Raw genomic sequence first — 60,948 nt, 5'->3', positions numbered from 1 at the left:
CCCAAATGCCCAAATCATGTTAGTATCCATTGTAATGTTTGTCAGAAAACTAAACCCCTGAAGGGGGGTCTGGGGGCATCCCCCCCAGAAGATTTTTTTGTGTTTTTAACATGTAATCTAAGCATTCTGGTGCATTCTGGCGAAGATAATAAATATTATTTCAGTTCAGATGAATAGTAAAATTAGCAAGACAACATAACTTGCTAGCAGCCAGATGCCTAACAACTGGACAGAGGGACAGATGACAACTAGCTTTTGACCAAATATCTTGCTAAAAAAATAAACCTTTATTTATGAAATTCTGCCCTTAATAAGAACATGTTACACTTGCTAACTACAAACTTAAATTTTTTTATTCAGATTTCAAATCTGCTGGGACACGTGCCCATACATGTGCATGGGTGGCACGCATGTCACAAGCACACTTATGCTGTTTTCAAGACCTTTGCTGAACAGAGACCAGTTCTAGTGGCGACAGTCCTACCATTAATTTAGTAGTTGAAAATTGCAAACTGATCTCATATCAGTGGATTGGAGTGTTTGTGTGATGAACTTGGCAACTACCTATCAAAAAAAGTTAAGAAAGAAAAAAAATACATATAATCTCTGAACTAGGCTACATATCAAGAAAAAAAATTAAATTCCAAAAAAAAAAAAAAAAATATATAGGGGAAGGTGGGGTGATTTGTGCAACTTTTTACTCAAAGTGATTTTAAAGTGAGGCCTTGACAGTTATGTCTCCAACTCAAATATGTACATATATTTCAGGATGTTGTGCATCCCTGGCAATAAAAACTTTGGATCTGGAATAAACTGTTTAAGAAATATGGCTTTCGGAAAAAAAGTTGTCTTGTCGCACAAATCACCCCACGTAGTGGGGTGATTTGTGCGTCATTGTGTCACAATGACAAAGTCACCATCATCATCTTTCTGGCCATCTGAACTCTCATCAGTGGTGTCGTTAAGTGGAATTGAGATGTCACTCTCTTCTGAGCTACTGTAGACAATCACTTTCTTTTGGTGACCAGCGTATACAGCCATGCCACTGGCACAACTCTCAGAAATGTACTTTGCACTAGTTGCTCCGTGCTTGTGGAACCAACTGCCACCTGACAAATGTGATTCCCCCTACATTTCTGCCTTTAAATCAAGGCTCAAAACCCATATGTACACCCTGGTGTTTCCTCCCCATTAACTATCTTACCTCTGCACTACTATCTGTGTTTATGTGGATGTATGGGCTTTACGTCTTTTATTTTGGTTATTGTTATTGTACCTTCATTGTTTACCTACTGAATGCACTATGTACAGCACTTTGGACAGTGCAAACTGTCATAAATGTGCTTTTATAAATACATTTTACTTACTTACTTACTTATAACTCACCCAGGCCCTTGCGCACAAATCACCCCATCCCCAGAATTTTGGATAATAGGCATGATGCAGCAATTTAGGGTTGACATTGTGCTAACTATATAGACTCAAAGTGTAGCATACCAAAGCACTAAAACATGTGTCAAATGTTTTCAAACGTGTCTATAATTGTTCAGACACAATAATCGAAAAACCTTGATCATGGAAATTTTACTTTGAAAGGCAAAACACAGTTTTTTGAGCTTAAATGTGCTTATATCTTATTCCTTGTGTCTCCCTTCTTTACAGGATGAGTCAAATGGATGGCTCTTCTTAAATATGTGGTCACATTTCCAATTTCTTCCACGGTTTTCTAGAAACAAGGGGTTTTGCAACTTCCAAAATGCACAAATCACCCCACCTTCCCCTATTAAGATTTTTTTTTTTTTTTTTTTTCATCCCCCTCGCACCCCCCCGGTAGAGTGTCCGCGCCCCCCTGGGGTTGAGAACCACTGGTCTAAGTAGTCCCTAATACTTATTTTTTTAGATGTTTGCTGAAAAACTTGTTCAGATCATTTATTGTAGCAAGCCTCTATACCCTGATTGTCCTCTGGTCTCAGGATGACCTATATTTGTGCGATCTGGCTGGCCCCTCCCACCTCTCTGTCGGGCTTTCTTTATATGTCCATGGGGCTCTCCCACCGTCTCTGCCGTGCTCTCGCGATACTAGAGAGACACTGCGTGACTGCGAACACAGTGTTTACCCGGCCGGAGCTAAGCAATACTTTGAACAGTTTGACATGACCTGACATGATTAAAACCAGTGAAAACAGTAGCTTCAAAGTTTGATTTCTACAGGAATATCTTCCCATCCTTTGTCATGTTAAAAACGAGTAATTTTCAGACTGCTGTGGGGAATATAAACAGCGTGTTATGAGCAAAACTTGGTGCTACAACCGAAGCTACATGGGCGCTAACGCTAAAAATAAGACTCAGACGATAAAATAAACTAAAAATACCACACAAATCAGTGAAAAAAATATCTTCAAATTTGACTTCCACACTATTAAGTTACAATCCTTTGTCCTGTTAAAAACGAGGCATTTCCAGACTGGTGTGGGTAATAGAATTATGTTTGTATGAGCAAAAGCTGATTGCTTGTCTCGAAGCTAGCTCGGAAGCTACCGGCTAAAAATACCACACAAATCAGTGAAAAGAATATCTTCAAAGTTGACTTCCACACTATTAAGTTCCAATCTTTTGTCCTGTTAAAAACGAGGCATGTCCAGACTGGTGTGGGTAATAGAATTATGTTTTTATGAGCAAAAGCTGAATGCTTGTCCCAAAGCTGTACACCAGTCAGGCAAAAATACCAATAAAAAAATTTCTTTCAGTTTCACTATTTGAAAAAACCCACAAGTAGCTTCCTATCCGTTGTGTTATTAAAAACGAGGCATGGACTGCTATGGTTAAGATAAATTAGTGGAGTATGAGCAAAAGCATTCTGTGTTGGTGTATGTCACATTCAGGCTGTAGACTACTATGGGCATCTTGTCGCTTAGCGGGGAAAGCAACATGGCTGTCGCTCGGAAAATTTCCTAGAGGATCTCGGGGCCATGGACCAATAAGAAATGGGGGGGGGGAGGAGTTATCATAGACTAGTGCACGGTGGACGTTTCTGGGGGGGAAGCATGGACATATGAAGAAAATATGGGGATGTGGCTGTGCCGACTATTACGTAATAGTCGGCGAGAATTCTGACTGGAGTATATTGGGGGGGAGGGGTGGGGGTTTCAGAAAGGGGGAGAGTGAGAAAAGGAGAAATTGTTATTTTCTTTTATATTTTGGCAGTCTCTAGGCACACCGTGGACCCATGGATATGTTGGAACACATTTAAAAAGTGCATTTAGCATAATATGTGACCTTTAATATGAAAACATGAAACAGGCAGATGTGAATGTGGGCCAGAAGAGACTGTAGAACATGTTATAATGCAGTATGAGAGATATGAGGAAGGCAGAAGGCAGATGATAAAAAAAGAAAAAGTAAGTTTTGATTTAATAGTCATTTTACAAAATAATTCCAATAAGTGTCATCAAATTCTATTTCATTTTCTTAGGGCAACTGATTTGTTTTTGAAAATATAGGTTATACATTATTTGAATTATTTTCTTTTTATTTTCTTTTTTTTGTTGAAGCGAGGTTGTTATTTATTCTACACGCCATACCAGTAGATGGCGGTAATGCATATTTAAGTTGTTTGCCAACCGCCAAAAAACAATACACAAGAAGGAGAAGAAGAAGAAGAAGAAGAATCTGATCAGGAGCTGCGCATGCGTGGTAATTTCTCACAACATTGGAAGATTCAGCAAACAACACAAGCCTCTTCGCCGTCTCATCTTTATCTATCTGGTTGGTAATGTTGCTAAACCTCAACGTGATTGTTGTAGTTTGTTAACGATTCTAGAGAGATAGTTTTAGTTTAAGGTCGATGTGTGAAATGAGCGGAGTTTGTCTTCCTTTCACTAAGGTGTAGCTGCAAAGAAACAAACATGGCGCTGACTCCCGCGTTTACTGTTACTGGTATAGCCCTTTCCCGCTACATTGTACCGTCAACTCGCCCCTGGTACAGGTACTGTTGTACAGGTCGATTTTTATCACAAGATGGTGGTCGTTATTTTGCTTTCTTCTTTCAAACTTCCAGCACGACATGTAGCCTACAGTATTAGCCTCAGCTTGACTTACACACAGCAGAGTCTAAAGCTGGGAACACACCGCATTGGCCGCCTGCGGCGGTTGGCCGCGTGAATGCAGGAGGTTCGCCGCTTGGTCATATTGGGCCATGTTCACCGCAGTCGCCGCCGCGGCCAACCGCAGCCTCATCGTAGGCAGCGGTTGGCCGCGTGACAGCAGGAGGCTCGCCGCTTGATCATATTGGGCCATATATTCCTGACGCCGACGCCGAGATCAGACCTGTCACACTTACGGTGCAACAACAACAATAACATGGTCCAGCTGTGCCAAAAAATACAGATGTAGGTTCACTGTGTAACCAGCGGCAGTCATGTCACAAATATCATTAAAACAGCCTGAAGACGCACCCCGATCGCAAATACACACACATTAACAGCAATTCAGCAACATATCTAAACACATTAACAACAGCAGTGTGTGCTCAGCAGCACAAATAAAGGCAGACATCAGCCTACCTGAAAGTGAAAGTGTGCCGGCTGACGGAGGACAACACCGGTTCTTCGCTGCACTATATTGGAATTCCACACGGACACCGCCGTCAAGTTTGGGTATATTATCCTCAGGAACAGCACACAGCTTGGTGAGTTTCACTATGCTAACCGGCGCTACCTTGGCTAAAGTACAACCAACAGCTAAACAGATGCAAAATAGCCTACACATATTTGCAGAATGTATTGGAAGCCCGATGTCCTCACTCCACACGCCCACCTCGTCTTGCAGACCACCGCCACCGGGCAATCTCAACGCTGATTGGCTGTGGAGGCGCGGTGCCCGGCGGCGCTGCAGAAAAAGATGAAAAATTTCATCTTTTTCTGCGGCGCCGTGCTCGCCGCACAAGCCTTCGATTCACGCTCCTTCGATGACACAATTTCTATGCGCCGCTAATGGCCGCGCTCCCGATTCACGCGCCTCTCATGAGGCGCGGCCACGCGCCGCGCAAGCCCCCGCCGATGGCCGCTGGACGCCGATTATTGGGTGGACGCGCGGCCACGCGCTAGTACATTGACTTTGTATGTAATCTCGCCGCGCGGCCAGTGCGGTGTGTTCCCAGCTTAAGAGCTACACCGCCCATATCTGGCGTGAACTTTTACTAAAGGCTCCTGCTCTTTCATACGTAATCATTAAACCGTGTCGCCAAGGTTCTTATCAGTATGTTCTGGGTTTGTCTTTTATTTAGTCTTTTGTGCATGAGTGGAAATCAAATATGTCCATGTTCAGGTCCAAACTTTTCCGTTTACTTAACGTCTGTTTGCATCACTGTTCCTGCGATGGACATGGGGATATTAAAACAGGCTTCAGTGTCAGTAAATCATAACCGACAGTGTGAGCTAAATTATGAAGATTAACTAGCAGACATATGCTGGACTGAAACTTACTGTTTAACAATGTTTTGGTTAATCTATCTATCATATTATTGTAGTCAAGAGTGAACTACTAAGACCAATTTGTTTGATCAGTGAAGGATTGTCTGTGTTCATCATGTAGACTAAAATAAAATGTAGGAAATGGCAAGGAAGATTTATGGGGTTATATCTTATTTCTTGTTCAAAGTTGTGCTCTATACTTTAGAAGTGTTTCTTGTTGTTTTCAGTTTCAGTTTCTTTTCAATTGCAGTATTTCAAGTCACTGTTTTTGGTCCCTCCCCGACTAACCGTCTACTTGTGTTTTGAGGCGTGTTGCAGCTCATCTCAGACGAGCCTATTGTCTTCCTCCTTACCTTGTTAACATATCAAAACCAACTGCTTAGTTAGAGCTCACTCAAAGCACAAATAAACAACTGCACTTTAGAATAACAAGCCCAAGATACGCGACCCCTGACTTGCTAAGTAAAAGTAACTTGTTTATTTCAAATTCTTTATGGGGAATGGCTGATAGGGCTCTTCTCTCTCAACATTTACAAAAGTGGATTCAGCAGCACTGGCTGTCACAATGGACTAGAGCAGGGGTTTTTAAAGTGTGAGAGAGTGAGCCCCCCCCTCAGAGAACAAATTTCAGCGGAGCCCCCCCTCCCAAAAAAAAATTCTAAATTCCTGTGTGTTTTGAAAGATCTTTTAATTAATTATATTTAAAACACATTCTAAACATCTTTGTGCGTTTTAAACAATTTGTTTTAGACATTCTAACATCTTTATCTAAGTATGTTTTTGTTTTGCTTTTTAAAAATACATTTGAACATCTTAATCTAGTGGTTTAATCCTGCTTCCTTTAAGCACGGATAGTAGTGACTGAGTGTGCAGCGGAGTGAAAAAGATAGACAGACAGACTTGCCCAAATGATTGACTATTGTTAAATGTCATTCACACACCCAGTGTTTTTTCGCTAGTCCCTCCAATGTCCTGCTGGGTGAAAATAGTAGCCAGCGGAGAACCAGACCCTCCTAGGGAGGTCAGGGGGTATGAGATTTTTTTTTACCTTTTTAAAGTGAAATGCATGAATCTGGTGCACTTTGAGAGGAAAATTAAGAGGCTAAATCTGAGGAATTTTGTGTGAACAAATAATTTGGAGAGGAGTGGAGTGGGGTCGGATGAATTAGGGCCCGTGTCCACCTAACGCCTTTTTCCCACCGCAAGCGCCTTTTTTCAATTGATTCCCAATGAGAAGCGGCCGCCTCGGGAAAAGGCGGCCGCTCTGAGAAAAGGCGCAGTGCCCAGCGGTTTTTTTCGAGCGCTTTTTGTCTTTTTGTGCGGCCGCTTCGAGATTTGCAAGTTGAAAAAAGTTTAACTTTTCAGAAAGGCGGTGGGGACGTCACCGCCGCTTTTTTCAAAGGGCCAATCAGATAGTAGATCGTCGGGACTCGTCGCCTTGGCAACAAAGAAGACGGAAGAGAAACTGCTTTTTCCGTCTCTGTTTACCCGAAACTGTACGAAAATAGTGACTTAAAATGACCAGAACAGAGGGAGGAGAGCCTGTTTGTGGGAGCAGATTAGGCGAACACTTGATTCTCTGTATTTTTTATCTCCTACGGATCGTTTCATGCGCACACATCAGCCTACAACTTGCTCCGTGTGTGTTTGCAGGAGCCGTGATAACTCCTCATCCAAACAGAGGATGGTGGAAAGTATTCTCTGTTTCATAAGACTACTCATATTAAAATGTAACGATTTAAATAGAAAACAGCAAACCTAAACAGTTAAACCAGTGTTGATAGGTCTGACTGACAGGTGACGATCAGCATTTTCTCTCCCCCGATCACAGCACTCTCTCTCCCAGCTCATAAAACGCTTGAAAAAAGCGGTCGAAAAAACCGGTTGTAAAAAACGCTCAGTAGACACACTCCCGAGCGCACAGCCAGCGTTTAACGCTGGAAAAAGGCGTTAGGTGGACACGGGCCCTTAGAAGCTATTGAAGAAAGACACATGGACTTTCCATCAAAATATTAATTTAAAATAAAATATTATGTAGGGTCCTCTGGGCTTGGTGCTCTTTTTTTAACAATACATATTTCTCTGTAATATAGTGAATGCATTTAAATGCAGTGAGAGGAACGAAGCAGAAGAACTCTGTCCAGCTATCTTTATTTCCACAGGCAAGGACAATGGACTAGAGAATCCTCCTTTGCAGTGAGTGAGTGTTGCTGTTAGTAGTAGCCTCTGTAGTTGATTCTGTAATGTTAAAGGTTTGTTCCCCCTGCAACACTGCTGATCACTGAATGACGTTGATGGTTGATTTAAGAACGTTGCTCACTACCTAGCAGCACATGCTATCAAACAGCGCCAGCACACTAGTTGGTTTAGCTTACATTAGCTAATCATTGTCACCTTTTCTTTACAGGTCCGTGGTCTGACCAAACGTCTGTGAGCTCGACACACAAACACCGTCTCTGGTTACTATCTGCTGCCACCGAGGAAGAAGCATGAGTTCTCCACAAACGGTGACTATACAGTTTATGTTACTATGGCGTTATTATGACATTTCTTCTGTTTTTAGCCGGTAAAAGTGTTTCTTTATATTTTTATTTAACCTTTATTTATACTTGAGATAGCATTGAGGGGTGACCATATAGCCTAATTAAAACAGTTAAAGCAAGAGTTTGGCAGATTCAATATAGCATGTTTAAATTGGTTAAAGGATATCATGGTATTAATTTTAATTTGTTGCTGTAAGCTGTTCCAGGAGTCAGGGGCACTGAAGCTAAAAGCTGTCTTTCCCAGCTCAGACCGGGCTTGTGGGACATAAAGCATAATCATGTCAGTGGAGCGGGTCTGATAAAGCCCATCTGAAATTTGCAGCATTTCTGTTAAATAACGAGGAAGCTTCCCGGTCAAGGCTTTGTAAATAAAAATGTGCCAATGTGCGTCACGTCTCTCTTTAAGGCAGGACCACCCAACCTTTTCATATAAAAGACAATGGTGTGTGTCATAAGCATCTCGTGTGATATTATATGGGAGTTGTTCCTCAGCCTTGTGGGTCTAAGAGTCAAATTGAATATCAACTTAAGACTCATTTCTTGTAACAACAGCCCCCTTTTACTGTTTTGCTGCACTGAACTGGAAGTGTTGAGGAAGTCGTAAAAATATTGAGAAATGCCTGTTGAATCTACAAAAAAAAAAATCTTCCTCAAAAATTAAAAATTGTTCGTCCAAAGAACAAAAGAACTGCCTCTATTCTTTAATCTTATGAATGGTTTGCATCTTGTGGTGAACCCTCTGTATTTGCTCTCTTGGGCTGTGTTCGGAAAGCCATACTAGCGTCCTACATCCTACATATTCACCATCTATATACTGCATACTGTCTACTCAAATAGGCCTTTCACACCGCCGCAAAATCGGAGCTAGTTCTGGGCTTGTTCGGAGTTAGAGCCAGTGTTTTGGTTTCACACCGCCAGAGAGCCTGCTCCGGGCCGTAAAAACCGGGGGAACTCATACCCCAGGATTGAGCAGGGTTTGATAAGAACTGCTTGCGCGAACGGTTGGGGGAGGGATTATCCTGACCAACCAGAGCAACTCAAACCTCATGCCCGCCATATTTAAAAACACCGCTACTACGAGACGTAAACATAACATAATTACCGAACGTAGCGATCAAATTGACCGGCGAGAATACGCTGTATGGGTCCTGTTTGCTTAAGAAAGCAAAGCGAGAGCCAACAAGTGTAAAAATAAGACGTATTCGCCGCTGTTGTTGTGCTTAAAGCTAGCGGTAGCTTTAGCGTTAGCCACAAGAGCAGCGGCGTCGGGTGACGTACACACACGTTTACAGTGACGTCATGACGTTGCTCTCTTGCCGGCTCCATGGCTGTCTCCGGTCGATGTGAAACCAACCGGTTCATAACTGGGATAAGGCTGTAACCAGTTTTGAACTGACCCCAACACCAGCCTGGAACTGACTCTTGGTTCATTTTGGTGTGAAAGGCCTAAAAGATCGATTGTGTATGCGAGGTGCGTCGAAACGTTTTCAGTGAAGTATACTCAAGCAATAAAGAATTTCTTCTTCTTATAAGATTTTATTCGCTGTTTAGCGTATAATCGCCCTCTACAGGTTAGATATTGAACTAGATTTTTACAGTCCTGTGTTCATCATCTGTGTTTTAGACCTCTTGTTTTATAATTATGTTTTGAGGCGGAGGATCCCTCCGACGCTCTCTGTCCGGCTCATCAGCACTCAGCTGTCTGTGAGTTGAGCTGGACGAGCCGCGGTGTGTGGAACAGCGATCTGTTCTGATCTCTCTCCACTATCAGACTCACATCACTCATTTCACTTTGTAACTCTAATGGTGTTAGGTATTTATCTTCATCTCTTATCTATTGTAAGAGTTTATGAATGACTTACAGTACAGTTGTCAGATCTCGGACCCCAAACAATGTCGTTGCCTAGCAACTTGTTCATTTTCCTGTGCGGGTAGAATTGACCCAGTGCATTGTGGGGCGGTTGAGTAGGAAAAGTATCCAATCGCTCCATACCCAAAATCTTCCTGGAAGTTAGTACTCATCCGGGAATTTCTTGCATACCCAAACTCGCATACCCAACCGTCACATACTCAAATTGAAGTCAAAATAGGTTTGAGTAGGACGTTAGTATGGCTTTCCGAACACAGCCTTGGAGTCTTCTCTTTATGGTAGACTTGGATAATGACATGCCTACCTCCTGGAGAGTGTTCTTCACTTGGCTGGATGTTGTGAAGGGGTTTTTCTTTAAAGCCACTACGAGTAACATTTAAATATCTTTAAAACAGCCTCATGTTTCCTCTGATAATCATAAATTACCTCTAACAGCAAACGCGCCATTTTAGTTTGGAAAACAGCTGCCCATAGGCACGGAAGCATAACATTTCTTTACCGTGTGACTTTGTATATTTTTGACCTTTTTTCAGTAAATCTTTTGAACCAGAAACAATATCTCATGTCATTCGCGTCAGACTAAGTTACTGTGCCTACAGCTGGATTGTGGTATCGAAATTTGAAGTATACAGACGGAATGCCACTACATTAAGTAAAGAAATAAGCTCACGAACGGACCGCGGAAGTGATTGATGGTGGCCTCGTGATCGCTGCATGCAGCCAGCGCAACTGACAGATCCCAGGGGAGAAAGAAAAGGAGGCATCGTCATCCAATGGAGTTACTCAGCGCAACTTTGTGGTAGGCTGTTGAGTGAAAGTAAACTTCAGAAAAGGTAATGAAAGGATGGAAAACCTATGAAAGCCTCAACAAATGCTAGTTTGATTCAAGATCATCGCTATTCGGTGACGTAATCGTCTTTCTACGTGCACATTATGATTGCCGACTCAGCTAAAACACCCTTTGATGTCTGCGTGTTCAGAAGTTGTGATGCACCTGTTTGATGAGGAAAAGTACAAGAAAGATATTTTTGGCTCATTTGCTCTCAATTTACGCATGGCTTTGCTGATATGATGGCTGAAGATAAAGAGGTTATTAGCGCTGTAGAAATGGAACCTAAAAGAACGGTCAAGTTAACAGAGAAAGCATTGGAGAATAAACTGCATAGGCTTATTGGCGCCAGAAGAGGAGTATTGGCTCGAATACTTGTCAAAAAGAAAGAAGTTGAAAATTGGAAGGCTGATGCTGACAACTTACAAAGAGTGCAACAGTGTATGCACAATGACTTCACCATTCTCGTCACTGAGTTTAGAGATTTAAGTGAGCAAATAGAAGATCTTTTACTTGAAGATGAAAAAGATGCAGATAGAATAAACTAGTTTGAGCCTAAGATGTTGACTATCGCCCAGTTTGAAGAAGAAACTGAAAAGTGGATGGATGCTTTAAGAGAAAGCAAAACCAACAAAGGAAAAATAGAGGCTCATGTGGAGGATATAGAAGATGACATAGGCCCCGAAGATAGCGCATCACAAGTGCCGCAAGCTACAGGTTCCCATGTTGTGAGGCCAAGACACACAGATAACACTGACAACCAAGGCAGAAGCAGTGATGGTTTACTTAAGGTAATGCAGAACCAAAATATGATCACTGAAATGCTAGTTAAGCAACAGAGACAGGCTCAGCTTCCAGCTAGAGGTACCAGTGTTTAAAGGAAACCCGCTTAACTACAAATCCTTTATTAGAGCTTTCGAACAGACTATCGAGCAGAGAACTGATAACGATCAGTACAATCTGTATTACTTGCAACAGTACACTGCAGGCTTGTGCGTATCTGCGAGCACATGCCACCGCACAGAGGTTTCAAGGAAGCAAAACGACTGCTTCACAAGCATTATGGAGATGAGCTAACTATAGCTAGCGCATATATCGATAAAGCTTTGAAGTGGCCGCAGATTAAAACAGAAGATGGAAAAGCATTGACCGCATATGCTGTGTTTTTGACTGGCTGTCATAACACTATGGAAGATGTTGAGTTCATGGAGGAGATGGATAATCCCACAAATTTGAGGCTAGTGGTATCCAAGTTGCCATTCAGGATGAGAGAAAAATGGCGCAATGAAGCATTCAACATCAAAGAAAAAAGAGGATGCAGAGCAAGATTTGCAGACCTTGTCATGTACATTGATCGTCAAGCAAAAATAGCTGTGGATCCACTCTTTGGTGACCTTCAAGACAACCGCACCTCTACACCAGCAGGGATTTTTCCTGGCTCAGAATGGGCCTTTGGGGGGTCAGTACGTGACCGACTTTTTTTGGGGTCGCGACAGTAAAGGCAAACGGTTTGTGTATTTTAAGAGGGGTGTTGGGAGAGGGGAGTTTCTGTCCAGCTAAAGAGCATTTCAGTCAGCCTGTCAATCACTGCGTTACCATGGAGCTCACTGACGCTTATGAAATCACAATAAACAACCTGTAGATATGAAGTCAAAATACTAATAATGACTAGGCCTACCTGTTTAATACTTTAATTGTTTCTAATTGATCTAAACCATGGAAGAAGGTAGGGCTGCTCAATTATGAAAAAATCATAATCATGATTATTTTGAGTAATCACATTGTGTTATCACGATTATTAAAGACAGTTAATCATTGATTTAAGAACATTATGCATTTATTTTACTTTTAACAAGGTTTTTTTTCTAAAAACACCATGACTTTGGACTTTAAACAAAGGCCTAATTGAACTGAAAACAGGGAGAATAGAAATAGGCTAAATAAGTGAAACATATTTTTAATAATTTAATAAAAATATGTCAAAATAAAAATAACCAATCGTAAATGGTGTTGATAGGGCACGTCTTTTGCTAGCATTGAATGTAAGGGCATGATTTATTTATGTCTCATGGAGCTGGCTGGATAGGCAGTTGCATTGTAGTGTTGACAGTTGTGGTGGCAGGAGTTAAGGAGCTTTAAACTTCCTGTTAATTCATTGATTGCTTGGTCATGGACCACTATGACTCGACTTAAAGTGAATAAACAAATTGGTCGGGATGTTTAAAGGAGCAGATCAGGTCGTATATCACTTTTCTTTCTCTCTCTCTGTCTCTCGGTCGCGTATGTCATGTTACTCGCGTGTCCGCGCGTGACAAATCTTGCACATTATTTTAGTTTGTTGTGAGTCTGAAGTGTTTTCAGACAACACAATTAGTTTTACCTTTATTCTCGTCATCTAGAAGTTTTTCAAAACACCCGGCAATGCGCAACATCTCCCTCGTACTCTCTGGACTAGCCGTTAGCGAAACTATCAGGTGAGGGAGGGGCCGAGCGGAGCTCACGGCTGAAAGGGTTTGCTGCATTTATAAGCCTGCATACCCCGGCGAGCGGAACAATGATAGTTTAATAACGATTATCCCCGACCTGATTTCTTTTTTTACAACTGAGATTGCAAGTAATATGACTGGAATGGCGCGGAAATGGAAACACATTTGGAGCCGTTTTAAGTAGATTTTTATTTATTTATCTATATATATATATATATAAAAAAAAACACTTTGGCGCTGAGGATTTTCCTTTGGGGGGCGCTAAAATTCCTTTGGCGGGCGCCAACATTTTTTGAATGCAGGAAAAACCCTGCACCAGTGAAAAGTCAGGAAAGGGGGAAGTTTGTCAAAAGTGGAGTTAAAGGAAGCAGCTTTGCGACCAATGTGTCGGTGGAAAACGAGAAGCCAGATTCTATAGCCAAACAGATTAAACCGTTCACAGCAGCTAACGCCTTTGAGGCACCATGTCTTTTTTTGTGAAAAGAATTACGCATTGGAGTCCTGCTTCAAGATTAAAAGGCTAGCAAATAATGAACGTGTTGAATTCTTAAAGACCAAGGGGCTATGTTTTGGATGTTTGACACAAGGCCATCTTAGCAAAACCTGCAAGAGGAGAATGGTGTGCAAGCAGTGCTCACATAAGCACCCAGACATTCTTCATCTGGAAAAAGAACCCACTAAGAACACATCTATGTTGACGATTGCTGATCACACTCTGACCGAAGAGAGCTCACATGCGCAAAGTTCTACTACAAAATAAGTAGTTGGCTACACTGGGGCCGGAGAGACAAAGTTTATGTTATCGATTGTGAAAGTGAAAGCCCGTAACAGTGGAAGGTACATAAAAACGTATGCCTTCATGGATGCTGGAAGTACAGCCACGTTCTGTACTGAGGATCTTCGAAAGAAGCTGAACCTGAAAGGAAAGCCAACTCAGATCTTGTTGAGCACAATGGGCAGAGATGAACCTGGTGGACAGAAGCTGATTAACAGTTACATGCTCTCAGACTTGGAGGTGTGTGGCCTGGAGAGTATGGATTACCTTCATTTGCCCAAGGTCTTCACACACAGCAACATCCCTGTTCAGAGAGAAAACATCCCCAGTCAACAATATCTGCAAAAGTGGCCATATCTGAGTGAAGTTAACTTACCACACATTGACGCCGATGTGGGCCTTCTCATAGGATGTAACGACTCAAAGGCAATGGAGCCGTGGCATATTATTAATAGCCAAGATGAAGGGCCCTACGCGGTGAAGACTGTCCTGGGTTGGATGGTGTGTGGACCTGTAAAGGATGAGAACATACTTACCAAGGATGCGACAGCTCATTACAGTGTAAACCGAATCTCAGTGGTGGAAGTAGAACAGCTACTGGTCCAGCAGTACAACACAGACTTCCCGGAGCTTCATTATGATGACAAGGAGGAGATGTCTCAGGAGGACAAACAGTTTATGCTGTCAGTACAAAAGACAACCAGGTTTGAAGATGGACATTATTGTGTAGGACTTCCACTGAGAAACGAAGCAGTTAAGATGCCAAACAATCGCTGCGTGGCGGAGCACCGAGCTGCTAGTCTGAGGAGAAAGCTGGCTAAGAGTGAAGCGTTTCTAGAAGATTACAAAGGCTTCATGAAGACCATTTTGGAAAAAGGCTATGCTGTTGAAGTTCCTCAAGAATAGCTTGCTCGCGCTGACAACAGGGTCTGGTACGTCCCACACCATGGGGTGTACCACCCGAAGAAAAATAAAATCAGGGTGGTTTTTGACTGCACAGCCTCATACCAGGACGTGTCGCTAAATGGTCAGTTGCTACAGGGACCTGACCTCACCAACACACTCATTGGTGCTTTAATGAGGTTTCGAGAAGATTTGATCGCAATGATGGCAGACATTGAGTCAATGTTTTACCAGGTGAGAGTATCAGAGGAAGACGCCGACCTGTTGCGGTTTTTGTGGTGGCCGGACGGCAACCTGAGCACACCGGTTAAAGAGTATCGGATGGCGGTGCACCTCTTTGGAGCGAAGTCGTCTCCTAGTGTTGCTTCTTATGCTTTACGGAGAACAGCGGAAGACAGAAGAGACAAAGCTGCACCAGACGCCGTCGAAACAGTACTGCGCAACTTCTACGTAGACGACTGCTTAAAATCAGTGTCCACCGAGGAGGAAGCAGTTGCCTTGGCGAAGAACCTTCAAGACCTGTGTGCAGATGGAGGTTTTAACCTCACGAAATGGGTGAGCAATAGCAGGAAAGTTCTGACATCCATCCCTGCAGAGCACCGTGGCAACGAGCTGAAGGACCTCGATCTCGCTCATGATGCACTACCGACTGAACGAGCCTTTGGTGTACAGTGGTGCACAGAAGATGATATGTTTACATACAGTATCAAGCTTCAGGACAAGCCAATGACCAGAAGGGGGATTCTTTCTGTGGTAAACTCCATCTACGACCCTCTTGGCTTCCTGGCACCGCTGGTACTTCCTGCCAAGCTTCTCATGAGGGACCTGTGCAAAGAAAAACAAGGATGGGATGACGAAATAAGTGGTAAGCGAGCGGAGCAATGGTGTAAATGGATGGAAGATCTCACTCACCTCTCAGGCTTCAGCATAAGCAGATGTGTGAAACCTGTTGACTTTGGAAGGACAAAGGAAGCACAGCTGCATAATTTTTCAGATGCGATCTAAATACAGATAAAACTAAATGAATGCTTTTTTCAAATGGAAAAGCTTTACCAAAAGTTTTGCCAAAGCTTTTAACTAGTCATGGGACCGAAATTGAAAGGGTCAATTCGTACAAATACCTGGGTTTCATTATTGATGAAAAATTGTCTTTTAAATTTCATATTGAAAAACTGGTCTCCAAATTAAAAATTAAATTAGGTTTCTTTTTTAGAAATAAATCATGCTTCTCATGGCAGGCCAGGAAACGTCTGTTCACTGCGACTTTTTTACCATTGTTAGATTACGGTGACCTGCTGTTCATAAACGCCCCTGACCAGTACCTCAAGAAATTGGATACCGTCTACCACTGTGCTCTGCGATTTTTAACTGGCTGTGGAAATCGTGTCCACCATTGTACCCTGTATGCCACTGCAAAATGTCCATCGCTATCTGTACGCAGACTCTCACATTGGTTGTTTTTTGTTTACAAGTGTCTTATTGGGCTGGTCCCTTCATATCTATGTGTTTACATGTCCACAAACAAATGTAGCTATGGTTTGCGTTCTAGGGATGTGTTACACAGGGTTCAACATAACTTTTTTTTCCTACTGGCCCGCCGGGCCAGTGGATCTGAGTTTTACTGGCCCCTTGTATATTTTCACTGGCCCTGCACACACTTTTTTTTTCTTCATAATTTAGTGTCAATAATTATAATACCTGTATTAGAAAAATAAAGAAAGATAACCAGATCTAAAGGGAATATCTATACTGTAACAGTATAGATATTCCCTTTAGATTTGGTTATTTTTATTTTAGTTAATTATATGAAATGTTGATATTGCTCATACACATAATATAAAACCAGGCAAACATATTGAATTAGAAGCCAACTGAAAGTATGTTGAAAGAGTCGGCCAGTATTTTAAAGTCCAGTAGTTTGATTTTATGATTTTTGATTGTTTTTATTCTTGAATTTGGGCAGTTTAATGAATAGTTCACCTGCAGAAGTCATGTTCAAACATAAAAAAAAAATAAGAGATGAAGGTCTGATCATTCTTTGTGGTGTGGTAGGCTGTTTTTTACTTTCTCTATATGCATTAGGGATGTGAATGTGTCGACCGAATGACCGGTTTTCCACTTGCGCTCAAGTTGACTTTAAAAATAGAATAGAAATACGAAAATCAGGGGGTTATACCGTTTTTTTAATGGGATATTTCACCGTGTATGTGAGTTCACGTCTGGTCGTGAGCGCGCTGCAGGAGTGTCACTTCTCCATGAAGTGTCAGCTTCACATAAGAGTCCGGTGTGGGACCATTTTTTCAAACTATTGATAAAAAACAATGCAGTGCAAAATATGCAGCATAAGTTAAACGCTCGTCTGAGACTATGACGTTAAATCACCTTAGAAACACACAATGCGTTCGTCCGATCACAGCAGCGTTTCACCGTGTGATCTCGCCAGCGAGTGAGCCGCCGCGCAGATGAACTGTGGTTTGTGGCTAAAATAATAACCGGGGATATTCTCCCCGTTAGCGATTTCAATGGGAAAGACTTCCGCGATTTGATTGAATGTCTCGAGCCTGAAAACACAGTGCCAAACTGCGCGACTATAGGAACTGTACAGTGAGCGGAGTCCCTCCGTTCGTTTCTGTCTACAACCGACACAATCACCGGAGACGCATTCACAGCGTTTAAATAACGCCTCTCATTTGTATTACCATTGGGGCTTGTATGCAAATACTGTAACATTACGGTGGCAGATAAAGGAAAAGCGCAGTTATCACTTTCTGCACCTCAACCTCTGCTGTGGGAAGAAAGAAAGGGGGCAAAGCAAGTCGATTGATTTGTCGACTCGCAGGCGGACGGTAGGCAGCTCTGCCAACGGAGCGAGAGTGCACCCGCTTCTTGCTCCACCTGTCAAAACGCCCACGCATCGGTTGTCCATTAAAAAATATATTTAATATTAGGTTTATTATATTGAGTCTTAAAAAAACACTGCTTTCATTACGACTCTCAACGCGCATTTCAATGAACCATGATAGTCTACAAAAAAGGTAGTCTACAAAAAGATACTGAACTGTGATTGGCCAGTCACTGGCCCGGGCGGGACAGTGACTGGCCAATCAACTTGCCCTGCATATGATTTTACTGGCCCCGGGCCATCGGGCTATACGTTATGTCGAACCCTGGTTACAGATGTTGGTACCCAGAGCTAGAACTGAGTTAGGGAAAAAGGCCTTTAAATATGCTGCGCCTTCTGCCTGGAACACTGTGCAAAAGCAGCTGAAGCTGCCGGAGCTGGTCACCTTGGGAGAATTCAAAGGAATCCTGAAGGACAGAGAAGATAGTTCTCTTGGTCAATGCAATTGTTTGTAAAGCTATTTTCTGATAACGGCCGGGTTTATTCATTCATCTGTCACCAGTTTATTTATTTAATTTTTAACTGTACTCATTTCAATCTTCATATAGTCTTGTCCCTGATCTTGTATTGTACTTTACCTGACGTTGAATGTGGTGTATGAGAATTGTGGTTGATTGTTTTTATTGTATCATGGTGCTGCCTTCTTGGCCAGGTCATTCTTGAAAAAGAGATTTTAATCTCAATGAATTTTACCTGGTTAAATAAAGGATATTGATTGATTGATTGCGAGTGAGGTGGCATATGGTACAGCATCGTATCTTGTCCTAGTCAATGAGCATGGTAGAACACATTGTTCCTTTGTAATGGGTAAGTCCAGGGTGGCCCCACTTAAACAAGTCACTATTCCAAGACTTGAGCTGACCGCAGCAGTTGTCGCAGTAAAGGTGGACAAGATGCTGCGAGAATAAATGCAAGTCCCACTTCAGCACTCTGTATTTTGGACGGACAGTACAACAGTCCTCAAATACATAAAAAGTCAAACGGCACGCTTCAAGACCTTTGTGGCAAACAGGGTTACCCTAATAAGAGAGGCCACCAAGCCATCGCAATGGAGGTATGTCAGAACGGCGCAGAATTCTGCTGATCAGGCCACCAGAGGAATGGACGCTAAGAGCTTGAAGCAAGGGGAAAAATGGATAAATGGACCACAGTTCTTGTTGCAGCCAGAGGGTAAATGGCCACAGAGACCAGATGAGGACGCTCAAACTCTACAAAATGATCCAGAGGTCAGGAACATCACAGTGAACACCATCACAGTCGAAGGAAAGTCTGACCCTGTGAACAAGCTGATTCAATACTACTCAAGCTGGGACCGACTGAAAAGAGCATTTGCGTGGATTTTGAGAATCAGGGAAACCTTAATCCACCTGAAAAACAAAAGAAAAGAGTTGCAAAGCTCTATCAGTCATTCAGAAAACGATCCAGAGAAATTGAGGGTACTAATCCAACAGCACATGGATAGGTACAAATCTACAATGGAAAGGAAAACACTTACCTTGGAACAGCTGATGGCTGCGGAAACAGAAATCATCCGTTACAGTCAAGATGAATACTTTTCAGAAGAAGTGAAGGCTCTCTGCAGTAATCTGCCTCTCAAGAGAAGTAGTCAGCTGTACAAGCTTGACCCCACTCTGCAAGATGGTGTCCTGAGAGTTGGAGGACGCCTGGATAGATCCGCTATGTCAGAGACTGCAAAACATCCAGTCATTCTTTCTAAACACTCCAGAGTTGCCACTCTCATCCTGCGTGATCTTCATGAAAGAATTGGACATAGCGGGCGCAACTACATGTTGTCACAGCTTAGACAAAAGTTTTGGATTCCTCAGTCTACCTCAGCCATCAGGAAGCTTATATCAGAGTGCATAGTCTGTAGACGACTTCAAGCCAGAGTTGGAGAACAAAAAATGGCAAATCTGCCAGAAGATCGACTTTTACCAGACAAGCCGCCGTTCACAAATGTAGGCATCGACTACTTCGGCCCGTTTGATGTTAAACGGGGCCGGGGCACTGTTAAAAGGTATGGTGTAATGTTTACCTGCCTCACCATCAGAGCGGTGCACATTGAAATATCAGACAGTCTCGACACCAGTTCCTGTATCAACGCGCCGCTTCATAAGCAGAAGAGGCCAGGTCACCATCATGCGTTCCGATAATGGCACTAATTTTGTCGGTGCAGAGAAGGAGCTGCGAGAGGCCCTTGAAAACCTGAACCAATCACAGATTGAAAGAGCTATGCAGAGGAAAGGCATCAAGTGGATTTTTAATACTCCAGCGGCCTCTCATCAAGGAGGGGTTTGGGAGCGGCAAATCCGCACTGTACATCATATACTCAATGCCCTGGTGAGAGAGCAGACTCTCACAGACGACAGTCTTCAAACTCATGTGTGAAGTTGAAAGCATAATCAACGACCGACCTATCACCAGCTCATCAAATGATCCATGTGATATTGAGCCTTTGACACCTAACCATCTGCTGCTCATGAAGACGCAACCTAACATGCCACCAGGAACCTTCTGCAAAGATGACCTGTATGCTAGGCGAAGTGGAGACAAGTGCAATATCTTGCAGATCTATTTTGGATTAGATGGACTCGGGAGTAGGGTTGGGTATCGGGTGGGTTTTTTCTGATACCGGTTACTACTCGGTACTTTTGAAACAGTTCCTGTGCTTAAACGGTACTTCAACCGGTACTTTAAAGCCTCAAATTGCCCACACTTTGTCAAAAAAATAATGCCCTTTTATAAATAGTGCCACATTTAACACAATTAACTTTAACAATATAATTACGAGTAACTTACAAATAAACTATTTAAAAATTCACACAATTTACATACTATCTAATACAACAATACTGTTTCAAACAATATAATAATGGAGATTAATGTGGAGACTACCAGGTAATCTAATCTTAAAATAAAACTTTAGCTAAAAGTAATAATTTTGATAAGAAAGATCTACAGTAAGGGAATAAGTACACCCAATGGCCCTCATTTATCAATCTTGCGTAGACCAGAAAAATGGGTGTACGTACATTTCCACGCAAATCTCGGCATTTATCAATATGGACGTGAGCGTAGGGTACGCTCAAATCCCACGCCAGCTCTCAGCTCGTGTACGCAAATTTGAAAACAGCTTGGACTCGCAGTGCAGGCTGTGCCGGGTAGCCGATGACTTTGTTGGACAATTATTAGAAGATAATACAAATGCAGTGCAAATAAGACCGAAATAAAGATATTAATCACTTAAAAATGAGCAGCTTATGGTGTGCAACTGAGTAGGAGAGCTGATTCAATAGTGCGCACACGTAAGGGCAGTTGTCTCCGTTTTGGAGCAGCTGGGGGGACACTGAGGCACGGGGGCTGCATTCATTCAAAATGTTAGCCTAAGTATTAAATATGAAGTAGGCCTACACTGCTCTTTATGATACAAAAAAATACACGGCACAACATTCAGCTTAACATTTTATTTATTTGACGCACTTTGTAGATGTTAGTTCCTCTTTTAATGTGTCATTGATGCTAAAGCGAGCGATTTATTTCCACCTTAACCGGCACGTTGTTCCTATCTGCTGGTGGAGCAGGACGGTGGGCGCTCTCACAGCTGATCGCTGCCGGGTCGGCTTGTGCAGCTGACGGCCGGGCTGACCACTCGTGCCAAGCGCATGCTGTCATACAGTAAAACGCTATGTGTTATTTTTAGTTTTTAAAACCCTTTTGAGTAGTGCTATCTAAAAGGGCCAATACATTCTAATCATTCAAATCTCTGCAGACCTCTATTTATTTTATGGGGACCATTATCGGACAGTTGGTGCGTCTTTTTCTCCTCCACCACTTAGGCTATATTATGCCCGCAGCCCCGCACCAGTTGGTTGCATTTCAGAACAGCAACACGCTTTTTTTAGTGGCGATTTTGAGTCAACACCAACGCTGTTGACCGCAGCAGTTATTTCCTTCCTAACTGCTGCCTTCTGTCGTTATTTGATGCTGCTTGTAGGCTAATGCTCCGAAATGAAACTATTTTTTTCTACTTTCGCTGTTATTCTGTCAATTTCTACTTCAGGGAAGTGCCGTATTGCGCATATCCATGTCGCAAAACCTCTGGGCGAGGCCTCTAAACTGAGAAAATATAGGGGCGTGGTACGATTGTTTTCAGCCGCTGCATTTATCAATAATGGCGTGGCGTACGCCGAGATTGGCGAGATACGACTGTTTGATAAATCCCACGCGATACCTGGCGTAGGGAGGTATTTGCGCCAGAATCTGCACCAGTTTCCACGCAAGTTTGATAAATGAGGGCCAATGAGAACCATAGACTGAAAACAGTCAAGGAAGAGCGTTAGCCTTTTGGAATATTAACAGTGCTCATTTGCATTTAACTTGAAACAAAATTCAACTGACATAAAAAATACGAAGTAGTCTTCTGTAAAGATAAGACCACAACTATTAACTTTGTCAAATTAACCATTTTTGTGCAGAAAAATTGTCATGTTTGCCTTCTCAGGAAGGATACGAGATCTTTAATGTACATGCTGTTCTAATGTGCAGCGCGCTGTTTATTATTAATATAACGGCCCGTCATCAGACACATGTAGCCTACCGGATGGTTTTATACAGAGATCGCTCAATACAGTTATCCAAGTCAGAGCTTTTTGTATGGGCAGAGATCGTTATTTTAAGTGTGTCTTTATGAAGTTCCTTGTTAAACGTTTCCATATCACCGGGCCGTCGTGTCCCGATGTGTGTTTTTTGGGTTCGTCTCCACCGCTGTGCGTAAAGGCAGCACTAACAGCTGACGGCCGCTGCCTCATCGTCAGCCTACACGTGCCTAATACATGCGTGACAATACTGCTAGATCGCGTGTCATTCGCAAAAAGAAATGCATTGCATTGGCGTTCAAAAATAGTCTTGACATAAAGAGCGATCAGTCTGTGAAACTGCGAACGTGAGCGAGTGTTGAGCACTCGTGTGCGCGCTCCTCGAGACAGTCGGGCTCGTTCTCGTCACTCACAGCTGCTCTCGGTGTACACAGAACAGCATCCGCGAGCGGACATGCTTCATCGATCATGACATAATGAGCGATCAGTCTGTCAAAATACAAACATGACTACAGCAAGGGCGGCACCGAAATGAGGCACCGAAACTTTCGTTCTTATTCGGTCTGGTTACTACCGTTTACGTCGGCACCGGTGCCATACTGGTACCGGGTTTCGGTGCCCAACCCTACTCGGGAGTACTTGCCTCTTCTTCAAGAGCGCCAGAAGTGGTCAAGTCTGAAAAGAAACTTCGATCCTGGAGATGTGGTGCTTGTGGTCCACGGAACACATGGACAATGGGAAGAATAATCTAAACCATACCTGACTCCAGTGGAACAGTACGCCGAGTGAAGCTTCGGACCAAAACCAGCACGCTGGAGAGACCTGTAAATAAACTCTGCTTGTTGCAGAAAGCAGCGTGAAGACAAGAGAACTGAATCGTGAAAAAATGGGCTGATAAGAAAAGAGAAACTTAGTTAATTGCAGTCTATTGTTTTAGTTTGATGGCTCTTGGTATTGTAATTTAATTTGATAATTGTTTAATCCTTCCTGCTTAACCAATTAGGGGCCGGATATATAAGAGTCAGATTGCATAAAACATAAGAAATTGTTTAATAATATTTGTGGAAGTAATGTGTGTTTATTATAATTCATAATAATTTACAGTTCATGTTATTTGCTTTTTATAAGTGTATTTTCAGCTAAAGTAATTTTGTAATATTTAATATGTTTTGGCCAAATGCTTTATTTTTGTGACGTATTACACGCGCCATTTTAGTTTGGAAGACAGCTGCCCATATGCACGGAAGCATAATATTTCTTTACCGTGTGACTTGTGATTTTGTATATTTTTTGACCTTTTTTCAGTAAATCTTTTGAACCAGAAACAATATCTCATGTCATTCGCGTCAGACTAAGTTACTGTGCCTACAGCTGGATTGTGGTATCGAAATTTGAAGTATACAGACAGAACGCCACTACACTACCGCTTTTGTCCAAAGGGGCTGCCAGCTGACAAAGTTACTCGTAGTGGCTTTAATGTGGAAAGGATCCTGCGATCATCCACCACTGTTCTTCCTTGGACGTCCAGGCCTTATTGTGTTGCTGAGCTCACCAGTTCGATTTCTTTATTTCTCAGAATGTACCACACTGTTGATCTGGCCACTCCTAATATTTCTGCTATCTCTCTGATGGCTTTTTTAGTTTTTTCAGCCTAACGATGGCCTGTTTCACTTGCATTGAGAGCAAGGGCGGATCTAGAAAAATATTCATGGGGTGGCAAGAGGGTGGCAGGAGATTTTAAGGGTTGGCAACCTGTGGCGGATGTATAGTATGCCGATTTAATTAAAGCCATATAAATAAATATTTACTTGGGAAAGCCCCCACATTTAAGCTCCTATCTCACTGGGCTGCGACTGTTTGCGACAAGTTGGAGACTGCATTCGCAAACGAGTCTCTAAACTGTCTCCAAACGTTCGCGGAGGTCTCAATTTCCTCGCATGAGTCGCAGAGCCGCGCAGTCCTGTCGCATGAATTTTGAACATGTTCAAAAAAAGTGTGCGACAAATCAGTCTCAAAATAGTCTCAGATTCGTCGCAGGTGTGTCGCACGCGTCGCAAACCCTTCTCAATTTAGTCTCCGCGAGTCAGAAAGTGCGAGGAGTGTGAGGCAACTTTGCAAGGGTTTGGCGAGTGTTTGGCGACATATGAAACTAAATTGCGACTGCTTTGAGACAAAAATGAGACTGACATTCCGTTCGTGCGACACTCGCCAGACGTTCGTGAGACATAAATGCGACCTCTCGGCAAGGACATTCGCAAACGTGTCGTAAGTAGCAACTCAGTGAGACTGCAAGTGAAAATTGTCGCAAATTGGCATATTTTGTCGCTATTTTGTGTCTCCAACTTGTCGCAAACAGTCGCAGCCCAGTGAGATAGGGGCTTTAGATATGTTGACTAAATAACATAATACTTAATGTATTGTAGCACGAGTGAAGCCTTACATTTAAACATAACATTTTTAAAGATTATTATTACTGAATAATTACTACATTACCTGCCTCACAACAATCACCTGCACTAATACACCAGCATGGGGCTCAAAATCTATGCAAATAGGGCTGCAATAAGTACTTAGTTAACAGTGAGTCTTTGGTATTTGTCTGTGTTAATATGAGATACTCCCATCAGATGTCAATCATCAGTCAAACGTAAGTGCAAATATCAAGTTATTCAAATATTCTAGTAATTTACATACAATAGAGATAAAATCATTCATATAAATATTGTGCGGTATTTTGGTTTAAACACACAAATAAATGGGAATTACCTGGCTGCATTCACTTGCAGACGGACATTTGAAACTCGCGCTCGTAAATGTCTCTTAACAGCCAGAAATAAATGTTTAATTTGGCGCTGCCAACTGGGGTGGCAGCTGGGGTGGCAAGGCTTTTTTTAGGGTGGCAGCTGCCACCCCATGCCACCCCGGTAGATTCACCCCTGATTGAGAGCTCCTTTGACCGCATGTTGTAGGTTCCCAGCAACAGCTTCCAAATGCAAATGCCACTCCTGGAATCAACTCCAGACCCTTTACCTGCTTGCTGGATGATGAAACAACAAAGGAATAGCCCACACCTGTCCATGAAACAGCTTTTGAGTCAATATATAACTAACCTGAAGATTTTTTAGTAAACGGTTAAAATGAAAAACTTGTGTCGGTGTCTAAATATATATGTACCTAATGGCGCTTTTCCACCGCACATGTAGCTCGACTCGACTCAACTCGACTCGACTCAACTTGGTTTGGTAGCAGAACGGGTCGTTTTCCACCGCAAATAGTACCTGCTGAACGAGGGCGGGGTCGTCGTAAGGGGCTGAAAGCCTACTCCGGAGCAAAGTAGCAGAGCAGAAATTACGAGCAGTTGTTGCACTATTAACTGAACCAACCGCCAAAAACACGGATGAAAAATGTTTAAGAAATACCCCCCTTTTATCTGTTTGCTAAAAGAAGTAGAAGAATATTGCTACGGGCCATTAAAAGGGATGGTTGTTGTCCCGATGTGTGACTCTGCCACACAGTCAGCTGTAGGGATGCGTCACGTACATCCCTATGCACGTAAACACGGGCATGATAAAGTTGACTGTTTAGTGCTTGTTTCAGGATACGTGTTTTCAAATGCAAGCCGTGTCTCAGCCTGAATATTTTATTGAGGTAATCAGTTCAGTCCGAGGCGTGTAATGTAATCGCTCGCTATCATGTCTGTCCCAGCTGGCTACTATTTAGCCTAGCTGCCCTACATGTCTCCTCTCATAGACAATAGTCTCTGGCCAATCAGTGGCCGGCCGTCTACCGACGTCACCTTTTAGCATCGGCTCAGCTCGCTTGGAACCTAGAGCGAGGCGATACCAAAAAAGCAGCCGCTACGTGGTACCAGGTACCATGAAATTGCGGTGGAAAAGCCAAAAATGCGAGTCGAGTCGAGCTGATACCATGCGGTGGAAAAGCGCCATAACTGTATCTATAGCTATTGGCAATTGTTACAACTCGTCAAGCTCCCTGTTCTCTGGTGCCTTCTGTGTGATGACTGGCCCCACCCTAATGTGTGTGACCTGTGTCATGTATTTGAGTATTAAAGTCCTTGTCTTCTTTTCATTAGTTGTAAAATCCTAACGATTCCCATCCCTACTGCCGACCCTGACTGCACATCTTTGCCTCACTCATACTCTGTCTTTGTATTTCTGTCTGTCGCTACAGAAACAAAAAGGAACAAAGAAACCTAAACCTCACCGCTGTCAACAGTGTAAGAAAGAGTTCATATCGAGGTCGGTCTTAATGATTCATCAGAGAATCCACACCGGAGAGAAGCCGTACAGCTGTGACCAATGTGGGAAAACCTTCAATCTGGCAGAAACCCTCAAACGCCACCAACGTATTCATACTGGAGAGAAGCCGTACAGCTGTGACCAGTGTGGGAAAACCTTCACTACACCAGGAAACCTCAAAGTCCACCAACGTATTCACACTGGAGAGAAGTCGTACAGCTGTGACCAGTGTGTGGAAACCTTCGCTCGATCAGGATCTCTCAAAGTCCACCAACGTATTCACACCGGAGAGAAGCCGTACAGCTGTGAGGACTGTGGCCAGAGATTCAACCAGCAAGGTTCTTACAATAGACACAGAAACATTCACACAAAGGAAAAAATCTACGCATGTCAGGAATGTGGGAAAGTTTTCAGTTCCTACGACTCATTCCAGCAACATGAGCGTATCCACACTGGACTCAAACGACACCAATGTCAACACTGTGACAAACGGTTCTCCTCATCATCTAACCTCTCAGTGCATGAGAGAATCCACACAGGACACAAACCGTACTGTTGTGACAAATGTATGAAAAGCTTCACTACAAACTCTCACCTGAAGAAGCACAAGTGTGTTTAAACTATCAGTTATTATCAGAGTTATTAAGGCATCAGCAAACAATAATATACTGTATCTGTTTGTTATAGATCAAAACATGTAGGTGAGAGAACATATTAGGATTTTTTTTCAGCATATGACGCATTAATATATCATGTAATAAATGCAGAGCCCTGTTTTCATGTAAAATTCCCCCTCTCAATGAGGATAAAATGATTCTGTTGTTCTAGGTCCCTCATTCATCTGAGTAAACCTATTTCTAAGAGTTGATCTGGTCCCATCAGAATAATTCTTTAACATTTTGTTGAGGTCTTTCTTGTCAAATGTTATAATAGTTATGTAGATTTTGAAATGTTTTAACAGCTCTGCATGCAGTTGTCTTTTTATTGTTTGAAACCATTTATTTTCTTTGTTATTTTATATAAATTTAAAATTGTATTCAATAATGCATATGTTTATTCTAATGAACTGTTTTATTTAGAAAATGAATTTCCTGTTGAAAATGCATGTGGATGCTGAAAAGCTGACTCTAAACTGGATAGCTGAATGAGTATGAACTTTCTGAAAAACTGAAAATGTCCTTTAATTGGCTTGGAGCTAAACTACATTGCTAGATTGAATGTATATGATTCAGCTGAAGAAGTATGATAGGGAGCGAAAGTGAAAACTCATAATGTTGAATATTTAGAAATTGTAATCATTTTGTTAGTTGAAATATTTAAAGAAAGACATAACAAATGTTTTGAAAGTGTGAAATAATCCTTTAATGGGCAGAATGAGTCACCCATCCTTAACCATATTAACTTTTAGCAACTTGTTTATGAATATAGTTTCTTTGTTTTCAGCTTGAATTATTTTTGAATGTTTGAATTGAACATTATATCATGTTATTTCCAGATTCTTATACTGCTTAAAGTTTTGGGCTGTGTTTGGCATTTTATTAAATATTGGACTGAATAAATCAAATACATTTCAGCTTTGTTTCTGTGGAACAGATAAAACACAGACACATCTGTATTTCACATGCATTTTATTATCAGAGTTATTAAAGCTCCCATATTGTACACTTTTCGGTTCTATTATACACCATATTATATGGTCTACGTTTTTCTTTAATTGTTTGCTGAAAAAAACTTTCAGATAATTTATTGTACTATGCTGATGTTCAGCTAATCTCACAATGGCCTATTTTTTAAAAAGAGCTGCAGCTCCCCTCGTAAATATACAATCTTTGAGCTCCCCCCGCCCCCTGTCCGGAAGCGAAAGCCAGATACGCCTCGCCCTCTGTCTGTCAGGGCCGTGGACCAATAAGAAATAGGGGTGTGGGCTGCACAGTGGAAGCTTCTGGCTTTCCGGTTTTTGAGGTCAGAAACTAGGAGAATTCTGACTGGAGTATATTGGGGGGGAGGGGTGGGGGTTTCAGAAAGGGGGAGAGTGAGAAAAGGAGAGATTGTTATTTTTTAAATATTTTGGCAGTCTCTAGGCACACCGTGGACCCATGGATATGTTAGAACACATTTAAAAAGTGCATTTAGCATAATATGTGACCTTTAAGGCATCAGCAAACAATGATGACTCACTGGACCCCCTGCAGTTTGCATACAGGCCTATCCATTGATCTATCTATCTATCTATCTATCTATCTATCTATCTATCTATCTATCTATCTATCTATCTATCTATCTATCTATCTATGGCAGTTTGCATACATGAACAGTATCCTATTTCACTAGTTATTAGGGGGCCAAGCCCGAGCAGGAGCTGGGACCGCGTTTTGCAGAGCAACGCGGTTCCCAAGGCCTGCTGGGCAGGGAACCCTATTGTTTTTGCTGGGATTATTATTATTCCTATTCCTCCACCCTAAAACTGGTGCTGCAGCCCAAACCGTAGCTTTCTAACTTCAAACAGTGTTCCAGGGATCACATTTTCCTGTGAGGAAAGTTTGTTTATTCAGTTATGAGAATATACCTTAGAAAATGTTCACTTCTCTGACACACTAAAAGTTACATAGTGCACCTTTAACATGAAAGCGGTACGTCTATTAAAGCATGCGTGTGTGTGTGTGTTGATATACAGGTTTACAGAAACTGTTTTTATCTGTTGTAAAGGAGGAGAAGTTTGTCTTTCTATCCTTCTGTTGTGAGTGAGAGAACACATACATATACACTGTGTTACTGCATTCAATTATTTATCCCAAAGCTGCTCTCTCTTTGTGTGTGTGTGTGTGTTTCTGTATGGACTGGCACTCACTCACACGGACAGACACTCACTCACTCACTCACTCACTCACACACACACACACACACACACACACACACACACACACAGTGATACAACTGCATATGTATTTTCATGAAAAAGGTGTGTGTGTGTGTGTGTGTATATCTGTGAGTGTGTATGTGTGTGTGTATATATCTGTGCGTTTGTATGTGTCTCTGTGTGTGTGTGTGTGTTTGTGTGTGTGTGTTTGTGTGTGTGTCTTTCTCTCTCTCTCTCTCTCTCTGTATGAGTGTGTGTGTGTGTGTGTGTGTGTGTGTCTCTCTCTCTCTGTGAGTGTGTCTCTCTCTCTCTCTCTCTCTCTCTCTCTCTTGAAGTGATAATTGAACATGATGTAACTTTTTACTTGTGCATATATTGTGACATTTGTATTTCTTTTTGTCATAAGTAAAAGTAGGAAATGTTTAATGAAACAAAATAGACTACAGTTCTAGACTACAGTGAGAAAGCTTTGAAAGCTCAAAATTAACTTTCGACAAATATGGGGTAAAATAGTCTTATATGAGTAAGTTATTGAGTCCATCCGTTGATAAGATGGGGAAATAGGTGCTCGCTGTGTTTTTAACATTTAACAAACTCTTACATTTTGTAAACGAGACAGGCACGGCTCTCACTTTAGATAGTGCGCTCTACGTTACCACAGTAAAGTTAGCGCTTGTGCAAAACGGGGCATTTCCTTTGCGCCTTCACATTAAAAAGCATGATTAATAGCAAACGTAAGTAGGCTTTTATTTTGAAGCAGATAAAAACAGAAATATAGTTTTTCACATGAAGCGCACTAGATAGGCCTACAGCAGCATGTCTTCTGTTTTAGTGGATTTAAAAATGGTAAAAATAGACAAAGCTTTCCATTTACACTACTACCGGCTGCGCTCACACTAAAAACCTCATGAACGTTAGTGGGAGTCTTTCAGGCATTTATTTTCATTAAACATTCGTAGAGAAAGGAAAATGGTTTTTTTTTCAGAGCAGAGAGCAGAGACGGCTCTGAAGCTTTAACAGCGAGTCAGCAGTAGCCTATAGAAACAGTTTGAAATTAGCGCAGTAGAACTACTCGCAAAATATTCACAAACAATCTTTGTCATTTAGCCTACAAAGGTGAAGTAATCTATTTAATATAGGTTTAAGGTTTTATGGTTTGGGTTTTCAATGAGAGAAATAGATGTTCTAAAAATGATTGTTAAAGCAGTCAGACAGGATAGTCTATTGGTAACCGAGAAATAGGAATAGAAAGGCCTAGATATGGCTAGAGAACTTTGATTTTACATCAAGAGTAAGAAAATGCACACACCAGAGTGACCATTGAAATGGCCTCGATAAGTTATTCTGGTGCACAAACTTTGTAGAACTTACTGGACACATATAAGATGTGGTTCATTTTAAAAGAGAAATTTGTTCTCATTTCCAAAATGCACATACAAAACAAGAGTTAAGAGAGTCAACACTGTTTGGTTGATGAGTTAAAGATACGACTGAGAATACTCCTTTGAGAAATTAAATAAAGTGGAGACACCTTATCTCATTCTTCCTTGATTCAGTGTTGAACCCTTTTTAGCTCAATATACATTACACAATGCCGTGTGGAATGTTGTCTGCCCCGGGGACCGATTTCTTATTTTTATTTTATTTAGATGTTTAATACATTGGTACATTTGTTCTCGTCTCAGAGTGTGAAGAGTAGGAGTAGACCGTGGGTAGAACAACTATTTCAGGTTCCCACAGACCGTGCCTGGGAATTCACACTTTAGAGGAAATACAGGAAACCATATTGTAGCTCTAAAAAGTAGTGGCTCTAGTTTATGGCGTCTATCCTTCCTTCTACACACTCTGAGGTGACCTTTGAAGACACAGCTGGTGCGTGCTCTTTGAGTTTGAAACTTTTTACAAGTTGCCTTTACTTTCTTATAGTCTAGGTGTTCTTTCTTTTTATCTTAGTCTGTTTATATAATCAGTCTTATCTATCGTAGAAGGGTTTTTTTACTCAGCTATTTTTTTGATTCTTAGAAAGGATGGGACTGGTTAACCTGTTTTCGCGGCTTTGGTTTGAGTTTAGAAAACGTATAGGCAGTTTTGAGTCTCTGGTCCTACGGCCCAGGTTGGCCGGAGCACCCGTTAATCCTTATTTTTGTCAGTCCAACCTTTCTCTTTTGTTTAATTCAAGATACGACAGGAAAAAACGTAGGGGGTTATTGTTTAGCACGGGTCAATTTTGAGATTTGTGTCTATTCTAGCTTCCACAACATGTATTCTTTCATATTAATGTGAAAGAAGGGACCAAAAATAAGCGTTTTAAATGTTTATTTTACTATTTTTTCTTTTTTTTTCTTGCGTCTGTGTTTTGCTACAAGGGTTTGCCAAAAGTGAGCATTTTAACGTAACATACAGCAGCGCGACCGCTGTCTAAATCTTAATAACCATGGTACTGTTAGAAAGCTATGTATCTGAAGTATAAACTTATCAGATCAAAATATGGACATTTGCTTTTGATTAGTAACAAATAGTGAAAGTGTGAGGAGTGATTTGGTACAGTGAGCGCAACCTGTTTGGCTGGTGCGCGTATTGATTCGGCATCACGTGACCTGCTCATGGTTGCCGCGGGTAGTTTCAAAATCACAAAATAAAATGGTAAAAAACACCGAAAATATTCCAAACTAACACAAAATAAAGACTGATTTATGTGGATACGGACATTAGATGATTGCCTTTTGAAGGGGAGAAGTGTTAAAGACATGTAAATGATTCCGATCGATCACAGTGGAGAGACAGTCTGTTAAGCGCATGAGAGGGGGAGACAGAGGAGAGAGCGCTGCGGAGCGGCTTAACGGTGCGGCCACAGCCACAGTGGCTTGTACAATGAATCACGTTTTTTTTTCTTTGACGGCTGTTTTCTCTAATCAAGTTTATATTCAATACCCCGAGTCTGAATAAAATGTCTCGGCTTCTAGACCACTGGCGTCTATTAGACTTCCCAGTGTCATTCATTGCCCTATTTTGAAAGTTTTACACAAGCATTTGTTTATATATTGTTAGTCTGATATAGGATACATTTTCCTCCTGAAAACATGCCAAAGGTGCATTTCTAAAACGTAGGCTTACATAATATTTTTTGATTTATTAAATACAAGGAAATTGTGTCCGAAATATGTGGTGTAAAATCTTTAAAGACTAATATGTGGTAAAAATAAAATAAAGTTCTAAATCTGGCTTCATCCAACATCTGGATTCTTTGGTTTAAAAGACAGGGAAAAATCCCTATTCACTTGGGGTGACTTGCCTTAATTGAAGATGTGTGCCTTTGGGAGAATAAGTTATTATGTTTGTTTTACCTTAGTGGCTAAGACATGATTATAACGTGTTAGCTTTTATTTTTTATTTTTAAAATGGATGAATAAATAAATTATAAAAGCCTTATATCAGTAACATTAGTTTTACTTTTAGTTTTCATTTTCATCTTTGTTGGAGCTATTCATTTGTCCGATTGATTATAAAAACATTTATTAAGTTTTGATTTGATATAAAATAGTTTGATTATTCTATGTTTATGTTCTTGTTGTATTACATTACAGTTAAAGTTAATTTGAGTTTGTTCATACTTTATGTTTGCAATTAGTGGCCAGCTGTGGCGCACCAGGTGCCTATATATAGAGGTGGGCGGGCACAAGTAAGATAGGCACTGGGTAGGGTCATGGTTTTTTACCAGATACAGGAGAGAGACAAATGTGTTTTGTTTGCATGTAAAAGCCAGAAAATAAACCTTCAAAAACACAAATTCCCGACTGGACAGTGGACTCTTTTTCCCTACCCTGCGTAAGATTCGTCCCCCCAGTGCCTCAGTGGCCATTTTTATTACGTTGTTTTGTTTGATTTCTTTATTTTCAAGTTATTGTTTTATTTGAGGACAAATGGCCAATACAGTAAAAAACCTTCCCTAAAGTATTCCCCTCGACGAAAGCCCCTAAAGTGGACATTGGACAACTAAATTGTTTGGATCGCTCACCTGCTGAAACGGAAAGCCTGGCCACATAAGTAAAGACTGCAGGAGTCGCTTGGATTGCAATGTGTGTCAGATGAAGCATCCCTCAGTACTTCACATTGAGATGGAGGATAGAAGTACGTCCTTTAAAGAAATAAAAGCATCTGTGAGTTCTCCACTAAGCGTTTCACCTGGACCGCCTCAGACATGTGGGCATATAGGGGCCGGTGATGAGGACAATACTATCTTTTCCATTGTTGCAGTCAAAGTTAAAGCCTACATGAGTAACACAACTGTGCAGACGTATGCATTTCTGGACCCGGGGAGTTCCGGTACATTCTGTACAGGCAGTTTGGCAGAGAAGTTGGGCTTGAAAGGCAAGCCAGCCAACATCCTACTAAGCACAATGGGCCAACAAAGGATTGTGAGCACCACCATATTGACTGGTTTGGAAGTGTCTGGTATGGATTCCAATGATTTTATTGAGCTGCCTAATACCTTAACTCAACATACTATGCCGGTGTCAAGGCTGAATATTCCACGTCAAGAAGATGTTGAAAAGTGGTCTTATCTGAGGAATGTAAAGCTTCACAATATTGATGCAGATGTGGATTTGCTCATCGGCACTGATGCAGCTAAAGTGATGGAACCCTGGGAGCTGATAAACAGCCCAGGCGAAGGACCATACGCAGTCCGAACAAGAGTCGGCTGGGTCATTAATGGACCACTTCGTGGTGGAGATAACAACCAAGTGAAGACTGGCTGCTCTGTTGTTACAACAAACTGTATCTCTGTGACACACCTTGAAGAAATGCCCATTAAAAGTACAACAGAAATGAAAACGGGTCATTACTGCAAAGACTTACCTTTGAGAGAAGAAGACCCTGTGCTACAAAATAATCGCTGTGCCCAGCGGCTCCAGGGTTTGAAAAATAAATTTGAAAAGGATATAAAGTTTAAGCAGGAGTTGTGGAGAAGAAGCGTGAAGTGGGATGAACCAATCCCCCCCCCTTTTCTTTAAACATTTGTCCGATTGGCTCAATGATCTCCCAAGAGCTAGTGGATTCAGAGTAGAGCAATGCATTAAGCCTAAAACCTTTGGAACATCTGTGACAGCACAAATTCACAATTTGTCTGATGCCAGTGAGGCTGGGTATGGCACAGCGTCCTATCTGAGACTGCAAGATGGAACAAATCCGATGCAACTAAGAGGAGAAACAAGAGTGAATACTAGTATCAAATACGCAGATAATGCCACAAACCACATGCTGTACAGACCTCGACAGAAATACTGGATCAGTATTGCCAGTAATGCATGCAAGAAGGACAAAGCAGGGCTTATCAAAGAAGAAACTTCTCTCAAGGAGATGTTGTCATCATTGCTGACGCTACAGCCTCAAGAGGATCCTGGTTGAGTGGCAGAGTTCTTGGAACAAGGTCGGACTCCAAAGGATTGGTCTGCTCCGTCTTCATCCAAACCAAGGTGTTGGAAAGACCTGTGACCAAGATATGCCTTCTCCTGGAGGCTACGGCATTAGACAATGGACAATATTCTTTCTTTTTCTCCATCTATCCTGTCTTCAATCTTTATTGTTCTCTTTCAGCACAACCCATCCAGCTATCGGGAAGAATAGAATATAGTCTAAGACTTAGGGGCAGATAGAGAGAATAGCTCCCCTTATGGGTTTAAGTAATTGTGTGTTTACACTTTCCCCAATTAGGGGCCAGAATGTTGGAGCTATTCATTTGTCCGATTGATTATAAAAACATTTATTAAGTTTTGATTTGATATAAAATAGTTTGATTATTTTATGTTTATGTTCTTGTTGTATTACATTACAGTTAAAGTTAATTTGAGTTTGTTTATACTTTATGTTTGCAATTAGTGGCCAGCTGTGGCGCACCAGGTGCCTATATATAGAGGTGGGCGGGCACAAGTAAGATAGGCACTGGGTAGGGTCATGGTTTTTTACCAGATACAGGAGAGAGACAAATGTGTTTTGTTTGCATGTAAAAGCCAGAAAATAAACCTTCAAAAACACAAATTCCCGACTGGACAGTGGACTCTTTTTCCCTACCCTGCGTAAGATTCGTCCCCCCAGTGCCTCAGTGGCCATTTTTATTACGTTGTTTTGTTTGATTTCTTTATTTTCAAGTTATTGTTTTATTTGAGGACAAATGGCCAATACAATCTTCATTTTATTTACTACTGAAATTGTGAGTGATTTTCTCATTTCTATTCTTCTCTAGAAGATTTTAGTTTTGCTACCTGATATTATGTGAGTACCCTATGAATATAGCATACGAGCATAACACCAGTTTCTATCTTTATTTTTATCTTTATTTTATTGATGGATTACTTAAAGGCACTACGAGTAAGATGGCACGTTGGCGTCCCCTTTGGACAAAAGCGGTAGTATTTTTACGACGCCCGCTGTCGCAAATGCTCGTGCCAGGCGCGTGAGCGTGGACTGAGAAGGGCGCAATATAGTGCATGTTCGTGTGTTGAAAGTGTGAGGACTCTTTTCGGCTCCGTGAGAGTGGTTTTGACACTGCATCAACTAATGCCAGTCAGTACACACACCTGCTTGCAATGAGTTGATTCAGCAGCGTCACCTAACTACTCTCTCTCTCACGGAGCTGTGTCCTCACAGAAAGCGAATGAATGAGAGACGGCAGTTAGTAGACTATGGATCACGATGAGGTAATGTGTTTGTGTTGTTGATGTAAATAATGACTATTTCAGATAATGGTTATCTGATGATGTTGAAGCAAAGCAAACTTTGTGTTAGTACCAACCGCTCATTCATTTAGCAGTCTAGTTTCGCTCTCGTGAAATTGTATACACGTTGCTTGGCAACGTCCTCCCGCCCGCCTATCACTCACTCTCCCTTTTCGCTTTTCTTCATTGCATTCTCTTTTTTTTCTTTGATGGTTCAGCCCCGTTATCAGTCATTTATGACGACAAATAACTGTCTCAAACAAGGCTCCCGCTCCCCTTCCCTCACCTGGAGGGATAGGCTTCTCAAATCGCGTTGCAGCGCCACACTGAAATCTGCAACCAATACGGATATGTGACCATAGAGCCTGCACGAGCGAACCGAAAATCGGACTGGGTGTGCGACCAGACCAAAAGCAGTAATAAAAACTATATAAAAACGTCTTTCTTTGCACTGATGGTCTCGTTTGCTGTTAAAGGTAATTTATGATTATCAGAGGAAACATGAGGTTGTTTAAAAGATATTTAAATGTTACTCGTATCTGCTTTAAGTTTGATTTGCTACTTTTCTTTTAGTTTTCGATGGTGAGACATTCTCACTCTCCTTATGACAGATGGCTGTAGTGCCTCTTCACTAAGCAATAGGCTCTCTATATTCCAATACGAATCAATAGGATCCTTTCTAAAAGTCCTAAATACAACTTTATCAGCAGCCTTAGTTGGTGAATTGCATTTTCCTCTTACATTGAGTAGCCTATTATATCACAACCATTTGTAGACTTTTAGTCTGCAGAAGAAATTGGGAGGCTTCTGGGCCTGCTAGACCTCTGACACATAGGTGTGACTTGATAGCTACGTCTCAGGCTGTGACACCACCAATCTGACCATCTCCTGTTCCATCTGGGTGAACTACACCATGTCTCCTGGAGGGGAAGAATCGTTCGCTTGCTGAGTGCTGTGTTCCATGGCACTCTTAAAGAGGACCTATTATACTACTTTTCTGGTCTTAATTTCTTGTTTTACACTGCTATAGAGCAACCTGACACGAATCACATCACAAAAAACTATGTAGATTTTCGGGAAGCTCTTTCTCTTATTTTGGCGATCCAGCACGTCCTGTCAACACTTGAGTGTGTGTGCTTCGGCAATCTCCGCTCCCTCCGCCTGTGATCGGCCATCTCCGCTCCCCCCCCCCCCCCCTCCTGCAAACCCCACTCCGTTGTGATTGGTTACCTTCCTTCCGGAACACTTTCAGTGGCGGGAAGAGCGAGCATGGACCTATAAGGGCGCGAGGCAGACGCGAACAGGGAAGTGACAGCATTACCATACATGGAAACATCCGCGTGGTGACTTCACAAAGTTACATGCGACGTCACAAAGTTACGGAAGGGTAGACCGCTTTGAACACGTGACTTCTCGACTGGCTAGAATAGTGTTTAGTGCTCTGCACAGACACCCCAGACGGTCAGCAGGGAATACGTCGAAATGCATGTAAGTCATTATTTGATAATTTAGTATGGTTAAGCATGACTATGAATCATCATAACAACGTTTATAGGTCATAAAAGTTAAAAAGCATCATAGGTCCGCTTTAATAGTCGGTGGGGGCCCATCAACTATCCTGCTGTGGCGTCATTCTTGTCATGCAGTGGGCCTTTCTGCATCTGCCTGTCTTCTTGCTCTCAACTGGGCGCGACAAGTCTTCTATGATGTGGGCTAGGGGCAGGTGTACTATTCTAAGATCAGAAGTTCTGGGGACTGTTGGGAAGATGTCCTTTATGCTAAGCTTGGAGAAGATATCAAAGTGTGTAAACCTGGGGACAAGGGTTGCCATCTTGCATATTGAGCAGAAACTCAAATACTGACTCATCTACATCGTGATTGAAGAAGGGGCTGAAAAAGGCCAAAAATACTATTTTTTTTAAAGTTAAGATCGTCGTGGGACTGTGTTTTAAATTTTTTTTTGGACATTACAAACTTATGAACTTTTGATTGTACTGTCTGATGAACTCTTTACTCTGAATGGTGTCAGGATGTCATGGTTTTCTTACAGGTGTACTCTAATGTGTTTTGCTAAATGTTTCTTCATCTGTACGGTTGTGTCATGGTTGTATTAGCCTATTTAACTGAGGGGAGTCTTTTAGTATTGTGTAGGCCTATACCCTTTGAGGTTGCTTATATTATCTTTAGTTTTTTTTATTTGAAAAGGTTTTAGGTAATCTGTCACTTACTTATTTTAACTTTTTGATCTGGTGTTGTGTTTATGCTCTCTGAATTGGGTTTTACCTTTATGAATGTTATAATTACTATATTATTACGTTTATGCTTTTCTTTTTTGTAGATCCTTTTTCTGGATAGTGTATTCTACTTTATGCTTGTGATTTAAGGCAATTTTCTATGGATCGGTTTAGAAAAAAAAAAAAAAAAAAAAACTTTTTATGATTTTTTTTGTTATTTCTTTTTTGATTTGTATTATGTGGGTGTTTGATGTCTGGATGATGGTTGCATGTTTACAAGTAATAAGTTTCATGAGAGGGTGAAGTGATGATTGAACATGATGTAACTTTTTACTTGTGCATATATTGTGACATTTGTATTTCTTTTTGTCATAAGTAAAAGTAGGAAATGTTTAATGAAACAAAATAGAATGGAAGGCTCATCAGGTTAAAGTTGACCAGAGGAAGGGGGAGGACCATAGGGCCATAGGAAGTGAGTAGGGGGAAGGACCTTATATGGCCATACTGTAGTAAGGAGTAGAGGGAGGGGGCTACCGGGGTTCCCCCACACAGCTGTGCCATTTTCACTCCTCCCTCCCCCAAGTCTCATTGGTTTTTCAGTTCACTATATAATAGCATGTTTGGAGCAGGACAAGAGCTTTTTGGGGCCGTTTTTGCAGGCACTACTCTGTTCCAGCACACTCTATCTGTCTTCCACCATGGAGGCAGAAGAACAACTTAGAAAAACTTTGAAGTACTTAGAGGCAAAGTCTTTTAAAAACACATCTTTGAACCTCTTGACACTAAGAATGACTTGATCAAGAATTTTTAGAATTAGGAAATCGGACTAAAGTTCGAGGAAGTAGATGGTATTCATGGGAAAATGCTCTAATATGAGGTATGCCTTTCTTTAGTAGGTCCATAACTAATGCCAACTAAGTCCTTGTCCTTTATGAAGATTTCGTAGCGCTTAAGATAATACTTACAGGCATGTATGAATATGTCTGGGTATTGTTTCACGAGCTACAACAAATTTAGAAACGAGAACCAAGTCAAAATAACTCTATTGAATGAGTTATAGGCATACAACCTCTTTTCTTTTCCTTTATTGTCCATTTTATGTATTATACCTATACTCTCTTGTATTTTGTAAATACAATCCCTTAAATGTTGTAAAGCCTCAGTTGTGAATTAGTTTATAACTGGAACAGAAGGACTTTAGGTATAGGGTTTTTTCTTCAAAGAGATGGTTTCGTCCTCGGGGAGGTGAGTACAATTTGATTCTACACAACGGCACATTACTGATTTAAAACACACACAACCTCATACAACTAACCTCTCTGTACGGGAGAAGGATTTTTCTGATACAATATTAGAAAGGGTTTATAGTGTAGCGGAGTTCGGCCACATCCAAAAAGATGAGGGAGCTCTGATAAAATAGGAACTTTAAACACGGTGGTATATATTGAATATTGTACTTTATTTAGACGTTAACTCAGGTTGGAGAAGAGGGTAAATAGAGCGCTATTAAACAAAGAGGCCGGAGTTGGCGTCTCTTGCAGGAACCGTGGTGAGAGGAGAGTCGTCTTTATGAAGGAATAATAAACAATTAAAGCATTGTGCTACAAGTTGGTTAATATGGGTTTGATAGGACATAACTAATACATTTTTGATACTAGCTTTTCATTTAGATCAGACTTTTATAGTCGAAATCGTAATACTCTCTCTTTCTCTCTCTGTGAGTGTGTGTGTGTGTGTCTCTCTCTCTCTCTCTCTCTCTCTCTCTCTGTGAGCGGAAGGAGTGGGTTTGCGGAGCGCGTGTGAGAGCGGATTGTGAGGAGTTTTTGCAAACTTTTCTCATAGTTTTTTTGGTTAATATTGTAAATATAGTTGGGCGAACGGTTTGGTGGTACTTTTTGGTGTTTTTTCACGTGATCGACCAGCGGCCGCTAGACCCGGGAGCATGGTTGCTTTCGGGGAACTCAGCTGCATGCACGGCTTCAAGATCTCCACCACCTTCCCGTGCTCGGTGGAGGACTGTAGCCTTGCAGTGGCGGAAATAGTCGGGCACAGCAGCATAAAATCCGCGGCTCGAATGAACGGAGCAGTCGTGATTTTTGTGGACAGTGTGGCCAAGGCTAACAAGGTGGTGGAGAAAGGGATTGTTGTGAAGGACTCGTTTGTTTCCGTGTCCCCGCTCACATCACCGGCAACGCGGATTACAATTTCCAACATCCCGCCATTCATTGGAGACGAGGTTCTGCTTCGGGAGCTGTCGAGGCACGGCAAGGTTGTCTCGGCGATAAGGAAGCTGCCATCGGGATGCAAGTCCCCCCTGCTGCGACATGTGGTATCCCATAAACGGCAAGTACATATGATTTTACACAAAAAAGACACTGAACTGAGTCTAGTTTTCAATTTAAAAGTTGAAGATTTTGACTATGCAGTTTTTATGAATTTTGGAACCCTGAAGTGCTTTGCCTGCGGCAAGGAGGGACATTTGGTGCGAGCTTGCCCAGACAAAGCCCCTGGAAGGCGGGCTGAGCCTGCTGCGGCACCAGCGGCTGAGCCTACAGCCGGTGTGTCAGATCAACTGGTGATCAGGGTAGCTGGTTGGATTTGCAGATGTTTCGTAGGCGTGTCTATTTAGGACCCCTAGTCTAAAAACCCGGAAATAAACCTATTCAAAACATCGTCTCTCTTCGCATTCATTTATCGGTTTATTTTATACATGATGCCATAAACCGTTTGCAGGATCATTACCTTTGGTCCCAAAGTACATAGATAATTAGTTGTCTTCTGCGGGGGGGGGGGGGGGGGGGGGAGAAAACTAATTCTTGGCGGAGTCGAACCAGCGATCTCATCAACCCATTCATAATAAACTACTCAGGCCGAATCTTACACGGTGCGCCACAAAGTCAGACGAAATAAATCGTGCTAGTAGGATCTTATCATTTTCACATAGGCAAATATTGAATCATATGTACAATGCACGTCAAATGAGCAAATTGCAGAATAGTGTAGTACAAATGAACGGTCCAAAATGTAGGCTATTATGTGTTTCTTTGACTAATCCTTGTCTGTTTGCGTCTGTATATTTCTCCCATCTTTGACGGACATTATCTCAACATAAGTTATTTTCTTTTTTCTATAACATTCACTTGAACACCTCAAATTATTAGCACTATTCTGGAGTGTATTACAGAATAATTTGTTATGTTGTTAGTTGTATGATTAATGACACATTTATTCTGGAAATAAATGCCGAAAATGCATTTATAAAGGCCTTTTTAGCAAAGTTGCATATTCATTCAAACATTTCTGTGAAAGTTGTAATACACAAAATATATTTTTTAATGTAAGTAATCAACTGGCAACGTTTTATGATGATCTATTATTTACCCTTTTCACATACAGTGTTTCAAATCAAAGTTCAAATATGCAATACAAGCTCTATGTCCTAGAGACGAGCATCACAAAAGAAAAGACAACAAAATGGTCATTAAAACAAGATTTTATTGAACACAAGCAGTGCAGAAATAGTGTCAGTAAAAGAACAGTACACCCAGTGTGGTAGAACTTCCACAGACTGCACTCAGAAACGCAAGAACCCTAGATCCACTCCACAGTGTCCAGCAAAACGTCTGAATTAAACTCAAATATTAGACTTGTGTCTTTTGCTTTCCCTTACCTCTCTCTGCACCTACCTCTACCTGATCATTTGTCTACACTTACCTCTTGCAAAGCCAGACCAAACTACAGCAAGTAACAATAGCCTAGCTATCATTCAATCTTCAAACTCGAATTTGACCATGTAACCAGTGTCTGCACAACAGCCTAAAGAAATGCCTTCACTGAAATGTTACATTGGATAGTTAATATTGTGTTACAATGTATATATTTATTACGTTTTAGGGCTGCTACGAGTCTCTTCGTGTTAAATCTAACATTCGGTGGAAACAGAAAGTATTTTCCCAGCAGATCCATATTGTCAGGAGTCCGTCTGACCGCCCGAGTCACCGGCAGCTTCCGTGTGTTTACTTCCACCAGAAACAGCTCTGATTTAAACCCAATGAGACTCGCCATAAACAGCGAATTCACTTTGATTATCTTGTCATATGTCCCTGCTAACTGGAAAACCACTTTCACATTAAATAAACATAATTTTTAACCATTTTAGGAGATGAAATGTGAAAGAAAGTCGCTGTGAGTTGCTCGAAGTGACGGTGTATTGGAGAGGGTAGAAGCTTTCCGGAGTTAAATAAACGCATCTTCGGCTTCAAACATGAGCTAAGTCTGAAGAGAACATTTTTTTCTCTCTGCTAGAATAACATTTATGGTGTAACACATTTATATTATGTGAGTTTTATCCCCGAAATGTGGAGGAGAAAACAAAAAGTGTCGCCGCATTTGAGCCGGGCAGCAGAGCGGCTGTGTGCTTGAATCTCCACGGTTCTCATGAGCTGTATAAATCCCGCCTCGTGCACTCCGTTCAGAATCATTCAGACGAACACAGCGAACAATAAAGATGGCAGAGGAAGCTCCAGCAGTCGCTCCGGCCAAAGCCCCGGCTAAGGCCGCAAAGAAGAAGGCTGCTCCCCGCCCCAAGAAGGAAGGACCCACCCTCCCGAAGCTCATCCTCAGCGCCGCGTCCAAGGAGCGCAAGGGAGTGTCTCTGTCGGCGGTCAAAAAGGCTCTGGCCGCTGAAGGCGTTGATGTGGCCAAGGCCAACAAACGTATCAATATCGCCGTGACCAAGCTGGTGACCAACGGGACTCTGAACCAGACTAAAGGGACCGGGGCCTCCGGCTCTTTCAAGCTTGCCAAGAAGGAGCCCAAAGCCGCCAAACCAGTGAAGAAAGTGGTGAAGAAAGCCCCCGCTATAGCCAAGAAGCCCGCCGTCAAGAAGTCTCCAAAGAAGGCACCGGCAGCTAAGAAAGCACTAGCATTCAAGAAGTCCCCGAAGAAGGCAGCGGCCAAGAAAGCTGTCAAGAAGCCTGCAGTGAAGAAGAGTCCCAAGAAGGCTCCCGCTAAAAAGGCTGTGAAGAAACCCGCAGCCAAGAAAACCCCGGTGAAGAAAGCTCCAGTAAAGAAAACTGCAGCTAAGAAGGCCAAGAAGTAAAGCGCTCCTTCATCCAGCATCACTCACCAAAGGCTCTTTTAAGAGCCAACACATTATACTCAAGAGATCTTCCTGCTCCTTTTTTAGACACATTTTGTTTTAATATCAAATGTCATTGCACCTAAACACTGAAAAACATTTCATTTAATCAACCAATATAGCTTTTTGGTGTGAATCAATCTCATCCCAGAAATATAAATCTGTTATCCTAATACATGAGGTGAATAGTCTAAACTACCATTACATTACAGTGTATACAATGTGCTTAAAGCCACTACGAGTAAGATGGCACGTTGGCGTCCCCTTTGGACAAAAGCGGTAGTATTTTTACGACGCCCGCTGTCGCAAAGCTGTTTTCTAGAGCGTGCCAGGCGTGCGAGTGTGAACTGAGAAGGGCGCAATATAGTGCATGTCCGTGTGTTGAAAGTGTGAGGACTCTTTTCGGCTCTGTGAGAGTGGTTTTGACACTGCATCAACTAATGCCAGTCACTGCCACACACACCTGATTGCAATGAGTTGATGCAGCAGTGTCACCTAACTACTCTCTCTCACGGAGCTGAAAGACGTGTCCTCACAGAAAGCGAATGAACGAGAGACGGCAGTTAGTATGGATTATGATGAGGTAATGTGTTTGTGTTGTTGATGTAAATAATTACTATTTCAGATAATGGTTATCTGATGATGGTGAAGCAAAGCCAACTTTGTGTTAGTACCAACTGCTCATTCATTTAGGAGTAAACACTGCAGTCTAGTTTCGCTCTCGTGAAATTGTATACACGTTGCTTGGCAACGCCCTCGTCCCGCCCGTAGCCTATATCACTCTCCCTTTTAGCTTTTCTTCATTGCATTTTAATTTTTTTCTTTGATGGTTCAGCCCCGTTATCAGTCATTATGACGACAAATACATCAGTAAATGTGTATCTGATTCTGAATCTGATGAAATTGGGGGCGGGACTCGATAAGCCTTAGGCTTCTTCCGTCACCCTTCGGACAACACAAATTAAGATGTATGATGTGAAAGAGATAATTGTGTATTGTGTGGAATTGTCCGAAAGAATAATAATAAATAAATAAATAAATAAATAAATAACTGTCTCAAACAAGGCTCCCGCTCCCCTTCCCTCACCTGGAGGGATAGGCTTCTCAAATCACGTTGCTGCGCCACACTGAAATCTGCGACCAATATGGATATGTGACCATAGAGCCTGCACAAGCGAACCGAAAATCGGACTGGGTGTGCGACCAGACCAAAAGCAGTAATAAAAACTATTTAAAAACTTCTTTCTTTGCACTGATGGTCTCGTTTGCTGTTAAAGGTAATTTATGATTATCAGAGGAAAGATGAGGCTGTTTAAAAGATATTTAAATGTTACTCGTAGCCGCTTTAATGCCACAAGGTAAAGCTTAACAATACAGATATAAAACAGCCTAAAATAAGAAATATTGAATTGAAAATGTTTTTATTTTGAACAAAGTTAAAGGAAAAAATAAGCAATAATAAACCATAAAATGATAAAACAAGTGGACAGTTACAATAAAGTATTATTTACCAACAATGTAAACCGCAAATGAAAACAAAACTCTTAACACTTGCTTTTCCTGTTCGTAAAGGGGTGAGAAGAAAAAACATCTTATTTAATCTCCCCCTTCTCCCTAAATGATTGACCCATAATGGGTTATTAGCTTCCTAATTACCAGTAATTAGGAAGCTAATAACCCATTATAACCCATTTTTTTGTTTTCCTTTTTGCAGAGCTTTTAAGTCTTCTCCGTACTGTTGGTTTTGGCTGAACTGGATCAATATGGACTCTGCAGCGACCAGATCATCTAAGGTAAGTTGTTTCTTTTCTTTTGTTGTTCTGTATTTCTCCATGTGTTTTTCTAACTTTAATCTTTGCTTTACAGGGTCCTTTTCAGTTTGATTGACTGTTGTTGAGAACTCCTTTCTTTCATCTTTCAGCTGGCGCAAGGTTTCCTTCAGCTTTAGAATCCAGGCCACTGACCTTTTCAGCTTATGCCAGTCCGAATAGTAGTCGATCAATCTGTTCATTGGTTCCACGTTACCTTCGACTATGACTGTGTTGACTGAAACTGTGTTCTTGACCTCTGGGTCATCCTGAAGGCTTTCCTTCCTTTGCACCGGTTGTTTGGGCCAATCATGTTGGCTTTGCAGCAGGAAGTTTGGTCCATTAATCCATGTTCCTTCTTTCATCAAAGTTTTGGCCTTCAGGCCCCTGCTAGCTTGATCTGCAGGGTTTTCTGCTGTGCCGACGTAGTTCCACTGAGAAGGCTTGGTGGCTTCACGAATCAGTGTAACTCTATTTGCAACGAAAGTCTTGAATCGAGCTGTTTCGTTGTCGATATACCTGAGAACGGTAGTGCTGTCTGTCCAGAAGGTAGACGGTTGAAGTGGCAATTGAAGCTCTTGACGTAACATCTTGTCCATCTTCACCGCCACGACTGCCGCAATCAGTTCAAGCCGGGGGATTGTGACCTGCTTGAGCGGTGACACTCTAGATTTCCCCATCAAAAACGAACAATGTTTCCCGCCTTGCTTGTTCTCTAGCAGCAGATAAGTTACAGTGCCGTATGCGTACTCTGAGGCATCCAAGAAATGATGTAACTGCGCTACGGCACTGCATCCAAAGTCTGGAGGCTTTAAACATCTGTTCACGTGGAAGTCAGTAAGGTGAGTAACATCTTCTTTCCATTTCTGCCAATCTTCAGCATGTTTTTCACCAATGCTCTCATCCCAACCATGCTGCTCCTTACAAAGCTCTTTTAGCAGAAGCTTGGCTGGCAGGACGACTCGCGCCAAAAAGCCGAGGGGGTCGTAGACAGAGTTGACGACGGATAAAATGCCCCTCCTCGTCATCGGCTTGTCTTGCAGTCTCATGCTGTAAGTGAAAGCATCCATGTCTGTATCCCACTGTAAGCCGAGGGTCCTCTCGAATGGTAGTGCATCATGGCTTAGATCCAAGTCTTTCGCTTCAGTAGCTCTGTGTGCTTCTGGGATAGACATTAACACCTTCCGGTTGTGGCTCATCCACTTTGTTAGATTGAAACCTCCACTGGCACACAAGGTGCGGAGATCACTTGCCAATGTTATGGCATCTTCTTCTGTAGCTACGCTCTTTAAACAATCATCCACGTAAAAATTCCGCAGGATTGTTTGAACGGCTTCTGGGGAGGCAGTGGCTCTGTGATCCTCAGCGGTTCTCCGAAGTGCATATGAGGCAACGCTTGGAGATGAGGTGTCACCAAAAAGGTGCACTGCCATTCGATATTCCTCCATGGGCCCATTCAAGTTGCCATTGGGCCACCAAAGAAAGCAGAGGAGATCTGCGTCTTCTTCTGGCACCTGAACTTGATAAAACATCGACTCGATATCTGCCATCATGGCTATTGGCTCCTCACGGAATCTTAAGAGGACACCAACCAACGTGTTGGTCAGATCGGGTCCCTGCAATAATTCACTATTCAAAGACCGGCCCTGAAACGAGGCTGTGCAGTCGAAGACCACTCGTAGTTTTCTTTTCTTAGGGTGGGACACCCCGTGGTGCGGTATGTAGAACACCATGTTGTCGTCACGGTTCAGCTGGTGTGCCAGAACTTGGACAGCGTAGCCTTTGCTTATGATGTTGTCCATGAAGGCTTTGTACTCTTCGAAGAACTCAGGATTCTTCTTGAGCTTTCTTTGCAAACTGGCTATGCGCTGCTCCGCCACACAACGGTTATTAGGCATTTGGAGCTTCTCGTTCCTGAGTGGCAATCCAATGCTGTAATGTCCGTTCTCCAGAGTTGCAGTTTTCTGCACAGACTGCATGAACTGTTTGTCTTCTTGCGACAACTCTTCTTTGTCATCGTAGTTGCACTCTTGAAAATCAGTATTGTACTGTTGGACAAGTAACTTCTCAACTTCCATCAATGAGATCCTGTTCACTGAACATCTAGGTGGTTTGTTATCTGTGTCCTCCAGTTCCTTTCTCATGGGCCCATTAACTACCCATCCAATGGCAGTCTTAACGGCATAAGGGCCTCCATGTTGACTGTTAATGATACGCCATGGCTCCATAGCTTTTGGACAGTTTGCTCCAATAAGTAGGCCTACATCTGCAACCAATTCTGGCAAACACACTTCACTGAGGTAAGTCCACTGCTGGATATCTGATTGCTTGGGTATGTTTTCAGCGTGAACTGGTATGTTGCTGTGAGTGTACACCTTAGGAAGATCGATATGCTCGCTGTCTTCCAGTCCGCACACTTCCAGGTCCGATATCACGTAGCTACTGATGAGCTTTTGTTCTCCATGTTTGTCTTGACCCATGGTGCTGAGAAGTATTTATGTTGGTTTCCCTTTAACATTCAGTTTCCTAGTTAAATGTCTAGTAAGCTAATTAAATTCATTTCATGGAACATAAATGGTTGTGGGAGTCCCCTTAAAAGAAAGAAGATATTGACATATTTGAAAAATAATCAAACAGATATTGTTTTTATACAGGAAACCCACATGCAGGGTTCTGAAGCTGAGAAATTTAAAGTGGGCTGGGTAGGTCATCTTTTCCATAGTTCATTTTCAAGTAAACGTAATGGAGTTCTGATTCTAATTCATAAGAACTTAAATTGTCCTCTTAAAGCAAACTAAAGATACAGAGGGAAGGATTGTATGCATTGAAGCAATAATGGAGGGAATCCCCATAGTATTATGTAACATTTATGCACCTACCAAAGGAGACCCCTTGTTTTCCCATGAGGTTAAGATCCTAGGAGATATGGAAGGTCAAACTATATTAGCTGGGGACTTCAATGAAGTTATTGACCCGGTCTTGGATAAGAGTTTTTATAGAGCCCCTCCCCTGACAAAGGAGAGAGGCTTTGCACATGCTGAGTAGAGATGCAGGTCTAACTGACATATGGAGGCTGACTAACCCGACAATGAGAGACTATACTTTTTTCTCCCACCGTCATAAAACATATTTAAGGATTGATTTTTTTCTAATAAGTTCCTCTCTGGCAGATAGTGTAGCTAGCTGTGCTATAAAAGCAATATCCATCACAGATCACGCACCAGTCGAATTACTCATTACAGCAAACTTAAGTACTGAGAGGAGAGGGAGGTGGAGATTAAATACCACATTACTATCAGACGCACTCTTTAGAAATATGGTAGAGGAGGACTTGAACTTTTTTTTTTAAACTAATATTGGCAGCATTGAGGAAATAACAACTGTGTGGGAAGCTTCAAAAGCATACATAAGGGGGAAATTTATAGCACAGGTTACTAAAAATAAAAGAGAAAATCTTAGTAGGATGAAAGATTTAGAAAAGGAAATAAAAGATAAAGAAATAGACCTGGCAAGACACTTCTGCAATGAGAAGTATCAGGAACTCTCTAAGCTTAAATTTAACTTACATGAGATTTATAACAAAAAAGCAGAATATGCCCTTTATAGGTTAAAAACAAGCTTCTATGAAGGGGGAGAAAAAACCGGGAAACTCCTTGCCAGACAGTTAAAGGAGAAAACATGTGCTAATACTATACCAGTCATTAAACAGGGGGGAAAACAATTTTTCTCAACCAAAGATATAAATAGGGTATTTCAGCAGTATTATGAAAAATTATATACCTCATCCATACTCTCTAACACCTCAGAAGAGGACACAGAACAGTTTCTCTTAAATATAAAGGTACCTAAGCTGCAACCACAGGATGCAGCTGACCTGGAGTCCCCCATAACAGAAGCTGAAATAAGGAAGGCAATTTCATCAATGAAAAATGGGAAGTCGCCTGGTTTTGACGGACTACCAATAGAATATTATAAAGTTTACATAGATATTCTTGCACCAGTATTACAAAGGGTATACTCCGAAATGTTCAACAAGGGTTTGGTAGCTCCTACTTTTAATGAAGCTGTTATTACACTGATCCCTAAAGCAGGAAAAATCCTGACCAAAATCCTAGCCACACGCTTGCAATGTGTATTACCTAGTATTATTCATCCCAATCAAGTTGGTTTCATGAAAAATAGAACCTCAACTGACAATATAAGGCTTTTGTTACATTTAATGTGGTCGAGTCAATCTCAAAACACCCCAGTTACTGCCATCTCCCTTGATGCGGAGAAAGCCTTTGATAGGGTGGAATGGCAATTTTTGTTCCACACCCTATCCCATTTTGGCTTCGACTCTAATTTTATTAAATGGGTAAAAATGTTGTATAAAGAACCGAAGGCAGCAGTGATGACCAACGGAACGGTATCCCCCTTTTTTAATCTGACCCGAGGTACACGTCAAGGATGCTCATTAAGCCCATTATTGTTTATCATTTTCCTAGAGGTATTAGCAGTGTCCATTAGGGCACACACTGGAATAAAAGGTGTTAAGGGAGGAGATAAAGAACACAAACTATTACTTTATGCCGATGATATCTTAGCAGTGGTGTCTGACCCCCTAACATCCTTATCATATTTGATGGACACAATCCAATCCTTTTCAAAATGTTCAGGTTATTCTATAAACTGGACTAAATCGGAAGCGATGCCCCTATCCAAGTCCTGCTTTCCATTTATGGTAGAGAAGTACAACTTCAGATGGGTAAATAACGGGATGAAATACCTTGGCATTAAATTGTCCCAGGACATAGGGGAAATAGTAACGTTGAACTTTAACCCTTTACTCCAAAAGATCAAAACTAACTTTCAAAAGTGGGAGAAGATCAGACTCACATTATGGGGAAAAGTCAGTATAATAAAAATGGTGGTAGCCCCGCAGTTTAATTATGTTACTATGATGCTCCCAATTATAATACCATCTACTATATTTAGACAATTAGATGATATAGTAAAACACTTCCTATGGGAAGGGAAAAGGCCACGAATTAAACTGAGAAAATTATGTTCGCATAAAGAAAATGGAGGGCTGGGTCTTCCTGACATGAGATTGTATTATTTATCTTTTGAAATGGCTAAAACTGCAAGATATTGGCATGTTACAGAAAATAATGCAGCTTGGATGGATATTGAAAGGGAGATATGCTCACCCTTCAATCCTATAGAGGTTATATCTCAAAAAAGGTCTAATATCACAAACCCCGTACTTTTACATTCAAAGGATGTGTGGATTAAAGTCCATAAAATCTTTAAACTTAAACATACTGTACAAAAATATTCATCATTATGGCATAACCCTGATGTCCGCATTGGAAAAACATCTGTGTACTGGAAACAGTGGCACTCCAGAGGTGTATGTACTATTAGCGATTTATTTGAGGACGGAGTGCTGTTATCATACAATGAACTTTTAGAGCGATTTAACCTGGTGGGAAAGGATCATTTTTGGAAATACTTGCAGATACGGAGCTGTATTAGTTCCAAGCCATACAGTGTGGTTGATAATAATGTCATGAACTATATGAAACTACCACCAGAAAAATGTAAAGCCTCCCAATTTTACAAGACTGCTAATGCTTCTATGTGTAATGATTCAAATATTATGAGATCGATTTGGCAGAGAGATATTGGTGGAGAAATTAAGTGTGACCACTGGGCAAATATTTTGGCTGATTGTGGTAAATATGTGAGAGAGGCGAGGGGAAAGCTCACACAATACAAGATTTTACATAGATACTATTATACGCCTTCTAAACTCCATAGAATGAAACTATTGAATGATAACCTATGCTGGAAATGTAAAACTGAAATTGGTACTTTTCTCCATTGTATCTGGGAGTGTGCTATGGTCAGGCCTCTCTGGACTAAGATTATTTTCATTTTAAGCAATTGGTTTGGTTCAGAAATTCCTTTAAGCCCAGAGCTCTGTCTATTAGGGGACAAATCTCAAATACCTAACGTATCGAAGTGTGACTTTTCTGTAATTATTGTAGGTATAGTAACGGCTTGCCGTGTTATTTTAAGACACTGGAAGATACCAAAAGCCCCACAAGTTGAAGAATGGGCCAATGCAATGACTGAAACTGTATCTTATGAATGCATGTTGAACCGATTAAGTGACAATTGGGGGGAGGGGGTATCCTCTTGGGAAGGGTTTTGGGACCACATAAAGGTGGATAGTGACCCAAATTAATACAGCCACAACTGCAAAGGCAGCTAACATCACCGGACCATGGTAACAAATGTATTTATTTTTTTATTTTTTATTTTTTTTGTCATTGGCCTGTTTTTGCTTGTGGGGTCTGACCATGGCATATTGAGGGGAGAAGAAAGGAGAATAAATATTGGCTCTTATCTCCACATGGGGGAAGTATCTAGATGTTTCTTATTATTTTACTTTTTTCTTTCTCTATTATTATTATTATTATTATTATTATTATTATTATTATTATTATTATTATTATTATTATTATTATTATTATTATTATTGTTATTATTATTGTTATTGTTATTATTGTTGTTATTTTTATTTATTTTTTATGTCACCATGAAAACAATAATATGGAAGCCATGAAACATGAAATATGACTTTGTATTATGAATTTGTATCAGATGTCCCTGTATGTGACCACCTGTGAACATTTAATAAATATGTGAATTACAAAAAAAAAACATTCAGTTTCCTTTGCAGGTCTACCGTGCAGAACGTTGCTGTACTTCCTGGGTCCATGAAGGCGTAAGTCTCCACATACTTGTCGCTCTTTTTTGATTTAATCTTCACCGGTACACTTGACAGCACACATTCAGCTTTTCCGGCCCCAGTTAGGCTACAAGACTCATGCGTGACAGAAACTTGAGCACATGATACTTTGTTTCCGTGAGCACCATCTTTCTTCTCAGGTAGGGCAGAACCTTCTCTTTTCACTATGTGTAAAATGTCTGGATTTCTTAGCGAACATTCTTTGCACTCGATCCTTCTTTTGCAGAACTTGCTGAGATGGCCGGGGGTTAAGCAGCCAAAACACAAGCCATTTGACTTCAGGAACTCCACACGTTCTTTGTGAGGCTGGTCCTTTATTTTGTTGCATGAAGCTAAATTGTGAGACTGCTGGCAGTACAAACATGGCTTCTCAAAGGCGATCCTGGTCTTGCCTGGATTAGCTGGCGTCACACATGTTCCTTGAGGTCTTGTATCTTCAGTGGAAACATTGGTAGCAAAGCTGCTTCCACGAACTTCTCTCTTAAAGGGATGCCTTTCCTTTTGTTCAACCTTTCCAACCGTGGTTGATCGGCTGTCTGGTAGATTACCGAAGAGGGGGTCGATCATTATTTTAGCTTGGCGGTCTATGTATTTCACCAAGTCAGCAAACTTCGCTCTTCCGCCTCCTCGCTCTTTGACGTTGTAAGCTTCAGCACACCAACGTTCTTTCATTTTGAAGGGCAGTTTGGATACCACTGTCCGTAAATTGGTAGGGTTGTCCATCTCTTCCAGATAGTCTATGTCCTCCATTGTGTTGCGACATCCAACCAAGAACATAGCATAAGCATTTAATGCCTTTCCATCATCAGACTTTATCTGCGGCCATTTTAGTGCTTTATCAATGTACGCGCTGGCGATCTGTAGCTCGTCCCCATAGTGCTCTTGAAGCAATTTCTTCGCTTTAGAGAAGCCTTTGTTAGCCGACATGTGGGCGCAGCTGCGGACTAGCTCCTGGGGTTCACCAGCTGTAAATTGCTCCAAAAAGTACAATTTGTCCTTATCATTGTCTGTCTTTTGTTCAATTGAGTGCTCGAATGCTCTGATGAAAGATTTGTACTGCAGTGCGTCACCCTTGAAGACAGGGATGTCCTTCATTGGTAGCTGGGATTGCCTTTGTTGTTTTACCAGTAGCTCAGTGATAACGTTCTGATTTTGCATGACTTTAAGCATCTCGTCACCTCTGCTGACCTGAGCGTTACCGTGATCTTGAGGAGCCACGTTAGGTACTTGGGATTGCAGCATTCGCCGTTGAGCGTTAACACCCGGATTAACTGGCTGAGGAAGTGTAACACTGGGTTCTTCTTGCTTCACTTTCCCACCTCTTAGTATTTGTGCAAGCGCGTGGCTACTGTAACCACAACTACTGCAACCATCTTCGGATCTTTTATATTCTTTGAGCACCTTTAATTTTGCACTGCTTTCTGCTAACGCAGTTTCCAACTCAAGTTCTTCTTTTACCCCTTTAAGTTTGGCCATTTCAAACTCAAGCTGCTGCTTTTTCTTCTGAGCTGCAGCACGTTCAAGCAGAGCTGCATGCTCAGCCTCTTGTTTAACACGTGTCGACGAAACTCGTGATGTGGTTGTTTTGCGATTTACGTGAGATCCATTTTGTTGATTGTGTCCAGCCTGGCTGGCACCCAACTGCGATATACTGTCACTTGGTTTAACAGCATCTTGCGGGTCATTTTCCGCATCATCATCCTTTTGCAACGTGCCTTCGTGCACGGCCGTAATCCATGTTTTAGTTGTTTTCATGAATTCTTTGATCGATGCCATTTTGTGTTCGAACCATTGCTCTTGATCAAATACTTTTTCCTCTTCAGGCAAAAGGCTTGCAACTTCTTTGTTGAGGCAATTAAACTCGTTAACAGCAAGTGGAAAATAAGTTTCCATGACGTCTTCAACCTCATGTAAATTTTGAGTATCACTCATCATTTTCTCCACTTCATTTATTCTACATGTGAGAGCTCCTAATTTTCTTCTTCTCAATGCTATATTTCTTTGTAATTTCTCCTCTAAGGCTTTCTCTGTCAACTTGCGTGTCCGTCCTGGATCCATTGTATCCTTCAAATATCCAAGCTCTTTTTCCTTTTCATCAGTCATCTTAATATTGCAGAGTTAGGCTTTAGTTGCATGCAAAGGTTTAAAAGCACTTATCCTTTAAGTAACTTTCTCTTTAAAAAACAAGTGCAAAACAACTTCTTAAATGAAGCCAAAAAATCCACGTTGACTGTAACAAGGCTTAAAATACGAGCTGACACGGAGAATCAACAACTTGCATTTTTTCTATACAATCCACCTTTAATTTCGGCACGGGCTTCAGTTATCTCCCGGCAACAGTGTCACGTCCTCTTGTGGGAATACACGGGGATAATATGAACTGATCACGTTACCTTTTATTGGACAATACTTCAGAGGATTACCCTTTCCTTGAATAAGATTCATCAGGTGAGCTCTCTTTTCTTTTTCTCCCGATCTTACGAGCGGACAGCTGCGCTCTCCACACGGCCCGGGCGCGCAAAGCTTATTGATCCGTTAAGCCAAGTTTTTTGACAAAATGTAGTGGCACTCTGTCTCATTCCTTCTCCTGTGTACCACTTGTTGGAGTTAACTCACAGTGTTTGCAACGCGAGCGAAAAGACGAGACAATGTTCCTTCGTCTTAAAAAGTTTACTTGAAAGTCTTCAAAATAAAATACTTGTCTTCACATGGTAAAATGCACGGTCTAACGACGACGCTGAAGTTGGCAGCTGATTCGCAGCAGCCGATTCGGCAGTTAAGGAAAAGTTAAGGGATTCTTAAGGAGCGGCGGAACGACTGATTCTCCGTTGTTTAACCTCCTAAATCGCCGCTGTAAAGCCACATTAATTAGTCTAGATTATCTAAGAGAGTCTAACCATTCTTTAAAAACAGTTTACAAAATTAAGTTTGTTCAAAAGAAAGATAGGGTAGATTTCACTGCTTTTTTGCATCTGGACCACATTAGAACTGGTCCTGATTGAAAACCCTTGCACCTAGACTCTTCAAATCTGGACTATATTATCACAGTGAGGCTATAGATTATGGAAAACATAGTTTTTGATTTGTGAAAATTTTTTCTATCTGTGAAAATGCAATAAAGGCACATGTCAACGCTTTTTTGGGGTCCTTACCGCATTAGAACTGGTCCTGATTGAAAACCACTGCACCTAGACTCTTCAAATCTGGACTAGAATATCACAGTGAGGCTATAGATTATAGAAAACATAGTTTCTGATTTGTGAAACTTTTTTTCCATTTGTGAAAATGCAAAGAATGAAAATTTTAATGGTTTTTAGGGGTATATGTTACGGTTGGGTCTGGAGGACACAGGCGCAGAGACAGTGTGAGTAAAAGAAGATTTATTTTAGGAGAAAACCAGCAGGGTGTTAGGACCGGGATCCGGGGAGGGAAACTGGCTGGCATGGGGGTCCAGGAGAGAGCAACGGGGCAAGTCCAGGGGGCTGAGTGGAAGCAGGCTAGAGCGGGCAGGCAGGAGGGGTCCGAGGAGTAGTGCTGGAGAGCTAGGGCTGGAGCTGGTGGCTGGAGTCAGGCCGGGAGAACTGTGGCAGAGAAACAGGGGTTAACCAGGAAAAAGTGGAACAGAGCATAGCTGAAAACAAGTGAGCGAGAGAGTGAACTGACTGTGTGAAAAACAGAAGCTACAATCTGGCAGTGTCTGGAAGGTAGGCCCGGGTATAAGTAGCGCAGTTGATGAAGATTGAAGGCAGCTGCGAATGTTGTTAATTGACTCCAGCACACCAGGCTCCACCCCTGCAATTAGCTCAGCACACAAACACAGGTGAAAAGGGAAAACACATATAAGGCCAAGGAGCCCAAACGGGATCATGACAGTACCCCCCCCTCAATGAGAGCCTCCAGGCGAGCCACCGGGCTTCCCTGGGTTGTCCCGGTGGAACTCCTTAATAAGGGAGGGATCGAGGATGAGCTGGCGAGAAATCCAGCTCCTCTCCTCAGGACCATAACCCTCCCAGTCCACCAAGTACTGAAAACCCCGACCACGGCGGCGAATATCCAGGATCCGCCGGACTGTGTAGGCGGGGTGATCATCAATCATGCGGGGAGGTGGAGGGGGTGTAGCTGGAGGACACAGAGGGCTGGTGGAGACAGGCTTAAGCTGGGAAACGTGGAATGTGGGGTGAATCTTCATAGATAATGGCAGTTTTAATTTGACAGCGGATGGGTTGATAACAGTTTCGATTTCAAAAGGACCAATGTAACGTGGGGACAGCTTCTTAGACTCAGTGTTGAGTGGGATGTTTTTTGAAGAGAGCCAAACCTTCTGACCTGGTGTGAACTGTGGTGCTGGAACCCGGTGTCTGTCTGCCATGCGCCGATTGCGCTCGGTGGAACGGAGCAGGGCAGCGCGAGCGTCCCTCCAGACCTTACGACAGCGTCGAAGGTGGGCCCGGACAGATGGCACCGCGATGTCGCCCTCCTGTGCTGGGAACAGAGGGGGTTGATATCCAAGGGAACATTCGAATGGGGACATACCAGTAGCTGCACTTGTCAGGGAGTTGTGGGCGTATTCAACCCATGGCAGGTGAGTGCTCCAGGAAGACTGGTTCCGAGTAGTTACACAGCGCAGCGCAGCTTCGAGGTCCTGATTGGCCCGCTCCGTCTGCCCGTTCGTCTGGGGGTGGTAGCCTGAGGAGAGACTGACAGAGGATCCCAACTCACGACAGAAAGCCCTCCATACCTGGGACACGAATTGTGGACCCCGATCGGAGACCACGTCAGCAGGGATCCCGTGGAGGCGGACCACATGCTGAACCAGGAGATCAGCAGTCTCAGACGCTGTAGGAAGCTTGGGCAGAGGCACAAAATGGACAGCCTTGGAAAATCTATCAACAATGGTGAGTATGGTAGAATTACCTTCGGACAGCGGGAGACCAGTGACGAAGTCGAGACCAATGTGACTCCAGGGGCGCCCAGGCACCGGGAGGGGACGGAGCAAACCTGAGGAGGGTTGATGCGAGGACTTACTGCGTGCGCAGACAGTGCAGGCGAGCACGAAGGCACGGGTGTCAGCCTCGATGGTGGGCCACCAGAAGTGTCGCTTGGCCAGGGACAGGCTGCGGTTAACACCCGGGTGGCAGGAGAAACGTGAATTATGCACCCACTGGAGGACCTTGGAGCGGACAGCACTTAATAATAATAATAATAATAATACATTTTATTTATATAGCGCTCTTCTCTCACTCAGAGCGCTTTACAAAAACAAAACAATAAACAAACAAAAATGTCATGTAGAGTTGGGTTGGTGGGTGAACTAGGGGTAGGCAGAGGAGAAGAGATGGGTCTTGAGTTTGGACTGGAAGATGGTGAGGGACTCAGAGTCACGGATATGTTGGGGGAGGCTGTTCCAGAGCCTGGGAGCTTCCCTGGAGAAAGCTCTGTCACCAAAGCTGCAGAGTTTAGATGTGTGGGTGGAGAGGAGACTGGCTGAGGAGGATCTGAGGGCCCGAGGGGGTTGATAGGGGGAGAGAAGGTCAGTGAGATATGGGGGGGCCAGATGGTTGAGGGCTTTGTAGGTGAGGACCAGGAGTTTGTAATTGATCCGGAAAGAAATGGGGAGCCAGTGGAGCTTTTTGAGGACTGGGGTGATGTGGTTCCACGAGTTGCTGTGAGTGAGGAGACGGGCAGCTGCATTCTGGACACGTTGGAGTCTGTTGATGGAGGTGGTGCTGATGCCGGCGAGGAGTGAATTACAATAGTCAAGGCGGGAGGAGATGAAGGCATGGATGAGTCTTTCAGCAGCATGGGGTGTGAGGGAGGATCTAATCTTTGCAATATTACGGAGGTGATAGAAGGAGGTTTTGACAGTGTGACGGATGTGGGGTTCAAGGGAGAGGGTGGGATCAAAAATTACGCCAAGATTGCGGGCCTGGGGGGAGGGGGAGACCATGGTGCCATCAATAGTGAGTGTGGGGGGGGGGTTGTAAATTTGCTGAGGGTGGATTTGGAGCCAATTAGGAGGAGTTCAGTTTTGTTGCTGTTGAGTTTGAGGAAGTTATTTTTCATCCAGAGTGTAAGGGAAGACAGGCAGGATTCAATGTGGGAGATGGGGGGGTTGTGGGGGGATTTGGTACTGAGGTAAATTTGGGTGTCATCAGCATAGCAGTGGAAGTCCATTGAGAAATGGCGAAGTAACTGACCAAGGGGGAGGAGGTAAATGATGAAGAGGAGGGGGCCGAGTACAGAACCTTGGGGAACACCTTGTGTGACGGTGACTGTGGCAGATGTGTGGTTATGGAGGGAGATGAAGTTAGATCTGTCAGAAAGATAAGAATGAAGCCAGCTGAGTGCAGTACCTTCGATACCGAGGTTGCTGAGTCTGGTGAGCAGGATGGTGTGGTTAACAGTATCGAAGGCTGCACTCAGGTCAAGGAGGATGAGGAAGTTGAGGGAACCAGCATCGGCAGAGGTGAGGAGGTCATTGAAGACTTTAAGGAGAGCGGTTTCTGTGCTGTGGAGAGGACGGAAGCCAGATTGGAGGGATTCAAAAAGGTTATTGGCGTGGAGATGGGATTGGAGTTGTTTGGTGACTATGCGTTCAAGGGTTTTGGAGAGGAAGGGGAGGTTGGAGATTGGGCGGTAGTTACAGAGGGAGGCGGGGTCGAGACCAGGTTTCTTGAGGGTGGGGGTGACAGCAGCAGATTTGAAAGCAGAGGGGACAATTCCATGGGACAGTGAGGAGTTAAAGAGGTTAGTGAGGTAGGGGCAGAGAACGGGGAGGCAGGACTTGAGCAGGGGAGTGGGGAGGGGGTCAAGGGAGCAGGTAGTAGGTTTGGAGGAGCTTATAAGTTTGGAGAGTGCAAGAGGGGTAACCAAGTCAAAGTGGGAGAGACGGCAATGGGGAGGAGGGGTTGGGAGGTCCAGCGAAATAGGTAGGGGAGGGGCCATTGAATGTGCAGGGGGTTCATGTACAGGGAAAAGTGAATGGTTGATGGTGGTGATTTTGTCAGCGAAAAACTGGAGGAATGAGTTACAGAGATCTGGGGAGGAGGTGGAGAGGGTGCTGGTCCGGGGTTTGAGGAGGTTGCTCACTGTGGAGAAGAGGGTTCTGGGGTTTTGGCAGGGGTCAGAGAAGATGGCAGAGAGGTAGGCAGACTTGGCAGCGGTGAGGGCGTCTTTGTAGGCAGTGAGGTGGAGTTTGTAGGCTTGGTGGTGGACTGTGAGTGAAGTTTTTTTGGAGAGTCGTTCGAGTTGGCGGCCAGTCTGTTTCAATTTGCGGAGTGCAGGTGTGAACCAGGGGGAAGAAGTATTAAAGGAGACAGTTTTGGTTTTTAGGGGGGCCAGGGTGTTGAGGGAGGAAGACAGGATATAATTAAGGTGGTTTGTAAGCTCATCAGGTGAGCTGAGGGTTGAGTCCAGGGGGAGGGTGGAGGAGAGCAGGTCACAGAGATGGTGGGGATCAATGGATTTGAGGTTACGGAAGGTGATTTCTCTGAGGGGGCGGGGGCAGGGGGTGGGGGAGAGGATGGTGAACAGTATAAGTTTGTGATCAGAGAGGGGAAAGGGGCATGGGTGAAGGCTGAGTATAGGGAGATTGATGGAGCAGACAAGGTCGAGGATGTGTCCTTTGTCATGGGTTGGGAAGGTGACATGTTGGGTGAGATCGAAATTGTCCAGTACAATGGTGAGTTCAGATGAGAGCTTGGAGGTGGGGGAGTCCATGTGGATATTAATGTCACCGAGTAACAGCAAGCGTGGAGAGAGGGTTAATGCTAATGTGATGAGTTCGGTGAAGTCAGAAAGGAAGGAGGGATTAGGTTTGGGTGGCCTGTAGATGAGGATAACTGTCGTGGAGGAGGGGGCTTTAAAAGCAATGAATTCAAATGATGATACTGAGGGGAGGGTGAGTTCTCTGATCGAATAATTATGTTTGTGGATGACGGCGAGGCCACCGCCACGGCGGCAAGGGCGGGGTTTGGCGATGTAGCTGAAACCAGGGGGAGATGCTTGGTTGAGGGAGAAAAAGTCATTGGGTTGTTGCCAGGTTTCAGTAAGTAATAGGAGGTCCAGATTATTGTCGAGGATGAGTTCATGTATGGCGGGGGCTTTATTGTTGAGTGAGCGGGTGTTGAGGAGGGCAAAGTTGGCACAGCCAGAGGGTGATGGGATAGGGGCAGGCTGGAGAGGTCTGAGCAGGGCTGGACTGGCCATCTGGCATACCGGGCAAATGCCCGAGGGGCCGGCAGCCTTTTGGGCCGGTGAGGTTAAAAAAAAAAAAAAAAAAAAAAAAAAATTAAAAATCTTTTTTTTTTTTTTTTTTTTTTTTTTTTTTTGGACCCTTGGCTGTGTGACTCGGCCCGGCCCGGCCAAGTCACACAGCCGAGGGCCGAGGTCCCTTCCCTCTCGGGAGTGCCATGGACATATAAATGTGCGTGCAGGCTGTCAACTTCACCTGAAAGTTACCAGGCCATTACTCATTATGATTGGTTCTAGGTTAGGCCTGGCCCAATCACACACACAGCAGAGGGCCGCCCATTCAGAGGCTGCATTGAGTTGTATTATCACGCATTCAACTTGTACTCAGTAATTATGAGCATCTGACGATGGTCAGTTTTACGTTCAGGGCCGTCGGACTGCGGACAGGCTTGGGGGGGCCCAAGGCAGAGGGGGGCTGCACCCAAGAAAAAATAAATTATTTTTTTGATTTATATTAATTTTACTGGCTCAATATAGGCCCCTGATCTTTGAAGGCCCCGACATTTTT

General features: G+C 42.5%; 2 protein-coding genes across 2 annotated transcripts; both read left to right on the top strand.

Moving 5' to 3' along the window:
- The first annotated feature begins 3,682 nt into the window (after positions 1–3,682).
- Positions 3,683–28,131, top strand: LOC307269722 (uncharacterized protein). The gene is made up of 3 exons (XM_080052739.1): positions 3,683–3,765; positions 7,879–7,978; positions 26,566–28,131. The coding sequence occupies exons 2-3, from the start codon at positions 7,961–7,963 to the stop codon at positions 27,250–27,252; spliced, it is 705 nt and encodes a 234-aa protein (XP_079908865.1). The 5' UTR covers positions 3,683–3,765; positions 7,879–7,960; the 3' UTR covers positions 27,253–28,131.
- Positions 28,132–42,944: 14,813 nt separating this feature from the next.
- LOC307270017 (histone H1-like) lies at positions 42,945–43,538 on the top strand (the record flags this gene model as incomplete). The annotated part of the gene is made up of 1 exon (XM_080053145.1): positions 42,945–43,538. The coding sequence occupies one exon, from the start codon at positions 42,945–42,947 to the stop codon at positions 43,536–43,538; it is 594 nt and encodes a 197-aa protein (XP_079909271.1).
- Positions 43,539–60,948: the final 17,410 nt, after the last annotated feature.

The sequence above is a fragment of the Ammodytes marinus genome (genome assembly GCF_949987685.1).
Source record: "Ammodytes marinus genome assembly, chromosome: 24".
In the NCBI taxonomy this organism is placed as follows: Eukaryota; Metazoa; Chordata; class Actinopteri; order Uranoscopiformes; family Ammodytidae; genus Ammodytes; species Ammodytes marinus.
This window is presented reverse-complemented; position numbering and strand designations above follow the sequence as displayed.